At 35.1% G+C, this 72,089-nt stretch overlaps 4 protein-coding genes, 1 long non-coding RNA gene and 1 pseudogene across 5 annotated transcripts; 3 read left to right on the plus strand and 3 right to left on the minus strand.

Annotated features, from left to right (window-relative positions):
- The first annotated feature begins 5,488 nt into the window (after positions 1-5,488).
- LOC110898538 lies at positions 5,489-8,865 on the plus strand. Its single transcript, XR_002569488.2, has 3 exons — positions 5,489-5,613; positions 6,513-8,501; positions 8,712-8,865. It is a non-coding gene; the product is annotated as an uncharacterized LOC110898538 (long non-coding RNA).
- A 375-nt stretch (positions 8,866-9,240) lies between these two features.
- LOC110898539 lies at positions 9,241-17,039 on the minus strand (annotated as a pseudogene).
- A 6,035-nt stretch (positions 17,040-23,074) lies between these two features.
- LOC110901228 (probable polygalacturonase At3g15720) lies at positions 23,075-24,991 on the minus strand. Its single transcript, XM_035982267.1, has 9 exons — positions 24,983-24,991; positions 24,730-24,882; positions 24,612-24,641; positions 24,492-24,497; positions 24,216-24,423; positions 24,047-24,128; positions 23,580-23,688; positions 23,376-23,498; positions 23,075-23,296 (listed from the first exon to the last, which is right to left on the minus strand). Exons 1-9 carry the CDS (start codon positions 24,989-24,991, stop codon positions 23,075-23,077), a joined length of 942 nt encoding a protein of 313 aa, XP_035838160.1.
- A 2,204-nt stretch (positions 24,992-27,195) lies between these two features.
- Positions 27,196-29,526, plus strand: LOC110901229. The gene is made up of 3 exons (XM_035982268.1): positions 27,196-27,769; positions 27,835-28,275; positions 28,433-29,526. The coding sequence occupies exons 1-3, from the start codon at positions 27,196-27,198 to the stop codon at positions 29,524-29,526; spliced, it is 2,109 nt and encodes a 702-aa protein (XP_035838161.1).
- Positions 29,527-36,426: 6,900 nt separating this feature from the next.
- LOC110901230 (probable polygalacturonase At3g15720) lies at positions 36,427-39,897 on the minus strand. The gene is made up of 8 exons (XM_022148070.2): positions 39,880-39,897; positions 39,656-39,781; positions 39,434-39,574; positions 37,568-37,775; positions 37,399-37,480; positions 36,932-37,040; positions 36,746-36,850; positions 36,427-36,648 (listed from the first exon to the last, which is right to left on the minus strand). The coding sequence occupies exons 1-8, from the start codon at positions 39,895-39,897 to the stop codon at positions 36,427-36,429; spliced, it is 1,011 nt and encodes a 336-aa protein (XP_022003762.1).
- A 9,158-nt stretch (positions 39,898-49,055) lies between these two features.
- On the plus strand, positions 49,056-52,907 carry LOC110902941. Its single transcript, XM_022149236.2, has 5 exons — positions 49,056-49,244; positions 51,141-51,258; positions 51,339-51,481; positions 51,561-51,758; positions 52,620-52,907. Exons 3-5 carry the CDS (start codon positions 51,404-51,406, stop codon positions 52,779-52,781), a joined length of 438 nt encoding a protein of 145 aa, XP_022004928.1. The 5' UTR covers positions 49,056-49,244; positions 51,141-51,258; positions 51,339-51,403; the 3' UTR covers positions 52,782-52,907.
- The last annotated feature ends 19,182 nt before the right edge of the window (positions 52,908-72,089 follow it).

Below are 72,089 nucleotides of genomic sequence, written 5' to 3' on the forward strand. Positions count from 1 at the left end.
CCAAGGGGTCTGGGTCGCGGCCCGTGAGCGACTCCCAAACTTGGTTTTCCTTGAATTTTATAAGTATAGGGGTAGTTCGGGCTCGTTTCTCACGTGCGAGGTATATTTAGGAACGTTTAGGGTCACATTAAGGGTTCTAGGAGGGTTGTTATATCCTCCCCACCTTGTTTTAGATCTCGTCCTCGAGGTCTACTGGAACAGGTGTAGGTATTTCCTTTGCCTTTCTGACTCGAATTCCCAAGTGTATTTTGGTCCTCTTTTGGAATCCCATTTCACTTTGACCAGAACTAGTCTCTTGTGTTTGAGGTTCTTGATTTTTCTATCTTCAATCTGAACGGGTTTCTCGATAAACTTAGGTTTCTCATTTACCTCTATGTCCTTACGAGGTATCACTAATGATTCATCTGCTAAGCATTTCTTGAGATTACATACATGAAACACATCATGTATTCCTGCCATTTCCTCTGGCAGTTGTAGCTGATACGCTACGGGTCCTATTCTTCTAAAAATCTCAAAAGGACCAACATACCTGGGGCTTAGCTTTCCTCTTTTAACGAATATGACTGCTCCTTTCCATGATCTCGTGCTGCTTTTAGTCTTTCCTTGACTTGAATTATCTTATGTGTTGTTTCTTGTACTATCTCTAGTACAGATAATTGCTTCTCTCCAATTTCTGCCTAACAGACTGGAGTTCTACACTTTCATCCATAAAGTGCTTCAAATGGTGCAGCATTAATGCTAGTATGATAGCTGTTATTGTAGGAAAATTCTATTAACGGTAAATGGTCATCCCAATTTCCTCCGAAATCAATTACACAGGCACTAAGCATATCCTCCATCGTCTGGATTGTCCTTTCGCTTTGTCCGTCCATCTGTGGATGATAAGTTGTGCTTAAATTTAACCTGGTTCCCATTGCTTTTTGGAAACTTGTCCAAAAATGAGAAGTAAAACGGCTATCTCTATCAGATACAATAAATAAAGGAATTCATGTAATGAAACTATTTCATTTACATATAGCTTGGCTAACTGTTCCATACTGAAAGTTTCCATCATTGGTAAGAAATGAGCAGATTTGGTCAATCTGTCTACAATCACCCAGATTGTATCATTTCTTTTTCTTGTCTTGGGTAATATAGTAACAAAGTCCATTGTTATTTATTCCCATTTCCATATTTGCATCTCTAGCTGTTGGAATAGTCTTGAGGGTTTCTAATGGTCAGCTTTAACTTGTGAACAAGTTAAACATTTAGCAACATAGTTTGCTATATCCTTTTTCATTCCTATCCACCGGAAATTCTTTCTTAGATCTTGATACATCTTATTACTTCCAGGATGTATCGTATACTTCGACTTATGAGCTTCTTCTAGAATTCTATGGCGTAGGTGTCCTTGTTTAGGTATCCACATCCTTTTCTTATGGAACTTCCAAATTCCATCTGTTCCTTGTTTTAATTACTTAATCATTCCTTTTAAACTTTTAGCATCGTCCTTGATTGTTGTTTCCTGTACTTCTCTAATTTGATCATTTAAATCTACTTGTAGATTTAACCTGAGAGAACGTACTCGTTTCGGCTTTTCATGACACTTTCGACTTAAAGCATCAACTACTACATTAGCTTTCCCAGCATGATATTGGATATCACAATCATAATCACTAAGAATTTCCATCCAGCGTCTCTATCTCATATTTAATTCTTTTTGCCCAAAAATATACCTTGAACTCTTTAGGGCAAACACTATGGCTCCTAATTCTAGATCATGGGTTGTATAATTCTCTTCATGTTTCTTAAGTTGTCTAGAGGCATAAGCTATAACCTTTTGATTTTGCATCAACACACATCCATATCCTAGCTTAGACGCATCACAATAGACTATAAAGTCTTCAGTTCCCTCTGGTAATGCGAGTATGGGTGTGTTGGTTAACCTTTGCTTAAGAATCTTAAAAGCTTCTTCCTGTTTTGGTCCCCATTCAAACTTAACTGATTTGCAGGTCAGTTTAGTCAAAGGAATGGCTATTCTAGAAAAATCTCGGATAAACCGTCTATAATATCCTGCCAGTCCAAGAAAACTTCTTACTTCCGTTGGTGATTCAGGGACTTTCCATTTAGTAATTGCATTGATCTTTGTGGGATCCACATGAATTCATTCATGATTAACCAGGTGTCCAAGGAATTGCACTTCTTGTAACCAAAATTCACATTTTGAGAATTTAGCATAAAGCTTCTCCTTTCTCAACAATGTTAGAAGTGTATGCAGATGCGCTGCATGTTCCTCATTACTCTTAAAGAAAATTAGAATATCATCTATAAAGACAATTATGAATTTATCCAGGTATGATTTACATATCCGGTTCATCATGTTCATAAATGCGGCTGGGGAATTGGTTAAATCAAATGGCATGACGGTAAATTCATAATGACCGTACCTAGTTTTGAAAGCAGTTTTAGGAATGTCCTTTTCCTGTACTTTCAGTTGATGATATCCTGAGCGTAAAACGATCTTAGGAAAGAATCGAGCTCCTTGAAGTTGATCGAACAGGTCATCGATTCTCGGTAGTGGGTACCGATTCTTAATCGTAACCTTGTTCAAGTCTCGATAATCAATGCACATACGCATCGATCCGTCTTTTTTCTTAACGAACAACACCGGTGCTCCCCACGGTGATGAACTTGGTTGTATAAAACCTTTGTCAAGAAGTTCGTCCAATTGTTTCTTTAGTTCCTGCATCTCCGTTGGTGCTAATCGATATGGTGCCTTGGCAATCGGTGTCGTTCCTGGTATTAGGTGAATTCTATATTCTATCTCTCTATCAGGCGGTAATCCAGGTAACTCTTCTGGAAAAACGTCCGAGAATTTAGATATTACAAGGATATCTTTTAATTTTTTTCCTTTAGTATTAATGATTATAGAAATCATATATACTGTTCCTCCTTTCCTTTCTTAACTTGCGGCTTTCATCATAGAGATGAATTTTGTCGATCTGGGTTGGCTTATCTCCTTTGATTGTGATCTTTTTACCATTTGGTGTACTTACTTGTACTGACTTTTGATCACATAGAATACTGGCATGATTGGCTACCAACCAATCCATTCCTAATACAACATCAAATCCAGCTAGATTCATTGGGTAAAGATTACCAAAGAAATGATGGTTTACGATTTCTATTCTTGCTCCCTGCAAGATTTCACTTATCTTAATGGATTCTCCGTTTGCTGTCTCTACCAGACAATCTTATTGAAGTTTGGCTAAGGGTTGCTTGAGAAGTTTGTAGAAAGAAGTACAGAGTCAAACAATACTTTGGCAAATATATTATTAACTAAGAACGTACCGGCAATCACATCCGGAATCATCTTGGCTTCCTCAGCTGTTAGAACAAATGCTCTTTTATTTTTCTTAGGAGCTTCAGTTGTCTTAGCCTTTTGGTTGTGGCTAGAGCTAGTTTCGGACAGTTTGGTTTGATGTGACCAGCCTCTCTACAATTGTAGCATATCCTGGCATTAGCCTTTCTCCTACAATCTTCCTCCTTATGTCCTGGGTACTTGCAAAAGTTGCAGGACACAACACACTTTCCTGAGTGCTTTTTACAAAACTTACAGTAGGGTGCCGAAGAACCTGTTCCTTTTCCACGGTAGGAATTACCGTAGCAAAATTCCTGGGTAAGTTTTTGAGCTAGGTTCTTTCTCTGGTTTTCCTCTTGTGTACGTACCAATTCGTCAGTCAGGGTATTGGCTAGTTCTACTGCTTCTTTTATGGTTTAGAGACTAGCTGCCTTGACTACGTGTCTAATCTCACTAATTAATCCCCAAATATAATGGGAGATTAACACTGGTTCAGGTGAGGCTAAAGTTGGCACTATCCTAGAATATTCGAAGAATATGGTAGTGTAACCTTTGCAGTCTATTCAAGTCATTCTAAGATTTAGGAACTTATTGGCGATTTGTTCTTTCTCATTAGGAGGACAAAATTTTCTTTCAACCATTTCCTTAAAGTTGTTCCATTTCATATTATAAACTCTGTCACTTCCCCTAGACTGGGGAATAGTATTCCACCATTCTAAGGCTGCATTTTTTGAAAAGATTAGAAGCAAACATAATCTTATCTTCCTTTGCACATTTACTTATTTTTATGACTGCTTCTGTCTTTTCTATCCAACATAAGGCTGCAATGGCTCCTTCATTGCCTAAGAATTCTATTGGTTTGCAAGCCAAGAATTCTTTATAAGAACAACCGTAAGAGACGGTTCTTCTTCTTTTAGGAATTGGAGCTTGGATAATAGGTCCGTTATTATCGTTCATACTGTGACTTGGTTCAGTGTGTTGGCGTTTAACTTCCATTTGCAGATTTATTATTTTCTGCTTCCTTAACAGTCTTAATAATATAAGGCATAGCATCTATAATTCCTTGTGTTACTATATGTTGGATGGCACTGTTATATATTTGGTTTCCGTTATCCTCATTATTCTGGTTTTTCTTATTTACTTCCTTGTCCATCTGAATTGGAAATATTTAGCAAGTATTAATTATCACATGATAAATTTAGTACAATATTTATACACAATCACGCAAACAATTTGATCAAAAACGTCGATCATTGCGAATTTTACTCTTTTCTTTATATACAAATATGCATCAGTTACATACTACAACTTGAATTCAAATATACTAGTAGTTATGCATCCGTATCTAATATAATATATATATATATATATATATATATATATATATATATATATATATATATATATATGAGTAAATTACAAGTTTTGTCCTTTACCTATATCCCATTTTTCAGGCGGTGTCCTTTTGCGCAAAAGTGGACAAGTTTTGTACTTTATGTTTCAAAATCTTGCACGTTATGCCCTTTAGGCCTAACCCAGTTAAATTTTACAGTTATGTTAAGTCATATGCAATGCATATGAGGGTAATTTAGTCTTTTGCCCTATATATATATATATATTAAATTTAAAAAACAATCTCTCCCTAAATACACACACCCCTCTTATCTCTGTTCCCCCTCTAGTTCTCTCTCCAAGGTAAACATAATTTCCGGTCGCCACCAACACCGCCCACCTGCCGCCGATCTCCGCCACCACCAGCTCTCACCTGCCATCAACGTTAACTACCAACACCGGAAAACAACCTTCCCCTCTCACCACCACCACCACCACTACGTCATTCCTACCTTGATACAATCACTACAAAAAAAAAGCCATTTAGTGGCACACACTTTTAAGGGCATATAGTTTTTGTGCCACTAATTTTAATTTATAATGGCACTTTTTGTAAACCATAGGTATAGCACACATTTTGTGGCACTTAGAATTTTTGCCACTATTTTTAGGCTTTAAAAACACTTTACATTCGCCATTAAATTTTCAAGCACGTTTTCTTTTTTCCCTCCCACTAAAAATTTTCAAACACTTTAATAAAATTTCCCCACCTCAGATTTCCCTCCCATGGAATTTATTCCCTCCCTCTTAAAATTCTTCCTTGCCCTATTTTCTACATCAGATACACGCTTGTGATAAAATTATATTGAGAGATTGGTGACATCTTGCATTAGTCACAAATTGTCGTTCTGCACCAGCGATCTACGAACCCTCTACCCGTTGTAAGTAATTAAGAAGCCAATTGCGATTCTTATTTATTGGTCTCTGTTCGCTCTTCTCCATTTGATTTGGCCCGTGTTCTTGGTATACTTCCACCGCTGATTGCTTTTAATATTACAGTGGCACGTCTTAATTAAAATCCACCCAATTATGATAGTTAATAAATATTGTTGTCTGCTAGTTAGTTATTTCTAATACTATTTTTTTAATCATTGAAGATTGGGAGAAGAATTTTACATCCGAGTTCAGAGTGAGTGTGTGCTGAGGTTGAATGAATTGGAAGAAGTTTGTTGTTTTTAGGGTTGATTTTTACCTTTTTATGTTTTTTATTCCAAGAGTTAGGGTTCTAATTTCACTTTACTTGATTTGTTATGGTTAGACATGGCAGTAATTGCTGTCGGTTTGGATCTAGTTTGGGTTTAATATCCAAACTCATAGTGTGATTCAAAGTGTGTGCAGAGCTTGAATGAATTGTACGGAGTGTATAGTTTCTTTGGGTTAATTTATAGTCTTTTGTGTTTTTTAATGAGTTTTGTTTTTATAGCAGTTAATGCTAAGGCACTAGAGAAGGCGCCGACTGCCAGTGAGTCGGGATTCAATCAAATTTTTGGCATCAAAGGGTTGCACTTATTCACTTATAACACTTGGCCTTGCATCATAAATACATCAAACATGATATCAATGAATGAAAATTGTATGTGATGGAAATGGAACAGTACCTAGATTTGAAATAGCATGCGTAAATAAATGGGAAACTGCAGCGATGACTGATTAAGTCATTGTACAAGGCTTTGACTATGTAATTTTCACTAATGGGTTAACCTCGGTTTTCATGGTTTGGCTAAGAAAGTGAATGTACTTATTTGGGATCTTAACAGAAGTTCTTTGGGTTTTTGTACAGGATACTTGGAAGATCCGTCTTCAACTTACAAAACTGGTTACCCGGCCTCCATTAGTGTTTGGGGTGTAGTCTGTGGAGTTGCTGCTTCTGGTACAGTTGAAAATTTGAAATGCTTTGATTTGCACTATTTTTATATAAAAAAACCTTGAAGACAACTAACAAGCCACATTATAATAAACACTTTATTATAAATGTTTGTATTCTATGTGTTTATCCCATTTACTTTTAATACTTTTGGTTCCGTTGCCCTAGAGGCCGTGGAATTCCTGGACATTATTTCCATGGGGTCCAACCGGTTATGTTTAGGATTTAGAAAACGAATTTGCGGGTCAGGATGGGTTAACTGAAACTGGACGCTAGGTCAGGACGGGCAATTAACTAAAAAACATAACCGGTTTTCCACAAGTCCCAAAAAAAAAGCGAATTTCTTTTGTTCTTGTTCGTCGATTATTACATCTTGATGGTTGTACTTAAGATGTTTTACAGAAGTTTAATCTGATTGAGATGTTTTGGTGTCTTACAAATGCTAAATGTATTCATCTTTCGTCGTCAACTGTTAAGGTACTGCTTTAACTCCACTTTCTTCAACGGTGTTTCAAAATGTATACTATTAACTATATCATATCAGAGTTTATTAATCTTGTTTGTGTTCCTTAATTTCTATTACAGTTGGCCCTTTTTCCACCATGGACATTGTCCTACAATATGAAGGAAGAATAGTGTTACTTAAACATAAAAGGATTCATTGTGTCGTAAGCATAGTAGAAATCTAACCAGGTCAAATGCATACTCAGATTGTGAGTCGCTGCTTTGGGCATCCTCGTCAACTACTTTAATTACTGACTGTATTGTGTTTCTTGGCTACACTCTTACAGCTGTATCCAAGTAATTGAGTATATTGTGTAAATATATGCTTCATCATAATTCATAACAAGCTATATTAGTTTACCATGGTATGCCGTATGTCTGTCTGTCTATGTTCAATTATGTTCATTCAGTACTGCAGAACGACTCGACCTTGAAGGTGCTTCTGTTGTCATCTCTTCTCACAGGCAGGTTTTTCTTTTACCCTCATTTTTCATCCTTCTAGATTTAACTGTATTAGCTAGGTTTTTAGTTTGAATTATCTAATAGCTTCCTGTTGTTAGGCTCTAATTTTGAAGTTTGATGTGTTCATTTGCTTGAGTTTATGCTGAAAAAAGATCATCTATAATACCGAATTACATTAAGTTGTTTTCTCACCGACTGAAAGAACTTCTAAACATTTCACTATTAGTAAAAATGCAATCTTTTTGTTGGGTTTAATAATTATAATTTGGCATGGTACATGGTTACTGCAATCAAGGTTTCTCTAATCTTGTGACCCAAATCAGTGGCACCGGTTTACTCAACCTTAAAAATAAGCAACATTGACATTCTAACTTTTAAGAAAAGAATTTTAAGTTACATGGAACACTTTAGAAAGGTAATTATTTTAGTTTTCTTGGGATGAAGGGGGTACTCTTAATTCCACATACGATGTACTCATAGAGCACAAAAGGTATTGGTGCAAATGAATATCTATATTGATTAGTGTTATTTTCATACATCATACATGCTATGCTTTCATGAAAAATAGATTTGATTAGTGACACAATGCATTTAAATACAAAACCTCCCTTAAACTCATTTTACAGTAGCTTCATAGCTTCATCTCAGTAATTAATAACTTAGTTCTGAAATGATTTTGTAGGTCCATATTATCAAGCAAATTAGTTTATAACTATAAAGGACCAACTCAAATTTTTTTTGGCCCTAAGTGAATTGCTAAATATTACATTTGGATCGACATAACCCTAAGTCCCCATTTTAGGGCAATATGAAATGATGTTCTTATTTTTTGTTGTACTCTTGGTATGAAAGTGATCAGCTAAAACTTTCTATTTTATAGTAGAAGAAAGACGTTTGGACAATTTGGTTTTGCAAATTCTGTTGGCATTGAAGTTAAAGGTAATATCTTGGTTTTTTGTCTAATTATTAGGTGTCCGGGCGAATTATAATGGTTGCATATTATATGTTGTTTTTTTTAATTGTTAGGTTTCTGGGACATTTTCGTATACATTTATTTTGAATCAAGAACAATGAGTTACATAAGTTAAAGAACTTTTAGATTTGTTTTGAATGAATACTAACGTTTGTTTATATGTTTGATGATAGCAGGGTGGATATCATGAAAACAACTTTGGAGCTAACTTTTATGAAAGCGAAATTCTCAACCAAAAGAACGTTTAGACTCCTTATGTAAACATTTGTAATATGTTATTTGCTAACATTTGGAATATGTTATTTTCTAACATTTGGAATATGTTTTAGATCGAAGTTATAATATTATAATTTCTATATTTATAGTTCTAACGAACTTTTGTTTTATAATTTATATTTTATACTAGGTTATAACCCGTGGTACCCACGGGTCGCTCTATTTTTAAGGATATTAATATTTTATTAATTTTATTTCAATGGTCCGTTTTATCAAATTTGTAGGGATATATATAATATGATTCAATGTTAATCGTATATAATAATAGTGGGGAACCGCGCGTTGCAGCGGAGTCGACAGTATGGGACGGAAACATAACTCAAACATTAAACCTTAAAATGATTTTGATGTAAATTAGTTAACTTAAAATCACAAGTCACATGACAAATGAGAACCAAACTACAGTAAAATAACATAAACAAAAGAGTGTTGCCTGTAGAGTACAAACAACAAATGTACAACCATCTAAGCATATCCCAAACAACAATGTACAACAAATGAAGCATATCCCCAACAACAATGTACAACAAATGAAGCATACCCCAAATGACAATGTACAACAGAAAAAATAAAAACATATCACAATGTACGACAGATTAAGCATCATAAACGGCAGATACACTCACCCTTATTAGGACTAAAGAGTGTTGCCTGTAGAGTACAAACAATATGTAACACACATTATTCAATGTCTCGTATGTCGTCCAGAATCTTCTACTGAAGCTGAGCAAAAGCAGATCACATAATGTAAGCATAAAATGCGACCCAGGTTCACTTTTTGGTACAACTTTTTTCGATTTTTGTTCATAATGCATCAAGGTAAGCTATACTCTAAATAATTATGTAAAGTGATTTGGGAGGTTGTATGCACTGAAAATACGTTACGTTTTAAGCCTCTTACAACCCGTTTGACCCATTTGGCACTTCAACACATTTGACCGGTTCCTTTTTAGCTCTTTTTATTTGACCCATTGGTAACAAAAATAAATCACCTACGTCAAATGCTCACTTTGCACATTTGAATGTCCAAGAAGCTAATGACTCGGACGGTGCTAAAATACTTATAAAACAAACGTTGCCTCTGAAAATATTGCTAGAAAAGCATTTTAAGAAAGGTGATAAAGCTTACCTCAAGCTTCTAGAAGGAGGCCAAGGTTGTTTTAAGCAGTGCCTTTAACTATCATGACAGGGCATGACACATGGTTGGAGAAGTAGTTACTTATACTTCCCAAAAACATCCTGCATTTACACAAAAATGGATGCTTATGTTTAGTGAAAATAATCTCTAATTCCTCACTAATTAGTTATTTGACTGTTGGTCAAATATCCAAAATGCCCCTCAAGATGGAGGCACTTTGTGGATAAAAGCAATGTTATAATACCTTGTAAGACCATGCGTAGTGGTAAGGGTGAATAATGCCCCCACCCTTGGGCGTTTTCCGCCATGTGGCAATACAGTCAGCAAGGGGCATTATTGGGCGTTTTTCTAAAATGGGTGTAGTGGGGATGTGGGCATTATGTTAAAAGTGTGTAGAGAATTAAATATAAATAAAAAAACCAACCAAAAAAGCTACTGGCCAAAAATAATTTAACAAACAAACACGGACCTGAACAGCAATTTTCTTTATCGAAGAATCCTCTGCAAGGCTGCAATACCGTGACGCCAGGTGGCAGCTTTGTGTCAAACATAACTTGTGCTAACTTAAACAAACATAACATGTGCTAACTTAAACAATTCTGTTCGTTCATCCTCACACAGACTCAAGGTATCAATCCCCAACTCCCTGCATTACTATCAATGTACAATAACAAAAAAAAATTGTTTTATTTATAAATGGCTAATACAGATATGATAGTTTCTATGCATGCTTACCTAAGGCCCTCGGATGCCCTAATTTGATCATTATCGGCGATAGCAAGAACCAAATTAGCATAACCGAGCCTCAAGGGGTTAGGAAGTTCTTTGACTTGACCATAGTCAAGCAACGCCACCTAAGCAAATATTCAGCCTAGTGAAAAATTTAATATAAAACACGTAAACATGTATTAAGTATGTTTTGTTTTTTAAGTACCTCTGAGTGTTTACAGATGAGAATATTTCCCGGGTGGGGGACTGCATGAAAAAAACCACTCTTGAGTATCATTTGACCGCAAGGGTCAAACTTTTTAGGATGTTCCTGCATTTAAAGATGGTACATTTTAGAGAAAAGACATATGTGTGCTTTAGACAATTAAAAGTTATGAAACTGGAATAAGAACTGAAGTTTTTTAGGCGTAGAACTTAGAAAATTAGAAATTTCATACTCTCAGGTCAATGGAGCTTACTGCTTTGCTGCTGCTGCAAGCTTACCGTCAGGATTTATTCCTCTTTTTATGATTTCATCTCTCAGGTTCAGGATTGGGATTCCGTCTATATATTCCATCGCCAACACCCTCCTACGCAAATTACAAAGTAAATTGTCAGAAGTCGATTAATTTGATATATCGCAACCAAGATGAATAATTCAACACACGCACGCAGGTTTTATCATAGATGGAAGTTGCATATAATTATTTCAATCAACATAAAATTTTCCATCTTTTTGAATTTAAGATAAATAATAAAAATTCATAAGAGGTATAATTAAGTGTATAAAACCAGAAGATGCATATTATGTCCGTGCATGATTTCACGTCGTGTCATAAGTACACACCCATAGAATGCTCCTAAGGAAGAAAGTAATAAAAAGCCATATATGTAGCAAAAGCATTACCTGAAGTTAATGTAATTCATGTGACACTGATCTATAAGCATCATTAGAAGTTCATCTTGCTTCTCCAAGTGTCTACACGTAAAAGATGAACATCATGTAATGCCAATACTAATAGCACAAGGATAAAAAGAAATTCCACAAAAAAATACCTTTATATATCTCCAGTGTGTTAAGGATCCATTATTTTTAAGAAAATGGTATTCAATTCGGTACCAATTCGGTACCGACTTTTGACGATTTCGGTACCGGTTCGTTACCGTTATTAACCGTATTTTACCCAGAACGAAACTGACGGCTTTTTAAAATGACCCATCCCAACCCAAACCCATTCCCACACGGTCAAAGCCATCCATTATGCTAGCTATATTCATTAACTTATATTGTTTCTTATGCTAATCACCTATTAATTGTTGTAAAAAATATGATTAAAGGAACCAAGCCAAAACATGAGCTGGAAACAGGCTACACTCTATATTAACAGTTTATCTAGTTCAGATGAAACCGAAACCCGAATCACTTTCACGACTCAATAACGATGAGCAAATGGTACAGGGTACCGGTACCAAATTTACCGAACCGGGTACATTTTCGGTACCAATCCGGTACCGGTTCGTTACAGTTATTAACCGTATTTTACCCCTAACCAAACTTACCGCTTTTTAAAATGACCTATCCTAACCCGAACCCATTCCCACACGGTCGAACCCTTCCATTATGCCAGGTATATTCATTAACCTATATTGTTTCTCATGCTAATCACCTATTAATCTATACTATATTATAATGCATGAGGGAGGGGTATTTTAAGATACCCAAAAAATAAGAACTTTTCCTCCACTTTATTTATAGAAAGACCCCTAAACTGAGGGTAGTTTAGTCTTTTAAACACTATTTATTTTTTAGCCCCTAAACTTATTACACTTAAATCCCTAAGGTTTTAACAAAAATATAGATAGTTAGTTACAATTCACCCATCCACAACAAACTTATAAATTTTTTACGTATTCTTGACATATCTTATAAACTATACTTTTAAAAAAAAATACAAAGATAGCATAACGACCTACACATTTTTGTCGACGTTTCGATAATTGTCTTGTTCAATATTAACGCATGGATTAAAAGGTACAAGTCGATAACGCTTTAATGTACAAGTAATTAATACTTGTAATCTAATGCGCCTAAGCTACAAAGATATGTCCATCTATGCAAACAAAAACAAAAAGAATTAAAAGTACCGTAACATAAAATGAAGATACTATGTGTCACATTTTATTTTATTAAAACTGCCTAATATATGTACTTAGATATACCTTATAAAAACTTAAAACTAACTACAACAAACTTCCTAAATTAAGGAGTGACAAATTTAAAATTAAACCCTAATGCACTTCTATAGTTACTGCTATAAATACATAGCAGGACACCTCTATATCTATTGCTAAACAAAGTTAAAAAAATGGATTCAGTTCTGAATTCAATTGTTGCGAAAAACCAAGCATGCGAGATTGAAAATTCTAAGGTCAGTTCTGTTATATTGTCGCAGTGAATAATTGTTTTCTTTTATGTACTTTTATGTGAATGTTAACTTATTTGATTTTTCAGATTCAGTAGCATGATGAACATGCCAATTTAAACAACCCATTTGTGGAAAAAGCTTCTAAGGTATTGATTTAGCTGGTTTTTAAGTATTATTTTTAAATATATCTTTCATATTAACATATTCGTTATGTTATTACATGTGTTTTTATTGCATGATGATGGTGATAAAAGTGTTGATATTGTTTCTTATGGTGCAATGTTTAGTCCGTACAAGTCTAATCTTCAACGTGAATTTAGTGAATGTAATTTTAAGGTCTATTTAATCGTTTTTTAACTTTTGTATTCAATTTTTGTCCTTTTTAAGGATCGAAAGTTTGAGACTCAAAGGAAGAGTTCCAAGAGACTCTCTGAATGGAAATGGAGTGTGGTTATTAATTTAGACGATTCTGATGACAATGACAAAGAAAAGGAATTAGAAGATACTGCCAATTCAAGCACAAACCAAAAAACCCGATTAAAAATACCTCGAGTGTCAATTCATAAGCGGAACAGATTTCATGCAGTCTAATATGAAATCTATCAAGTGTTTTTATGTTTTTTTTTTCATTTTAGTTGTTATGTTTGATCTAGACGTATGAATAAAGTTTATTTTATATTTGAACTTCATTTTTGGTGTTAATATAATGCAGTTATTGAACATATTAATAAAGTTCAAAATAAAGTTATTATCCTAAACTTACAAGTCATCTAAACTTATATAAATCAATATCCTAAAGTTGCAATAAACAGATATTACAATTAGATATAGTCAAGCTAAAATTATAAAATATCACAGGTATTCTTGGATATTAATCTGATAATTTGTATTTCTAAATTAAAAAAAATAAAGTAATAAATTTAAAGCTAAACAAAAAATGAACTTACTATGATATAAAATTAACAAAGATATAAACCCTTAACATCCTATTTTTTACAAAAAAATGTTTTTAAATTTTTATAAATATATATATATATATATATATATATATATATATATATATATATATATATATATATATATATAAACGAAATTTAACAACTAAAGTTAAAGATGTAAAACGTATTTACGAGTCAACTACTATTTTTATTTTTATAACAACAAAAATTTTAAACTTAAAGTTTATTGGATGAGTACCATGTGGATATTTAAAAAAAGTTATGAACTTTAAAGAATAAAATTATAAACTTTATCATTTAACCAACAAAATAAAGTTACTTTACAACTATAACAACTTATCTTTTATTTTTTGTCATTTGATTATCATTTTTTTATAAAAAACGAAACTTTACATGTGTAAAACAGTTTTAACTTTATTTATAAACAAAACATTTTGTTTTTATAAAAAAATAATTCTTTTATAAACATTTTTTGTAACAAGTAATATAAATAAAATACTCCAGAAATTTACAATCTTTACTAAATAAATACTAAATTGTATTGCAATTTTTAGGAATTATAAGTTCAACTATATTGTTATAGATAATATTAGTCAGTTTCAAAAGAATTCATTACTAACTTTACTAGATACATAGTAGATTGTGTTGCATATTTTTAGATAAGTTAAAAGTAGACTTATATAGATAAGATTAGTTAGAAACTAAAAATCTGAACTTAGTATGATATAAAGTTAATAAAGATATATACTCTTAACATCCTATTTTTTATAAAAAGATTTCTTGAAATTTTATAAAAATATAATTTTTTTATATCTGTAAAAAACCGAAAATTAACAATTTAAGTTAAAGCTCTAAAACGTACTTACGAGTCAAATACTATTTTTTTATATTTATAGAAACGAAAATTTTAAACTTAAAATTTATTGGATGAGTACTATGTGGATATTTAAAAAAAGTTGTGAACTTTAAAGAATAAAATTATACTTTATAATTTAACCAATTAAATAAACATACTTTACAGTTATAACAACTTAATTATTTTTTGTCTTTTGATTATTAATTTTTATAAAAAAAACAATATTTTTTTGCCTTTTGATTATTAATTTTTATAAAAAAACAAAACTTTACATATGTGTAACGCTAATGACATATATCCACCACAATAGTGTTATCATAAATATTATACGAATAAGAAAACTACCAGAAACGAGTGTCGCAATCCAAAGTGTCACCCCGCCGCATCGCGCGGGCACTCTACTAGTTGTTTTAAAAAGTATGATTAAAGGAAACAGGCCAAAATATAAGTTCAAAATAGGCTACAGTCTATATTAGCAGTTTATCTAGTTCACATGAAAGCCGAAATACTTTCACGACTCAATAACGATGAGCAAATGGTACCGGGTACCGGTACCAAATTACTGAACCGGCTACATTTTCGGTACCAATTCGGTACCGACTTTTCACCTTTTCGGTATCGGTTCGTTACCGTTATTAACCGTATTTTACCCCGAACCAAACTGACCGCTTTTTAAAATGACACATCCTAACCCCAACCCATTCCCACACGGTCGAACCCGTCCATTATGCCAGCTATATTCGTTAACTTATATTGTTTCTTATGCTAATCACCTATTAAACGAAAACAATTGGTATATGCGAATACCTCAAGAATGTAACGTGCCACCCACAGTTCATCCGCCTGCAGATATGCCCACAGCAGGTCCAACTTGAAACTCCCACTGTGTACCAACAAAGTTGTTTTTTATAAGATTGCACATTCAGTCGGGTTTGGGTCAAAAGGGAATTAAATTACCTGACCAGACATAACTTCGCCAATGATACCGCTAATGTTGATGCCAGCGTAAAGGCAAGCCTTATTATGTGCGTCAACAATATCATGACCGAAAGCCTTATCGGTACCAATACCACAGTAGTATGGCCCCTAAATTGAATCACATTATTTAGTATAAATTTGATCAAATCTTTCAAATATATTAACAATAAAACTACTTAATTGATTACCTGTGGACCAGGGAAACCACCTTGAGGCCAACCTAGAGGCCAGTTGACATCCAAGGTGTATTGGTAAATTAAAACTTTAGACCATTTAGAAACAGTCAAAAGTTTAAGTAATTTATCTAATCATAAGTAATAAAAGGTAACATTTCATTGCTAATGCATGCCTATTAGTAGTTTTCAACAATTGACCTAAACCTATAGCTATAGACAGGAGAAAATTCAAAAATGTAGGTAGTAGCAATCATAGCATAACTAAGAATTTCTGACAAGAAATCAACAATAAATGAAAGGGTTGAAATCAATAACTGTATGGCTTACCGAGGGGATAATGACTATTGAAGTTCGTCTAAATCCAAGTCAAACAGGATAACTGACGTTGCGAGACATACAAACTGCACTTGAAAAGACTGCATCTGAAATTAACAAAATTTATAAAGTGAAAGTCAAAATTTAAAAACAGATTTTACTCGTATTCCTACTTCTCTATGGTAATTCCAGTTTGATTACACAGATTTTTCAGCCAAAGAAGAGATTAAGGATTCAATAAATCGGAAGTTAAATCATACTCCGTATAAGTTATATCCATTGTAAACTAACCATGAATCCTTCACAAACAAAGAAGGTGGAGGCGCTGATGATTAAAACGGAGCAACAACTTACCGGTACCTGCCGAAACCAAAATCGGTCAGATTTATGTGTTGGTGAAACCCTAGCCGCCGTTCTTTCGCCATTGCCTAGAACCACAACCATCACAAGACCACCAATGGAGAAACCCTAAATCAACCCATGTCTTGTCGTCTTCCCTCTTCAGGTGACCACCACCGTCACCATCTTCCTCTTGGGCGATGAAACAGACAAATTTTTGAAAAAAGTGAGCTGATTAACGAATGTAAAGTATAGAATCAATATACCTGAAGTGAATCGGTTTGATTTTGGAACAGCAGGAAGGATTATGACGGAGAAGAATGAAGCGGCGGTGAAAGAGATGAACATTTAGGGTTTTAGAACATTTTTTGTGTATATTATGAGCAAAAGATCTATTATATACGGATCCAATTTTTTGATGGGCGGGCCGGAATCAAGATATTCGGATGCCGCGATACCCGAATTAAAAAGGTGGAATTTTTTGGAGCCAAAACCAATTTCAAGATGCCCTATGGTGATGCCACCTCATTTTCCAAGCCCTCATAACATGACACATAAGCCCTTATTTATCATGTTTATATATATATATATATATAGATTGTAAATAATATGATTTTTGTGCTCAAAATCATGTGCCATCGAAAGTTTTATTTTTTATTTTTTTATATTGTGGCTAAAAAAAGTGCCACTAAAACTAGTATGGACATCAAACTAGGATTCATTTTAAAGGCATAAAAAGTGTGCCACAAAAGTTTTTTTTATATTGTGGCAAAAAAAAAGTGCCACTAAAGCCTAAAAACTTTGTGCGGCAGATCGAAAAAGTGCCACTAAAAGGCTTTAGCGTCAGCGCTTCTAGCGTCACTTTTCTTGTGTGCCACTCATTCTTATAGAGGGATTTAGTGGCACTTTTTGGTTTTTCTATGGCACTTTTTGTATGTCACTAAATGACATTTTTTTTGTAGTGAATGGATGTGGTAGTGATGGTGGGTTTTAAGTGGGTAATTGACTCAGATCTGAGACGGTGTTTGGGATTTCAACGGATTTCCGGAACCGGAGACGAAGTTGAAACAGATCTATGTTCATTTGAAATGATTTTGTCTATTCCGTTTCACACTCGGTGTTCAAATCCGGCTCCGTCTCTATCGAATATGTCGTGGTTGGTCCGATCCGCCGTCTATCGTTGGTTCTGTTTGGAATCTGCAAGGATTAGGCTTCTCCATGATACCTATATCACACACACTTTGTTCCTAGTAAGAATCATAAAGTCTCTGAACATGGGTGTCAAAATTGGTGTGTATATCTGAATAATTTTGATTTTTTGTAGTAGAGAAATGTGGTGATCAATCTGATTAGATGAACACAAGTTAGAAAGGGCTGCTAGAGAAGTCAAAGAAAGGCTAGATAGTAGATTGAGAAGCAATTTAAAACAAGAAATTAAACAGTATATATTTTTATGGATATAGATGTTCATGATTCTAGAAGTTACAACATAACAGTTGAATTTGAGATTGAAATTGAAATCCAAATAAAAAATTGAAAATGGTGTGGGTTGGTGGTAGTGACGACAGCAGGTGGTGAAGCAATATGAAATTAAGAGGGAATTGAAAGGGGTGAGGGGGAATGACCATTTACCCTCATGTGCCTTGCACATCAGGTATTTTAGTTAAGAATTCTAACCTGGTTTGGCCTAAAGGACAAAACTTGCAAGATTTTGAAACATAAAGGACACCACCTGTCAACTTTTTGCCTAAAGGACAACGCCAAAGATAAAGGACAAAACTTGTAATTTACTCTCTCTCTCTCTCTCTCTCTCTATATATATATATATATATATATATATATATATATAGGTTCAGGATTTAGAGAAAATGGTGAAAAGTGTGAGAACAGTTATGGATCGTCAGTTTTAAACAATCTATGGACTAGATGACGCGGTGGCGTTTTTGTAAATAACATCACTTTTATTACTGTGGCGCGCTTCATTAAGGGTAAAAAAGTCTTTTGACATCTCTACACAAAACGTCATCTAATGAAATAAAACGCCATTAAAATTACCGCCTTAACCCTACAATAGCACACACCATTCTAAATCTAAAAGACCCATTAGATATAAAACGCCAAACTTAATGGTAATAAAATCCCGTCTAAAAAACCGCAAAAAAATATCCTATATATACAACATCTCAGACCTTCCATTAAAACACACAAAAACCCAAACGCCATATTTAATATATACCATTCATCTTAGAAATGCCAAAAAACCCAAACATCAAATATCCTCTAAACCAAAACGTTTATTTGAAATTCACTTTAGTTGTCGGTAAGGTTTCGCTCAATGTAATGGACAAAATCCTTAAGTGATAATATTGTCCATTTCATTGAGTAAAATCTTATCGACTTTATCCTCAACTTCCCTCCAATTTATAACGCCAAAACATACAAAAACATTATTGAGGTTTGTTGTCAATAAAGTTTAGCTATATGGGGTGGACAACATTGTCAGACATCTTACTTAACTGAGGATTAACAATGTTGTCCATCTCATACAGCAAAACATTATTGATTTTAGCATGACCAAATTTAGAGGTTTAAGGTACTTTTATTTAGTGGCGTTCTTTTCCTCGGTAAAACGCCAAAAAGTTAAAAAAATCAACCATCGTTCATTGGAAAGTCAAGATTGTTGGCTGAAGGATGTAAACTCAATAACACTACGACTACCACTACGACTACCACTACCACTACCACTACCACTACCACTACCACTACCACTACCACTACCACTACCACTACCACTACGACTATGACTACCACTACGACTACGACTACGACTACGACTACCACTACGACTACGACTACCACTACGACTACCACTACCACTAAGACTACCACTACCACTACCACTACCACTACCACTACCACTACGACTACCACTACCACTACGACTACCACTACCACTACCACTACGACTACCACTACCACTACCACTACCACTACCACTACGACTACCACTACCACTACCACTACCACTACCACTACCACTACCACTACCACCACCAATACCACCACCACCACCACTACCACCACCACCATTACCACCACCACCACTACCACCACCACCACTACCACCACCACCACTACCACCACCACCACTACCACCACTACCACTACTACCACTACCACCACTACTACTACTACCACTACTACTACCACTACCACTACTACGACTACCACTACTACTACTACCACTACTACCACTACTACCACTACTACCACCACTACCACTACTACCAGCACTACCACTACTACCACCACTACCACTACTACCACCACTACTACTACTACCACCACTACCACTACTACCACCACTACCACTACCACTACCACTACCACTACTACCACTATCACTACACTACCACTGCTACCACTACGACTGCTACCACTACGACTGCGACCACTACGACTGCTACTACCACCACTGCTACCACTACCACCACTACCACCACTACCACCACCACCACCACCACTACTACTACTACCACCACTACTACCACCACTACTACCACCACTACTACTACTACTACCACTACTACCACTACTACCACTACTACCACTACCACCACTACCACCACTACCACCACCACTACCACCACTACTACTACTACCACCACTACTACCACCACTACTACTACCACTACCACTACCACTACCACTACCACTACCACTACCACTACCACTACCACTACCACTACCACTACCACTACCACTACCACTACCACTACCACTACCACTACGACTACTATTATTATTATTATGTTAGCATAGTTAGAGGCGTTTATCAAACTAACCAGCTGAGTATAAATGTAATCTCTGTATGAACATTATAATTCACCAAGATATTTTCAATTTAATATCCATATGCAGACTTCTCTATTTCTCTGCACCTATACATTCCTATCAAACACAGTTGCACATTCAGACTCGTATACGATGATGATGCTTCCGATGATAGAAGTATCACCGACTGCCGCTGTTAATATAGTGGTATCAGAGCCATGGTGGGAAATCGATGAAGATCGATCGATATTATACGATTCCGGGCACATCCGGATGAAGAACAAAAACAGAGGATACGAAGACGGAGACGAATTCAACCCCGATCGCACAACTCCGCGATCACGAATATTTACAAGAATGAAGCGAGAGATTCTAATGAAATTAGAAATCGAAATCGAGTTACTGGAACGAGAGACGGAAGAAAGACAAGAAGAAACAACGAAAATAGAAACGGGGGAGTTTAATTCTCACGGTAATGCAGATATGAAAGAAAAGGAGATGTTTGATGATCATGAGAATAGAGAGAAGGAACGAGAACAGGAATGGTCGAAAGAGAAAGAGAACCGAGATATCAAGAGAGGGACGAAGGATGAAGATATGAATGGAATGGAAATAGAGGATCATCAAAAGGATGAAAAAAATAACCAAGAAAAGATGGTTATAGCGACTGAAAAATGAATGTTAGCGACAAAAAGGAAATCACAATTGACATCGGATGTTAAAATGAAGAAAAGAATGATGCCAAAACGGCGGGATCAAAAAAGAAAGAAAGAATATCCAGATTTAGCAACCGCAGTTAGTGACAAAAGAAGAAAGATAGCCACAGAAGACAGATTAGCGACATAACGATTATTAGCGACAGAAGACCGATTAGCGACAGAACGATTATTAGCAACAAAAGACATATTAGCGACAGAACGATTTAGCTGCACTGAATTGGCATTACCGACGGTTCAAAGACTTTCAGCAACAAAATGGGAAATGAGCAACAATATTACTATACTCGGCATCACAAAACAATTCATGGCAGATCTATGGACGCATTATGATAAATTCAAAGAGAAGGCATTTTATCATCGACAAATCAACGAAGACGAGACGAGTCATTACTGATGCTAAGTTGATGTCAAACTAACTCGGCATCACAAAACAATTCATGGCAGATCTATGGACGCATTATATAAACATAGCATTAGGAATTTATTAATATTACTATTATTATTGTTATTATGTTAGCATAGTTAGAGGCGGTTATCAAACTAACTGGCCGAGTATAAATGTAATCTATGTATGAACATTATAATTCACCAAGATATTTTCAATATAATATCCATATGCAAACTTCTCTATTTCTCTGTACGTATACATTCCTATCAAACACAGTTGCACATTCAAACACGTATACGATGATCATGTTTCCGATGATAGAAGTATCACCGACTTCTGCTGTTAATAATAAGGGTATGTGTCCCTAAGATTTTTATTTATTAGGAAGTATAGAAATAGATTATTTGGAGTTTATTTTTATGTTTTCTGTTTCTTACAAATTGTGAAACAACATGGATAAAGAATTTCAACGACTCCAACCCAAAGCGGATAAAGTCCACACAAGTATTCATTCAATCACACATTATACCAAAACTGCTGAAGTATGGAACTTTAGAGCTTGCATGATTTATCTCATTGGCAATTTCATTGTCTAATTACTGGTTAATTACGCTGCAAAATAATCAAAAGTAGTGGAGAGAGAAACACATATGGTTACATATGTTGGTTCAGGCCCCACTCACTACACACTCTAATTCACACACAAATACTTACGTATAAAATGTGTATAATTGGAAGAAGATATATGAACGGACTGTTCTATTAGAATGAATAATCGGTTACACAGAAACCTATGCATACATGAATTTAAATAGTAAATAACAAACAACCTAATTCTAACATTACGGCTAACGTGCATTAAATTAACCCACGTTCTCCATTTCTTTTGCATCACACCAACGACACCATTCAATCTCTAAAAAGTCGGTCAAATCATATACAACTTCTCACCCATGACACGTCAAACCCGTAGTGCTAAACCGTGACGCATAAACAGTCCGAAACATCAAGATTATACCAACAACATACCTGTCTTGTGTATCATATTCAAAACAATAGATAAAATGCGTTATGAGGTTCTCAACATATTACATATTAGTGGTTCTGAAATGATCACCAACCTCACATATTATATATATAATTATTAGGCAGAGTTATGTATCCTTTTAACTGAATTTACTTTTACCAGATTTTGAACAAACACTTACTTCTAGTAATTGGAGAAGAGATTGGAAAAGGCCTTTATATTCCTCTGTGATAATATCTAAAGAGATATATATGTATTTTTCATTTCTGTTGTCCAAAGTTTCTCAGTTTTTAGAAGCTTTTAAAGCTTTAATCTCTAAACAACTTATTTCTCAAAGTAACTAGCTAGCTTTATAAAATCAAAAATCTGTAACTACTCCGATGTATGTGGCAGCCTGAATCTAATCACAGCTGATATTTGGAGTGGTATCAACAAATTCTCCTTGAGTGTTTTTGCAGTAAGCAAGATCTTCACCTCCAGTAATATGTATGTTGTTTGTCACGATATTAGTGCATTTGTGTATCTCACTGCAATTGAAAATAATCCCAAGCTTTGATGCTGAAGATCCGTATATATTCGTATATGTCACGTCGCTCACTTGTACTGCTTCTAATTCCGATGGCTAATACAGTTAAGAATAAATAATTACATGTCCATTACGAACTAAGAACTAGATTGTTGTTATAGAATACAAGACTTACCTGTAGTGGGCAAACAACATTTTCAGAATGGGGGCAGTAATGTTGATCAATTATGATTGGATTTTTGACATTAACAAGATTAATGTCCTGAAATCGGATCCCCTTAGCATACCCGGTCCCATTCTACGATACAAAGAAAGAAATTATATAAAATGGTGTTTTAAAATTTATTAGAGTGATGTATCAAATTATATGTAATATTACCGGTACTGTCTTGATTCGTAATCCATTTTTCGTTCCTGTGATGTTACAGTTTTGTACTAGTACTTGTTCAACGGTGTCATGACCCCCATTTTCCCCAAGGCTTCCGATGCTGCCAAAACACATACATTGGTACCAAGGATCGTTAGATGCTCTAAACCATGAAATAATTCAGACAAGCTTAAAAACTTTCGGGTTAATCGGTACTGTCTTGATTCCTAATATCATGATACGTATTGAATAGCAGGAAATTGTTGGGTTAATCGGTTCGTTTACGGGTCACGGGTCGGCACGTTATTGAGTCATGGGTCCAACATACGGGTCATGTGTGAAGGATCAATAGAATGGATCAAGTTATAGAGCCGGGTATATACAACACCAGCTTTTATAATAGATAATAAACTCCGCTAACATATGTATTCAATCTAATTTGTGTTAAAATGATGATCAAGCTAAAAAGATTTTGGTACCTTATGCCATGACCAGGTCCACAGAACACATTTGTCACATTAATATCAACAACGCCACCATTGATAGCCACACAATCGTCACCTATTTATGTGTCTCGCAATAATTAAACAGTACATCGATCATAGATGAATGTTAGTCGCTATTAAGTAAGACGTATAAATTCTGTACCAGTTTGAATACTAGAGTCATGGATATTAACATGTGAGGAAGCACTGATGTCAATCCCATCAGTATTGGGGCTGTTTTCGGGTGCTATGATTTGAAGATTTCCGATATCAGCATCTTGGCATTCCTTAATACTAATATGAAGAGATGGGCTGTTAATATGTGTTGTGTCTTTCAGACGAAGACCCGGGCACCCGATAAAATGTAAAGCCTAAAATGTATAATGAGTATCTATAAGGTTATAATTCCAGATAAATAAAAAGAAACCTAATCAGATACATTCTCCTATTGAGAATAAAAAAATCATAACAAATGCTTTAAATGACAATTCTTTTCAAGTTTATCTCTAATAACATTCATTATAATTCAACACTAAAATGGGAAAGGCAGATATCTTACTGTTGGACGATCACAAGTTTCAGTTTTCTCCTGCATGAAGAAACAATGAGTCCAGATCTTTTTATGCTAATTACTTGATGTGATATTAATGAAACCAAACTCGAATAAGAAACTTAACCTTTATTCCCCACCAGGCCAAGCCCTGCCCATCAAATTGGCCAGGTCCTTCAATGGTGAGTCCTTTAACAGATACGAAATATATCCAAAACCGTCTCTGTATACAATCTGTCCATCCATCGAGTGTTTTTGGGGCCGTGATAGCGCCCAAAAGCTACCAGTCAAAAAAGAAAAATAACATGTACATGTTCAGATTCTATAGAAGTTATAAACAATTTAGGGGTGTTCGCCGATTTTGGTTTGAGGATCGTTACTGAGTTCATTTTTGATTTTCGCTCCAACAGAATAACCTGAATATAATTTTTAATTTATTTTTACCATAATTTCTTATGGGATTGGGCTAAATAATGTTGGACTTATATCGTTGGCATAATTCCGATAGAGTTTCAAGGGTGGAAAAGATTGGAGCCAAGAATCCAAAATCGGAAGAACAAAAAGATAGAGTTTGAATTTCAAGTTTAAAGGACAACTTCACGAGAAAACTCTTTTTTCGTGAAAAAACCTAAAAACCCCATACTATATCATATATGCACTATATCGTATACTACGTAGATACAATATATCTTGCATATATGTAATATGGAGTTTTTTTAGTTTTCTCATAGATGAGAGTTTTCTCGAGTTTTCTCATGGATGAGAATTTTCTCACCACGACTTTAAATGTTTTAAGTTTATTGATTACGAGTTAGTTTGCTTACTAAATTAAGTGTTATTTATAGTGAGACTAGTTTTGTTCTAGTATATACCGAAAAATTTTAATCATTTTTGGTGTGGCTTGTTATAACAAGGGTGTACATATTCACACACCTTATTCCCTAAATCCACACCCTTCTAGACGCCTCGTATAGCCCTATACGAGGCGTATAGGTTTGCTTTTCCCGACCAGCTTCTGCACCTCGTACAACGTCACATCAGTCAACATATACGGGGAGTCTAGCCCTGTACGAGGGGTCAATACGAGGGTACTTAGACGCCTCGTATAGGTCTATACGAGGCATCTTGGGCTGACCGATTTGACTATGATGAGACTATGCCCGACATGACTTAAAGGCATACGGGGAGTAAAGACCTATACGAGGCGTCTTTAGCTCACATAAAATGCAACCTACAGTGCGTTCTTGGTCCACATCCGAGCATTCAATAAACAAACACTCACATTCTGTTTCTTCTTTTATTTGTATTTGCGTTCTTATCATCCCGGAGTGTTGAAATGTCATCATATTGGGACGACAACTATATCTTCGGGCAGTATTCTAGCGAAAAGTGGGGGCACGAAAGCGTTCCGGTAACAGTTATTAGCGTAAATGTTTTAATTACTTGTTGTTTTAGTTTATTATTTACTAATGATGATACGGTTGTCTATTTTGGAGGAGTCTAGCGTTCCCGATTCTAATGAGCAAGAGGAGGTTGTGTCTAGTATACAAGAAAAACAAAACAGCCCGTTTCTAGATTTGAACAAGCATCCTCCTGTTGATGAAACAGCCCCTGTAGATGACTCATACCATGCTAGTGGATACGGAGGAGACGGTGGATACGGAGGAGACGGTGGATACGGAGGAGACGGTGGATACGGAGGAGACAGTGGATACGGAGGACACGGTGGATACGGAGGAGACGGTGGATACGGAGGAGACCGTGGATACGGAGGAGACGGTGGATACGGAGGAGACAGTGGATATGGTGGATACGGTGGATACGGGGGATACGGTGGATACGGAGGAGACGGTGATCATCAGCAATTCATTTCCCCGGGCACTCCTTACGTTCATCAAAACAATTCGGACGTTGAAGGATATGGTGGTTATGGTGGATATGGTAGATATGGTGGTGAAGCACCTCCCATTCTGGACAGTCTGTACTTAAAAAAGACGGTATAAATTACTATTTTATTATTAATATTTTTATTATTATTTTATTATTATTATTATTATTATTATTATTATTATATTATTATTATTATTATTATTATTAATATTGTCGATGTTACAGGTTTTCAACTCCTTAGATGAACTAAAGAAACGGATACAAGAAATAGCAAATGCGGATGGTTTCGTTATTGTCACCCGTCGATCAAAGAAAATCGGGGGAAGAACTGGGAGGGTATGGCTTGAATGTGATCGTGGTGGTGAGCACCAGAGTACAGCAACACTTAGAAAAGCTGGAAGCAAAAAAACCGGTTGCCCGTTTTACCTGCTGGCTGTCCGAAACCACCCGTATGAAACCTGGGAGATAAAAGACGGAACAATTGAACATAACCACGAACTTTGTGAGGACCTGTCGGCCCACGCGTTTGTGCGAAGGTTTACTCCAAGCGAAATGAAACTGATCGAGCAGTTGACAGCTCAAAACATGGAGCCGCGCAAAATATTTCAAACGATAAGGAAGCAGGACCCCGACAGGTTTCATGTTCAGAAAGACGTTCAAAACGTTGAAGATTAGAGCCGAACAAAGACAAGGATTGACTCCCATGCAGTCACTAGAAAATGTGCTGATAAACAACGACTTTATTTACGAGACACGGGAAGAACCCGGAACAGAGATCGTAACAGCGATCTTCTTTCTTCATCGGGACTCGAGAGTCATGTGGCGTGCATTCCCCCACATCATGATGATCGATGCAACGTACAAGACAAACATATACAATATGCCCTTTATCCAGATTGTTGGTATGACGCCTACCAACAAATCGTTTATTATCGTGCATGCCGTTGTTAGTAAAGAACGGGGTGATAACTTTGTGTGGGTGCTTGAGAGGGTTAAGTCAATGTTGGATGAATGTATGGAGCCACGTGTGATTTTAACGGATAGAGACCTAGCCCTTATGGGCGCGTGTGCTAAAGTATTTCCAGACGCCTCCAGGCTTCCTTGCAGGTGGCACATACAACAGAATGTTATGAATCACTGCAAGGGTGCCTTCACAGACGACGACTGGAAGAAATTTATGTCATTCTGGGGGACATTGATTGAGTCTCCATCCATACCCATCTACGACTACCACTTGCGCAACATGCGAAAGCGACTTGTGGAGTGCAAACGTTCTAGTAAGTTTTTCTAATAACATACGACTCACCTATGCAAATTTTATTAAATTATTTTTACTTTTTAGGAGTCTTCAAATACGTGTACGATAACTGGCTAAAAGACTATAAGGAGATGTTTGTCTTTGTGTGGACTGATAAGAGGCGCAACTTTGGTAATCGTACTACAAACAGAGTTAAGAGCCAACACGCCAACTTAAAGAGATACGTCGAAGATAGGAGTTTGCTGGACCGTGTAGTTGGTTGTGTCCGGGATATAGTTGAGACACAGTTCGGTGAAATAAGGAAGACTTTTCGAGAAAGCATCGAAAAAACAATGAAACACCACAAACACCCGATGTTTCAACACCTACTTGGAAAAGTATCCCACAAAGCCCTTGACTTGTTGCATGGAGAGGCAATTAGGAAGCTAGATGTCTTGGAGCGCTTTAATTCATCATGTGGTTGCCAAATGTGGCACAGCTGTGGGTTGCCCTGTGCTTGTAGGATAGAAAAATACATGCGTAAAGGTAATAATTGTTAAACGTACAACACTTGTGTGATATATTTTCTTTTTTTCATTTTACTTAAACAATATTGTTTTTAACCGTGCAGAGCGTCCGATTCAACTCGAAGACATAGACGTCTTCTGGCGGAAACTTAACTTCCAAAGTTGTAAATTGATAGACGACTCCCTTGACGTGGTCGAAGAGCTAGATGTTGTTAGACAACAATTACAGTCGCACCCCCCAGCTCAGCAAAAAAGCCTGCTTTCAAAGATTAAAGCGGTGTTGACTCCAACGAAATCTACCAAGAAACCACCGGTTGTCCAACAAAATACTCGTAGCCGACCAACAACAAAGCAGGTACAAGAAAGGTTGGACGAGGCCTCTCGTATAGATGAAGAATTGAGGAGAAGCTCCTTCGGTGATGCAAACACGTGCTTTGAAGGTTCACGACAAAGTAAGTACGATAAACCTCGCCACAGCTCGTACGTTCCGTCTCAGGCCTCACAACAGTCGGTTATAAGGTCCCAAAAACTCAAAGCGAGCCTAAGTCGTTCAAAGAGTTCTAAGAAGAAAGAGACACGAGATGATCACGGTTTTCCTTTAATCATTGGGGACGAGTACGTGGGAATCATCGAACGGTTTAAGTCTGACATTCCGCCAGTGTTCCATCCGTACGTCTCGTGCATACGAGATGTGATGCCGGACGGTCATTGTGGGTTTCGGTCTGTGGCTGTGGGCTTAGGGATGGATCAGAGTTCATGGGGGCTTATTAGAAGGGACCTTGTCCAAGAAATGGATCAGAACGAATCGATCTGGTTCCCAATATTTGAAGCATGGGCTGAAGGTTATTTTTACACGCATCGTCAGGGCCTAATTTGGGATTCAGTGGCCGGTTGTGGGGAGAATCACTGGATGGACTTCCCCTTTGCAGGACTTCTTATTGCACAAACGTACGGTATCGGGGTCCACCTGTTAACGACAACCATGGGTGCGAGTTCCACTTACTTCCCAATACTAAGTCCTCCGGCTAATCAACAACCATTATTCATAACGCTTACACATGTTAACGAGAACCACTTCATACATGTTAAGCTGGAAGGGGATTATCCTATGCCACCAGCACACGGGCTATGGTTGACCCACCGAAGACCCCATACAGAACAATGGGAAGATATGTACTTGCCACGTCTAGAATGGTATACATCGATAATGAATCCTCGGCCAAGATCAAACCCCAGTCTTAATTACATAGATAGTTACACGGAAGAATGATTTTTGTAATTAATAGTATTTTATTGTAATTAATAGTATTTTTTTTTTGTAATTAATAGTATTTTTTTGTAATTAATAGTATTTTTCTATAATTTTCTACAAATTCTATAATTATTATTATAATTTCTATCATTATTCTATAATTAGAATTCATTAAAAAGTAATTTTTATTATAATTTCTACAAAAAAATACAAAATTTGAATTTTTTGAACATGGACGTTTCGTATAGAGCTAGACGGGTCGTATATCGTTGACCAAAAGACCATTTAGCCCCTGATATGCCCCCAATCTAGGCTTATTTCAGGGGCTAAAAAGTAATTTTACTTAAACCAGACGCCTCGTATAGCGCTATACGGAGCGTATATTTGAGCGGGTTTTTGAAAATTTAAATTTTGAATATCTGAATTTCAAAATTTGAATTTTTTGAACATGGACGCTTCGTATAAACCTGTACGAAGCGTATATTTGAGCGGTAACAATCCTTTTCTTTTAAATTTGAATTTTGAAAATAGTTTTTGTTAATTACTATTTTACCCCTGAAAGTCCCCAGTATAGCCATTTAACAGGGGCTCAAAGGTAATTTCCAAGCCTATACGACGCGTACAGATCTGTACGAGGAGTACAACTGAGGCGGCAACTTTAACACCTTTTCTTTTTTTAATTATTAAAAAGTTTTATTAAATGACCATTTTGCCCCTGTTTAGCCTCCAGTATAGGCATTATTCAGGGGCAAAATGGTAATTAACCATTCCAGAAATATCTTTTTGGTTTGGTTAATTACCATTTTGCCCCTGAAAAAAGGCTATACTAAGGGCTATACAGGGGCAAAAAAGTCATTTAACAAAAAGCATAGACGTCTCGTATAGCTCTATACGAGTCGTCTATGTTTCGTATAACTCTGGGGGGGGCCTAGACGACACAGATTACACCCCCAAACAAAAAAACACACACATACGCTGAAAACTGATCTATACGCCTTGTACGTATTTCAACCGTATTTTTGAAGATTTGAAGCATCACCGGTACGTATTTCATCCCGTAGTTAAGTATTTTTGTCTCGTTTATGCCTTTAGACCGTAGGTTTGCCCTAAAATTTGAATTTTGTTGGGTTTTGGGGGTTTGAGTATAAGGTTGAAGATGAACATGTAGAACAGGACGCCGAGTATAGCCCTATACGAGGGCTATACGAGGCTCTGAATTTTTTTTTTTTTGTTATTATTATTATTGTTATTATTGTTTATTGTTATTATTATTATTATTAATTATTATTATTGTTATTATTATTATTATTATTTATTAATTATATTATTAAATATAGAACAGGACGCCGAGTATAGCCCTATACGAGGGTTATACGAGGCTCTGAATTTTTTTTTGTTATTATTATTATTGTTTATTGTTATTATTATTATTAATTATTATTATTGTTATTATTATTATTATTATTTATTAATTATATTATTAAATATTATTATTATTTATTAATTATTATATTATTAATATTATTATTATTATTATTAATTATTGTTATTGTTATTATTATTATTATTGTTATTAAATATTATTATTATTATTATTATTATTATTTATTAATTATTATATTATTAATATTATTGTTATTATTATTATTATTATTATTAAAAACATTATTATTATTGTTATTAAATATTATTAATATTATTATTATTATTAATTATTGTTAATATTATTATTATTTATTATTATTATTATTAAAAACATTATTATTATTGTTATTTATTATTTATTAATTATTATTATTATTTATTAATTATTATTATATTATTATATTATTATTATTATTATTATTATTATTATTTAATTAATTATTTATTTATTATTGTTTTATTTATTATTGTTTTTATACAGTATTTATTATGGAGGACGATCTGATGCCGGGCCATGACATTCACTTAGAGCCGGTTCAGCAGGGTCCACGACGGAGACGACGACCGCCTGTGGATACGCTGCAGGGGCATCCATATCTAGAGTTTCTCGACGGCACCGACGCCGCCGGTCATTGCCAGAAGCTTAGGAGGATGCACGTTGGATCGCATGCATCGATCGACTGGGATGCGATGGATGAGATTGCTGAGACGCCGAGAGTGCGTCGGTTTATACCTGTCGATTCGCCGTGGCATCGTCTTTTTGATTTGGCGCACACGCCGACCTACAGGGAGCTGCTGGTCGAGTTCCTTTCGTCATTCACATTTCACCCTCCTGGGGAGCCAGTGCAGCTTCCGTACCCAGGTGCTCCCCATCCGCCTGAGGTTTCTTTCAGGCTTGCTGGCGTTATGCATTCGATGACGCTAGCAGAGTTTGCGGTGCATTGTGGTTTATACATGCATGAGGAGATCGAGACTGAGATTTACACAGCGGGGCTAGTGGTGGTTGAAAAACCCACTCTTGTAGGGTTTTGGCAGGTGATTGCGGGGGCAGATCATTGGGAGCACGAGAAGTCGAAGGGGAGGGTGTCGTTTGTTCGGGACCCACTATACAGGTATGTACGTTTATTATGGCAATTATTGTGATTATATGCACTGTTTATTAATCTCTGTTTTTGTATTTCGCTAACACTATCTGCAGGTATCTGCACCATTTGCTTGCTACTTCTATTTCGGCGCGCGGCTACAGCCGTGAGTGGTGTACGACCACAGATCTTTTTTTTCCTTTATTGTTTGTTGTATAGGAGGCCGTGCGTGCTAGCACACGGTCTAGCCCAGTACTACGCCTCCGCCCATCACCGGCAGGAGCGCGGATTTTTGTATGGCGGGGCGTACGTGACCGTCATTACCCGTTCATTGGGCCTCGTACCACACCAGGACCCACATCTACGGACGCCGGCAATCATGCCGACGCGGATGGGTATGCCGTCGCTGTGGGGGATGAGGGTTATCAGGAGGTTCCACGTTGGCCCGCGGTTTAAAAACCGCGAAGGGAGCGTATGGATAGAGGAGGCCCTACCAGAGCATTTCGAGCCCGTTCATCCTCCTGCAGATCCTGCTGATGTAGTGCCCGTGGAGGACCCTCCGGAGGATCTAGACGGTGCAGCGCTGCCACAACCACCGCCACCTGCCGGGGCACCTCAGTTTCCACGTCACGTTATTCGAGGTCATGCCCCAGGAGCTGCGCTACATCCGGATGTACGAGCCGAGCTTGACAGGCTCAACGATTTGGTAGGTTGGCTGGTACGGGCGGAGCATGATAGACGAGAGAGAGAGGGATTACCCCCGATACCGCTTCCACCGGTTCGAGCACCACATCAGCAGCACCAGCCGCAGCAGCAGCATCAGGATTCAGATTCGGATTTGGATGCATAGACCTGTTGTTGTTTTTATTGTTATTATGGATGTACAAACTTATCTTATATATTTTTGTTATAGATGTAAAAAGTTATCTTATATATGTCATATTTATGTTTGTTTTCAGTTATTCGGTTACTTAATGATTGTTGTCTTAAATTTAGATAATATGGCAACAAAATATGTTTTGAATAAAATACGGAAACAATATAACCCCCTGAATATAATACGGAAACAATATTTGAAAGAAATAAAATTTTAATCGAAAGAATAATATTTAAAAAAGTAAAATGTTAAAAACAATATAATATTTAATCGATATAATATATTTAAAGAGCCGATTTTTAAAATAGTTGATTTAAAAAAACAAAAACTTTTTATAGTGTAAAAAACCAAAAAAAAAAAAAAAAAAAAACAAAACTTTTTTTAAAACCAAAAAAGAACTATTTTTAAAATAGTTGATTTTTAAAAAACAAAAACTTTTTATAGTGTAAAAAAGAAAAAAAACTTTTTTTAAAACCAAAAAAAAATTCAACAAAAAAACACATCTTCAAAAACTATCCAAAAAACCATACCAAAACCCACCAAAACACCCCTCATTTCAGCCAAAAAAAAAACCAAACATGGACGCCTCGTATAGGGCTATACCCTTCGTATAGGGTTCCTTAAACATCGTGCCTGACACCCTTTGAGACCCCATCGAATTCAGTGCATGTACGCCTCGTATAGAGCTATACGAGGCGTCTAGGTTTCAAAAAGTGTGAAAATAGGCGGACAAGGTGTCCGGATAGTCCCAGCCTATAACAATTAGTGTTGAAGGACAACATGTATAGAGGAAAAGTAGCAAAAGTGGCAAGAGTTTATTGTATGATGAAAAATGTAAAGAACAATGAAAGAGAAATTATATAGTTCGGCTACGAACTTACTAGTTAACGGGCAAACTTCACATTTAAAATAAACTTCTTTATATTCTTTATTATGCTAACAAATATAGTAGGAACGGGTTACTTCATAAGCCCACGTGTTAGTCTTGTCCGGTTCGGATTAATTGGGGACTTGGGCTACATATATACGGTTATCTATACCATTATTTGTTATTTGGCTAGAACCGAATTCAGATTTTAGTAGCCGAAAACAACTGTAAATTTGATTTCAGTTCATAACCAAACTAAAAACTGATTATATAATTATGTCTGGTTTAATTTAAATTACAACTTTTATTTGATTTTAATTTAATTGGTTTGAAACCGAATAACAAACACCCTTAATTTTATGATATAATCTTAAATGTTGATTTGAATTTAGATTTAATTGGTTTGAAACCGAATAACAAACACCCTTAATTATATGATATAATCTTAAATGGAGTCTGATTTTACCTTGATATTTATATTAGGGGATTTGCATGACGAACCAACGAATTTCAGCGGGCTTATTAAAAATGTCATGCCTGATGGTATGATTAACGTTGGGTCTCCAGAAGCATCACCACATAAGTCAGCCCATGCTTGAAGGAATGCCTGCAAAGATGCACATAATTAATTACAAAACAGCTAATAACTGGTTAAAATGTTGTTCTTTTGCGTGGAACCATGGTTTACTTGAGAGTCGTCTGTAGTCCCATCGCCTTTTGCACCATAAGATGTTACGTCGAAAGTAGCCGCACTTGCATTTTCCGGGCTAAACAAAACGTAACAAAAGCTCAACAAGATTACCACCAAGAAACCCTGCAAAGAGAATGACAATGAGTATTGTAAGCGTAGTAAATCTGGTATTTTTAATGCTTTCTTCTATATGACTCCATGTAGGGGTTTGGTTTACTTACCATTCCTTTGAAAGCCATTGAAGGTGAATCTACTTAATGTTTTACTGCCCCTAGCTTCCTGTGTATTTGAGAATATGTTAGTATTTTTATTTTTTTGTATGATGACTAGTGAGATTTTTAGCGCAATGCGGGTGGTATCGGCTCATTTCCGTTCAGTTCCATATAAAATTGAGTGTATTATAGTTTAGTACATAAAGGTTGTCTCACATAACTCAAATGTGCTCAATATAGATTGCAGTGTTATTTACAATAGATGTTGTCTCACATAACCCAAATGTGCTTGGTATAGTTTAAAGGGTTATTTGATTTCATTATACTAAAGTTGTCTCTATTAAAATGATAAATTCGTGATTTATCATACAAATACTCTATATAACTTAGGATATCAAAGAAATACTATATTTTGGATACAATTATGTTTTTAATAAAAAAACCAGAATGTTAAAGAAAAAATTAAACACAATTGCCTATTAAGGTTTAGAAACCGTTTTTCAGTTTAAACAAGCAAGAAAACCACCAAAAACGGGTGCTAAACCAAGTGTTCAAACACACCAAGAACTTGAACAAACCGGTTTTAAACAAGGTAAAGAGCCAAGCTCTGATACCACTTGTAGGTCCCTTTTCTCGGAGGATCGAGAACAAACCTAAACCTTGTTATACTAACCCACTAGCAAGTGCGGAATCCAAGCTAGTAGGCAAACCGAGATGAAGCAAGTAGAGAAACAAACACACAAGAATTCACCGATTAACACCATTGTATTAATACGTATGAAGGTTCCGGTTACAAGCACAATGTTTACAATCAGTTTGCAAACTCTCAAAGTGTGTGTGTGTGTGTTTTCAGCAGAGTATCCTCTCTATCTCTCGGATGTTCTCTCTCTTGGTGTCTAACTGAAATACAACACACTGCATGGGTATATATACCCATACACAGCAGGTCTTGGTCGAAGGATCCGATAGATGGTCCGAAGGATCATCTATCGATGACAACATGTTCGAATGATCAGCAATGACCTCGAAGGATGATCCTTCGAGGTTCTACAATTCGAAGCATATCTTTCGAGTACCTCGAAGGATCAACAGTATCCTTCGAGGCTATCCTTCGATTCAGACTAGCATATTACAAACAGATTGACCAAGTCAAACTAGGAGGATAGTTGACTTGGTCAACTTACAGACTAACTTTGGACATCGTTTATATACAGACCGAATACAGACAAAGTACAGACACAAGTGCACCAACATAAAAAGTCGGTCAAATCATATACAACTTCTCACCCATGACACGTCAAACCCGTAGTGCTAAACCGTGACCCATAAACAGTCCGAAACATCAAGATTATACCAACAACATACCTGTCTTGTGTATCATATTCAAAACAATAGATAAAATGCGTTATGAGGTTCTCAACATATTACATATTAGTGGTTCTGAAATGATCACCAACCTCACATATTATATATATAATTATTAGGCAGAGTTATGTATCCTTTTAACTGAATTTACTTTTACCAGATTTTGAACAAACACTTACTTCTAGTAATTGGAGAAGAGATTGGAAAAGGCCTTTATATTCCTCTGTGATAATATCTAAAGAGATATATATGTATTTTTCATTTCTGTTGTCCAAAGTTTCTCAGTTTTTAGAAGCTTTTAAAGCTTTAATCTCTAAACAACTTATTTCTCAAAGTAACTAGCTAGCTTTATAAAATCAAAAATCTGTAACTACTCCGATGTATGTGGCAGCCTGAATCTAATCACAGCTGATATTTGGAGTGGTATCAACAAATTCTCCTTGAGTGTTTTTGCAGTAAGCAAGATCTTCACCTCCAGTAATATGTATGTTGTTTGTCACGATATTAGTGCATTTGTGTATCTCACTGCAATTGAAAATAATCCCAAGCTTTGATGCTGAAGATCCGTATATATTCGTATATGTCACGTCGCTCACTTGTACTGCTTCTAATTCCGATGGCTAATACAGTTAAGAATAAATAATTACATGTCCATTACGAACTAAGAACTAGATTGTTGTTATAGAATACAAGACTTACCTGTAGTGGGCAAACAACATTTTCAGAATGGGGGCAGTAATGTTGATCAATTATGATTGGATTTTTGACATTAACAAGATTAATGTCCTGAAATCGGATCCCCTTAGCATACCCGGTCCCATTCTACGATACAAAGAAAGAAATTATATAAAATGGTGTTTTAAAATTTATTAGAGTGATGTATCAAATTATATGTAATATTACCGGTACTGTCTTGATTCGTAATCCATTTTTCGTTCCTGTGATGTTACAGTTTTGTACTAGTACTTGTTCAACGGTGTCATGACCCCCATTTTCCCCAAGGCTTCCGATGCTGCCAAAACACATACATTGGTACCAAGGATCGTTAGATGCTCTAAACCATGAAATAATTCAGACAAGCTTAAAAACTTTCGGGTTAATCGGTACTGTCTTGATTCCTAATATCATGATACGTATTGAATAGCAGGAAATTGTTGGGTTAATCGGTTCGTTTACGGGTCACGGGTCGGCACGTTATTGAGTCATGGGTCCAACATACGGGTCATGTGTGAAGGATCAATAGAATGGATCAAGTTATAGAGCCGGGTATATACAACACCAGCTTTTATAATAGATAATAAACTCCGCTAACATATGTATTCAATCTAATTTGTGTTAAAATGATGATCAAGCTAAAAAGATTTTGGTACCTTATGCCATGACCAGGTCCACAGAACACATTTGTCACATTAATATCAACAACGCCACCATTGATAGCCACACAATCGTCACCTATTTATGTGTCTCGCAATAATTAAACAGTACATCGATCATAGATGAATGTTAGTCGCTATTAAGTAAGACGTATAAATTCTGTACCAGTTTGAATACTAGAGTCATGGATATTAACATGTGAGGAAGCACTGATGTCAATCCCATCAGTATTGGGGCTGTTTTCGGGTGCTATGATTTGAAGATTTCCGATATCAGCATCTTGGCATTCCTTAATACTAATATGAAGAGATGGGCTGTTAATATGTGTTGTGTCTTTCAGACGAAGACCCGGGCACCCGATAAAATGTAAAGCCTAAAATGTATAATGAGTATCTATAAGGTTATAATTCCAGATAAATAAAAAGAAACCTAATCAGATACATTCTCCTATTGAGAATAAAAAAATCATAACAAATGCTTTAAATGACAATTCTTTTCAAGTTTATCTCTAATAACATTCATTATAATTCAACACTAAAATGGGAAAGGCAGATATCTTACTGTTGGACGATCACAAGTTTCAGTTTTCTCCTGCATGAAGAAACAATGAGTCCAGATCTTTTTATGCTAATTACTTGATGTGATATTAATGAAACCAAACTCGAATAAGAAACTTAACCTTTATTCCCCACCAGGCCAAGCCCTGCCCATCAAATTGGCCAGGTCCTTCAATGGTGAGTCCTTTAACAGATACGAAATATATCCAAAACCGTCTCTGTATACAATCTGTCCATCCATCGAGTGTTTTTGGGGCCGTGATAGCGCCCAAAAGCTACCAGTCAAAAAAGAAAAATAACATGTTCAGATTCTATAGAAGTTATAAACAATTTAGGGGTGTTCGCCGATTTTGGTTTGAGGATCGTTACTGAGTTCATTTTTGATTTTCGCTCCAACAGAATAACCTGAATATAATTTTTAATTTATTTTTACCATAATTTCTTATGGGATTGGGCTAAATAATGTTGGACTTATATCGTTGGCATAATTCCGATAGAGTTTCAAGGGTGGAAAAGATTGGAGCCAAGAATCCAAAATCGGAAGAACAAAAAGATAGAGTTTGAATTTCAAGTTTAAAGGACAACTTCACGAGAAAACTCTTTTTTCGTGAAAAAACCAAAAAACCCCATACTATATCATATATGCACTATATCGTATACTACGTAGATACAATATATCTTGCATATATGTAATATGGAGTTTTTTTAGTTTTCTCATAGATGAGAGTTTTCTCGAGTTTTCTCATGAATGAGAATTTTCTCACCATGACTTTAAATGTTTTAAGTTTATTGATTAAGAGTTAGTTTGCTTACTAGATTAAGTGTTATTTATAGTGAGACTAGTTTTGTTCAAGTATATACCGAAAAATTTTAATCATTTTTGGTGTGGCTTGTTATAACAATTAGTGTTGAAGGACAACATGTACAGAGGAAAAGTAGCAAAAGTGGCAAGAGTTTATTGTATGATGAAAAATGTAAAGAACAATGAAAGAGAAATTATATAGTTCGGCTACCAACTTACTAGTTAACGGGCAAACTTCACATTTAAAATAAACTTCTTTATATTCTTTATTATGCTAACAAATATAGTAGGAACGGGTTACTTCAGAAGCCCACGTGTTAGTCTTGTCCGGTTCGGATTAATTGGGGACTTGGGCTACATATATACCGTTATCTATACCATTATTTGTTATTTGGCTAGAACCGAATTCAGATTTTAGTAGCCGAAAACAACTGTAAATTTGATTTCAGTTCATAACCAAACTAAAAACTGATTATATAATTATGTCTGGTTTAATTTAAATTACAACTTTTATTTGATTTTAATTTAATTGGTTTGAAACCGAATAACAAACACCCTTAATTTTATGATATAATCTTAAATGTTGATTTGAATTTAGATTTAATTGGTTTGAAACCGAATAACAAACACCCTTAATTATATGATATAATCTTAAATGGAGTCTGATTTTACCTTGATATTTATATTAGGGGATTTGCATGACGAACCAACGAATTTCAGCGGGCTTATTAAAAATGTCATGCCTGATGGTATGATTAACGTTGGGTCTCCAGAAGCATCACCACATAAGTCAGCCCATGCTTGAAGGAATGCCTGCAAAGATGCACATAATTAATTACAAAACAGCTAATAACTGGTTAAAATGTTGTTCTTTTGCGTGGAACCATGGTTTACTTGAGAGTCGTCTGTAGTCCCATCGCCTTTTGCACCATAAGATGTTACGTCCAAAGTAGCCGCACTTGCATTTTCCGGGCTAAACAAAACGTAACAAAAGCTCAACAAGATTACCACCAAGAAACCCTGCAAAGAGAATGACAATGAGTATTGTAAGCGTAGTAAATCTGGTATTTTTAATGCTTTCTTCTATATGACTCCATGTAGGGGTTTGGTTTACTTACCATTCCTTTGAAAGCCATTGAAGGTGAATCTACTTAATGTTTTACTGCCCCTAGCTTCCTGTGTATTTGAGAATATGTTAGTATTTTTATTTTTTTGTATGATGACTAGTGAGATTTTTAGCGCAATGCGGCGGGTGGTATCGGCTCATTTCCGTTCAGTTCCATAAAAAATTGTGTGTATTATAGTTTAGTACATAAAGGTTGTCTCACATAACTCAAATGTGCTCAATATAGATTGCAGTGTTATTTACAATAGATGTTGTCTCACATAACCCAAATGTGCTTGGTATAGTTTAAAGGGTTATTTGATTTCATTATACTAAAGTTGTCTCTATTAAAATGATAAATTCGTGATTTATCATACAAATACTCTATATAACTTAGGATATCAAAGAAATACTATATTTTGGATACAATTACGTTTTTAATAAAAAAACCAGAATGTTAAAGAAAAAATTAAACACAATTGCCTATTAAGTTTTTTTTTTTTTTTTTTTTTTAATGTTAGCTTTCGAAGTGACAAAAATCAAATCCCTTTAAAACTAAGTGGGTTAAAAATTTATATTATATATAATATAAATAGTGAAATTGAAAACAAAATTAAAAAGATATATCTTAACCAAGTTCATGGTTGTGTTTTGTTAATCTATATAATATAATATAATACAATGTATATTTTTATTGTTTGATTTCAAGATATCTGATAGCATTAGGGCTGTTTAGAATTGGTTTCGAATTCAAAAAATTCGAAATTCGATTCAATTATCAAATATTCGTTTTGATTATAAGAATTCGAATACGACGCAATTCGAGTCAAGTAAATCGAATACAAATTTATAATTTCAAATTCGGTTTGATTTGAAATTCCAATAAAATTATACATTTTTATTTATTATATTTATATATAATACATATAAAACTTTTATTGAGATGTACTATAAATTATTTTCAAAATTTATACTAAGTATTAAAATTACCTATTACTAAACCCACCACATCACCCATAACTAAAACCTAAGTAACAAATCTACCAATAGATTTCTAACACTAAAAATATTAACTTAAAATGACTGAATTATCTTTCTCGTTAACAGAAAAATGGATAAAGTTAATTTAGTGGACTAAAATGATAACAGTGAAACTTTTCTGGAACCACTATTTGAAACCTTTGAACTAAACTTGTAAAATGACCCAAACCATGGAAACTAAAATGACATTTAACTCTTTAAATATTAAACCAATTTACCCATTTTTTTAATTTTAAAAACGTTTAAAATTGCAAGGGGATCCACCCTTAAAATTCTGAAACGGACAAGTCCATGTCTTCAACAATGCAACTTGTCCGCTTTGTGAGTTTGGATTTCAAAAATAAAATAACATTTAAAAACATTATGGACGCCTTGTCACTATAAGCATAACCTATAGCGACAACCCTGTTCACCGTTTAACCACAACTTAGTGACGACGACCTTGTTAGCGAAGTAGGGGTGTTCAAAAAAATATGGATCCAAAACTGAATCCGAAATATGCGAAAATCCGTATCTAAAATATCCGAATTTCGGATATCCGAAAACTAGATAATCCGAATTTTTGGATTTGGGTTCTGATATGGATTTTTAAAATTGGATAATCGGATTATTCGATATCTGAAAACTGAATATTTTCTAAAATGTATATATAGTATAGTACTATATTTATTTTGAAATATAATAAAAAATAGTAATAAAGTAGTAAATAATGGGTTTCGTATGTTTTATTAATGATTTTTTTTTTTGTTTTGAATGTTAAAAATTTAGAAAATCGAATAGAGGTTTAGTTTTAATGTATGTACGAAAGGATTTTTTTTTTCTATAAGTTTAAATATCTGTTTGGATATCCGAATCCGTATCCGAAATTTCGGATATCTGAAAATCGGATATCCGAAAATTTCGTACGGATTCGGATATTAATCTTCACTATCCGAAACATTTGGATATTATCCGAAACTGGATAATCTGATATTGGATGCCCCTATAGCGAAGCATTGTCGTTGCAACAGCCTATCGCAGCGACATATGCACTTGTAGCGATGACAAATGTTGTCGCTATAGGCTTTGATTGTTGTAGTGTACATTGTCCAACAACAATTGGAGATGCTCTAGTAGATAGATCCAGCGTAGGATTAAGGTATAGTGAATAGAGGTAAAACATACAAAAGACAAGAAACTAAAAAAGCTCTTTATCAATATTCTTCAAAGTCTCTTCAAAGCTGGGAAAGAGGCTTCTGTATCCTGATTTGTGCCTTGAAAGCTACCACAAAAGATTGTGGTTGAATTTAAACAAATTCTTTGACCAACTCTTCTTAAATAATAATAAATGCTTGTAAATATCTGAGATGCAACGTATGTAATTCACAAGGACTTCATAACATAAAGCTTAATAAAGCGCTGATAGAACATATTTTAGACATAAATGGCCTTAAAGGGTGATTAATATTCCCAACACAACGTAGATGATGGATTGTGTTGTTTCAACAAAGGTTCTAAATTACTACTACTTTTGTTCCTCTAGCATTTTTTAACCTTTGAGATGTGAATTATTTAAGTAGCATAGATGAGAAGATGCTCGAGATGTATTGTATATATTCCATTTATGTGTAAGAACAGTTAATCACATTATAATTGGTCCAAACATGCTACTCTGAATGGATTACTATATGATATGTGTGTTGGGTAATCTTGATGTTGCGGGTTATTTACGGGTCAAGTACGGGTTGAGTAGGATACCGGTAGTGGTTAAATGAGTTGCCAAGTAGAAAACGGATCACTAGAGCATGGATACGGGTTAGAACCGTGGGTCATGGAGCTGGAACAGGTCAGCAGAATATTTGGTCCATGTTGACCGAGTTTGGAGGAGAATTAGATGGGATGTGAATGGTGGAGTTGTTGCTGAATAAGAGGAGCACGTTTACTTATTTTTGCATGTGTTTATTTGTGTTTTCATATAAATAGCATGTAGGAGCATTAGTTATTTAGTACTCTCAATTCTAATTTAATAAGAAAGTTATAAGCAGTAAAACAATCTTCTTGTTCGTGAGTTTCTTGTGTACTTGTGAGGGGCCTGATTTCCAACATTTCACTACTAGAAAACTATATATTTTCCTACAAAAGTTTACCACAAATTTCCCACAACTCAAATTTTGTTACAAATTTTGTACGGTTTTCTAACAAAAAAGAAAACCTAATAAAACCCAAAACTTTTCTACAATTTTCTAACAATATTTCCACACAAAAACCATTTGTAGCAATTTCGTCACAACATTTATTAGCTTTTCGACAAAATTCAGACAAACTAAACTAAAAGTTTATATAATTTGAAACCACAACAAAAATAAATAATTTAAAAATAAAATTTCTAAATTTGTCGGAAAGTTGTAACAAATTGATACTGTTTGCTACATATTTTCGACAAAAAAAGTTAATCTATTTTTCATTTGTTAATTTTTGAAAAGAAAATATTTTTAAAGAAAAAAATTTTAAATTAGTCGAAAATCTGTAGCAAATTAAAATTAGTTGCTACGGATTTCCTACAAAAAAAAACTTAATTCATTTGTAATTATTCATTTTTAGAAAAATAAATAATTTTAAAATAAAATGTCAAATTTGTCGAAAATGTGTAGCAAACTAACACCATTTACTACAGATTTTCTACAAAAAAAACTTATTTTATTTGTTATTTATCAATTTTAGAAAAATAAAAAAATTTAAAAAATAAAGTGTTAGATTTGTCAAATATTTGTAGCAAACTAATACCACTTGCTATAGATTTCCTACAAAAACCATTATTTATTTGTTATTTATAAATGTTAAAAAATAAATAATTTTAAAAATAAAAATGTTAAATTTGTCGTAAATTTGTAGCAAACTAAGCCCATTTACCACAGATTTCCTACAAAAAAATTTACTTTATTTGTTATTTTTCAATTTTAGAAAAATAAATAATTTTAAAAAATAAATTGTTAGATTTGTCAAAAATTTGTAGCAAACTAATTCCACTTGCTACAGATTTCCTACAAAAACTATTATTTATTTGTTATTTATAAATGTTTAAAAAATAAATAATTTTAAAAATAAAGATGTTAAATTTGTCGAAAATTATTCATTTACCACATATTTCCTACAAAAAGATTTATCAATTTTAGAAAAATAATTAATTTTAAAAAATAAAGTGTTAGATTTGTCAAAAATTTGTAGCAAACTAATCCCACTTGCTACAGATTTCCAACAAAAACCATTATTTATTTGTTATTTATAAATGTTAAAAAAATAAATAATTTTAAAAATAAAAATGTTAAATTTGTCGTAAATTTGTAGCAAACTAACACCATTTACCACAGATTTCCTACAAAAAATACTATACTATACGATACTATACTATACGATACGATACGATACGATACCATACCATAACATACCGTACCATACCATACCGTAAATACCATACCATACCATACCGTAACGTACCGTACCACCATACTATACTGTATACAATACTATATTGTACGATGCGATCCTATACTATACTATACGATACCCTACCGTACCATACCATACCTTACCATACAATACCGTACCGTACAGTACCGTACCGTACCATACCTTACCATACCATAGCGTACCATACCATACCATACCATGCTACAAAAAAAAACTTAATTCATTTGTAATTATTCATTTTTAGAAAAATAAATAATTTTAAAATAAAATGTCAAATTTGTCGAAAATGTGTAGCAAACTAACACCATTTACTACAGATTTTCTACAAAAAAAAAACTTATTTTATTTGTTATTTATCAATTTTAGAAAAATAAAAAAATTTAAAAAATAAAGTGTTAGATTTGTCAAAAATTTGTAGCAAACTAATCCCACTTGCTACACATTTCCTACAAAAACCATTATTTATTTGTTATTTATAAATGTTAAAAAATAAATAATTTTAAAAATAAAAATGTTAAATTTGTCGTAAATTTGTAGCAAACTAACCCCATTTACCACAGATTTCCTACAAAAAAATTTACTTTATTTGTTATTTTTCAATTTTAGAAAAATACATAATTTTAAAAAATAAAGTGTTAGATTTGTCAAAAATTTGTAGCAAACTAATTCCACTTGCTACAGATTTCCTACAAAAACCATTATTTATTTGTTATTTATAAATGTTTAAAAAATAAATAATTTTAAAAATAAAGATGTTAAATTTGTCGAAAATTTGTAGCAAACTAACACCATTTACCACATATTTCCTACAAAAAGATTTATCAATTTTAGAAAAATAATTAATTTTAAAAAATAAAGTGTTAGATTTGTCAAAAATTTGTAGCAAACTAATCCCACTTCCTACAGATTTCCAACAAAAACCATTATTTATTTGTTATTTATAAATGTTAAAAAAAATAAATAATTTTAAAAATAAAAATGTTAAATTTGTCATAAATTTGTAGCAAACTAACACCATTTACCACAGATTTCCTACAAAAAATGTTACTTTATTTGTTATTTATCAGTTTTAGAAAAATAAATAATTTTAAAAGTTAAAATGTTATATTTGTCAAAAATTTGTAGCAAATTAATCCCACTTGTTACAGATTTCCTACAAAAACCGTTATTTATTTGTTATTTATAAATGTTAACAAAACAAAAATGTTAAATTTGTCTTAAATTTGTAGCAAACTAACACTAGTGACTTCCTAAAAAATATAATTTTAAAAAATAAAATGTTGATATACCATGCCATACTATATGATATACGATACCATACTATACTATAGTATACGATACTATACTATATTGTACGATACCATAGAATCCTATACAATTCTATCATATCCTATCTTATACTATCCTATCCTATCCTATCCTATCCTATCCTATCATATCCTATCATATACTATCCTATACTATACTATACCATACGATACCATACGATACCATACGATACCATACGATACCATACGATACCATACGATACCATACGATACGATACGATACGATACGATACGATACGATACGATACGATACGATACGATACCATACCATACCATACCATACCATACCATACCATACCATACCATACCATACCATACCATACCATACCATACCATACCATACCATACCGTAACATACCGTAACGTACCGTAACGTACCGTAACGTAACGTACCGTACCACCATACTATACTGTATACAATACTATATTGTACGATGCGATCCTATACTATACTATACGATACCCTACCGTACCATACCATACCTTACCATACAATACCGTACCGTACAGTACCGTACCGTACCATACCTTACCATACCATAGCGTACCATACCATACCATACCATGCTATACAATATAATATACGACATTGTACTTTATTTTACAACACGATACGATCTTATACTGTACAACACTACACTATGGTATATTGTACTATAATACACTATGGTAAACTTCACTATACTGTTTTCTACCGTACCGTACAATACGATACTATATTATATAAAATAATAATAATATCAAAATGAATATAGTTACATAATAGAAAATGGTTGTGTATATATCTATTATTATATGTCTATATATACTAATACTTGTACTATACGATACGTTATGATATTATACTACTACATTATACTATATTAGTATAAATCGTATACCATACCATAGTATATACCATATTAGACTTTATTATACTAGACTATAAGGATCCTGTAAAAAGTGCTCAAAGTGTGAGAAGTGTATTATAACACTATATATAATACTATATAACACCATATAAACATCGTATAACAATATGTAACACCATATAATACCATATAACACTATGTAACACTATATATCATTATATAATAAATATAACACTATAGGTTGTCTGATAGCATGTCTATGATAGATGTATAGTGTTATATTTGTTATATAATGATATATAGTGTTACATAGTGTTATATGGTATTATATGGTGTTACATATTGTTAAACGGTGTTTATATACTATACATCACGATGGGATATTATATTATACCAGACCATAAGGTAGGTATTAACGTACAAAACTATAACTCTTCGAAGAGGTTCAGGTATAACCCGATTTTCTTAAATCGGGGTGGCAGTGGTTTGCGATGGTGGTGGCAATGCTGGTAGCCGATGGCGGTGGCGGCAGGCGACGGTGTCGGCGGAGGACGGTGGTGGTGGTGAGCGAAGGTTGGTGGCGGGTGGTGACGAAGGCAGGTGGTGGTGGTAAATGCTGGAGGTGATGGGTGGTGTTTGTGACGTAGGCTGAGAGAGGGAATGGAATGAAAAAAAAAACAGGGGGAATGGATGGAATGCATTTGAGAGAATGGAATGACTTATGTAATGAGTGATTCCATTACGTTGACCAACCAAACACACTTTTTTTCATTCCCTCACGATAGTTCATTCCATTCCACCTCTCATTCATGCATACCAAACACTACCTACCGTAAGGTACTAGTAGTTTAAAATTATTTCATAGGGCACTAACTTTCCATTTTTTAACATGTTGGGGTATTAATTACATAGCTAGTCCCTGTGCTTTACACAAACTAACAATCCAAGGTACTAATAGCTAACAAGGGAATTAACGTTAATACTCTCACATGTTAAAATATAGAAAGTTAGTACCCTAAGAAGTGATTTTAAACTATTAGTATCGTAGATTGTTAATTTGTGAAAACCACATGAACTAACTATGTAACGTATAAATATATATCATTTTATAAAAATTAGTAGAAAAGTAGATAATTTTATTAGTTAACGTTATAGAACCCCTCTCGAATCTCACTATAGTAGATGAACTCCATTCTAGTTATAAAACACTTTCTCTATCTCCCTACCCAAAAAGACCTAACACCTAACCTTGATATATATCACTATGTCAAAACATGTACCTAAGTTTAACCTGATGATTAAAAGTCAAGTAAAAAGATTTAAATATCTATTATTATATTACCTAATACGTTTTGAAGAGTAATTTCTACCAAACTCAAATAATAAAAAAATATGATAATGAAATAATAAATTTAATGCGAGCTACCAAATTACGTTTTTTATTCAACATGGTTATGTACAAAAAAAAAATAATAGAATATGATTGTGCACATATATAATAATAACAAGTTATGCAAAGTGATAATTTTGAGAGTTGTTTTTATATATATATTTCTTTTAAAAATATGCTAATAGTCTATGGAATGGGATCAAATACAAACACTTAAGTTTGTAAGAACCATAAGAACCAATACATAATTGACAAGTGTCCATCAATAAAAAATTAGTTTAGGGGTAATTTAGACTTTTTGACCATATTTATTTATAACTAATTAAAAATAATTACAAAAAATATAATCAGCACAACACTATATAATTAGCACAACATCATTAATCGTTCTTCATTATCAGCACATCGTCCTCGAATCGTTCTCCATTATCAACATAAACGACATTAGCACAACATCTTCAATCGTTCTCCATTATCAGCACACCAGATGTGCTGATTATATCTACTTTTGGTGTTTGTTTGTATTATTTTGTAATTAACACATAATCAGCACCTTATTAGCACAAATATAAAACACCTTTTGTTAACTTTTTTTAAAAAACACTTTTATAAATACAAAAAGATATAGCAATATGGTACTCATATTAAAGATAAAAAAATACTTGATTTTATGGTATATATTTTTAAAAAAAATAATGAAGTATATAAAAGTTATTTTAGTTTAAAAAACCTTGGTGGAATTTGTATTTAATAGAAAATGGTCAAATGACTAGCAATTTTACAAAATTACCCCTAATTTGTTAGTAGTAATTTTTAATTATAAGAGTTTTATTTATAATCAATATCAACCCTTGATTTAAATTAACAATGGTTCAGATCTGTTCTTGCGGTTCTTATAATTAGCACTGTTTGTACAGGATCTCAACCCAATAGTCTATTACGTTGAGTATTTTAGTCCCACTTTTACTAATAAAATAACGTAGAGAGAGAGAAAACTGTTTTCATGGAATATTATTATTTAATTAAAAGATTATAAATAAATAATAATGACATAAATTTTCATTGTTGATCCCCAACCATTGGATCACCCATCCTTTATCTTGGATAAGGACCCACTTTTTAAGCCCACAGATAATGTTCCCGCTTATACGTCGCTTCTTTTTCCCGCTTCTCACCAAATTCCAGCCCTAAAATCTAACCAAAAGAAATCGAACAACCAGCAGAGGAGTAGGCGACCACGATTCCGGACGGCGGGCTGCGTTCCAGTCGGCTGCTGCGTTCCAGACGGCGGATTCCGGCGGCGCTCCAAACTCTGAAACTGGTAAGTTTACTGGCGATCTTTAACTTGTATAATTTTTATGAATTTGGGATTATGAATTTTGGTAGACATAGCTGATGTTTGTAGTTGAATAAACCCTCTCAGACACCTTAACTGAGGTTTGATTCCAAATTCCTTGCTGCATTCTCAATAACCTAGTGTTTTTTGGTAGACATAGCTGAGAGTGAGGGAGGTTGGCCTTGACCTGGGGGGTTTTTTGTTGCAAAAGTGGTAATGAAAAAATGGGTTTGTAGGGGTTATGAGAACTGATGTCACTATCGGTTATCGGCCCTGTACAAAATTCACCTAGGTATATTGTTAATCATAAAACCTCGGAAGATCATTAAGAAATTAAAAAAAGGACATATTTTTGTAAACAAAGGCTGACCCATATTGACTCGTATAAAAACTTACCAGTATTAAACCAACTCCATTTTGACCCGTTAGGCCGTTACCCAACCGATATGGGTTGATTTTGGTTATTTGTATTGACGGGTAAATGGATTTAGAAAGGGAACCTTAAAGGGAAACAAATCGAAAACTGTTCAAAGCATTTTTCAAATGCATCACACCTACTAAATCACTTTTGTTATTTAAATAAGTGGCCAGAATGTGCTTTTGGTCAACCACCCAGCCCACCTGTTTCTACTACTGGCCCTTTTGATCTATAACCATTTTGACCCGTTACAAGAACTGTTTCAAGTATGGTTGTCAATAGCGAATAGCAGACGATAGCGACAAACTACCTATATGCTATGTACCGATAGCGATGAAATAGCGGGCGCTATTTCATGTTTAGCGATACTCCTATAGAGAGCCATTATATGTATATTTTATCAAAAAAAAAAAGAAAAGAAAAAAATTACAAAAATCTCGCCATCTGTTGCTAAATCCTATAGAGAGCCATTAATCCACTTCGCTACGTAGCGCGCTATAGCGCTCGCTACGGACGCTATTGACATCTATGGTTAACAAAAATTACGCGTGTCACCGGTCATAATTTGGACTACTAAAATCCATTTGCCAAGTTAAAACTTAAAACGACAACCTGAGCATTTGCAGTTGAAATAACCTAAAAGAAAATAGTTCACCTTGTGGTCTAGGGTGAGCCAGGGACTTGGCATGGTTTTCCCAAATTTTCCAACTGTAGATCTGATGGGAGTGAAAAAGAACATTATTTTAGACAAATAATGAAGAAACTAAAGGACTAAATATATGGAGAAAAATGATTTTTTAGAAAAAAGCTGAAGATATAGATTGAATATATGTATTAACTGAAAATACAACAAAAGAAAAGTACAATACTTAGAATCAACTGCTTTCACAAATTATCTTTGTAACATTTCAAAGAAAAGTGAATACTTAGAATCAACATTTTCTTTCTGAAGATACAACAAAACCACAATAGATGAAGTGAATGCTTTTAAATTGGTAACCATGAAAACCCGTTACCGAAAACTCATGGGACCATGACAGTACCTTGCCAACCAACAGGATCATGTAAATCACAACTTTTGTTGGGCAAGTGGCCTTAAAAGGTTACACTAGTAGAGTAGTTTTTAATTATAATAACTGCTTGATCGCTCTGCTATTTGTTCATCCAATTCGGCAATCACGACTTGTAAATCATCTAGGCGTTTGGAAAACAAAATCCACTTGCCTAAACTACGGGCGGATTTCTATAACCCGTATTTACGTTATTTGACGATATTGCCCTTGCACAAAAAAATAACTATTTACTACAAAGTGTGTGTGTGTGTATATATATATATGCTTCCTATTAGGGTTGGTCCTTGGTTATGGTTTATTACCAAATTGCGGGTATCAAGTCGGTTCGGTTTATCACCAGGTGAGATCGAGTTATTGTACCATGCTCACCCCTAATTTTAATTATTACAGCACTGGAACACTGAAAAATGGCAAAAAAAAGTCGGAAGCCGGGAGAACAAACCGCAAAAATGACTTATGCCTTCATACAGGCGGGTCAATACGATTTGATCAACACCGTGTCAACATGGTTAGCTAATCATAGTTCTGATTTTTATTAACTACATTTACATTTAACACTTACAAGTTACATTACTCGTTTTTATGTAGGATAAAGAAAAGGGTAAATCAGTTGGATATCTGAAAGAGTTCTTACAGACCCATGCCACTAAGGAATGCAAAAAGATGGGGAGATAACTGAAAAAGATTATGATCGGTTAAAGTTTGTTACCGAGCGTGCAAGACGTTCATATGTAAGCTCTCTTTTATCATTTATTTATAATTATTCTGACACTTTTACGAGTTGAAGACATTCATTTGATAAAATTTTAGGTCGCGTACGCGCAACAACTTCAAGATTTGTATGGGGACATAGAATGCGATGATTTAGATTTGTGGAAGAGTCTACATCCTGAATGTAAGGGTCGCAAGACGTTTGGCATAGGATCTTCTGATCCTGATTTTTTGGTGACCGGGAAAATATCATCCAGAATTTGTGAGTCTAACGATGATGCCCGACACTCGCAGGAGGTACCATTATTTATTCTTGTTATTTGATAGCGTAAAAAAATTTAAGATATTGGGAAGAATGAGTTTGCTGAAATAGATGTAAATAAGTAGGAAATAGAGTTATTCACTAGATGATAATAGGTTTGATCTAAGGCATTCAATCCTCGGCTCGAATCAAACCATGTAAAGCATATATAGGAAATCATTTTTACTGTATATGATTTTTACTATGTAACACAGAAAGAAAAAGTTGCTTCTAAAATCAGCCTCTTAAGTTTCACACCTTGGCTTTACACTTTTTGGTGTAGCAACAGTAGGTTCAGTAGGTTCAACAAGAACATTCTAATGACATGTATAATATAAGGTTAGAACACACTCTAAGTCATTAAAGTGAGTTTGGTTGCTTCGACATGTTAGGCGCAATTAATTGCACTTATTTTACTTGTCGCGACATGTTAGAAGACTTAAGAAGGTAGGTTGTATGCGTTTAAACACGTCCAGAGCGAAATCTTAACTGTTTTCCTTTAAGTTCACCAGGTAAAAATAGTGTTACCCTTTCAACACATTTGTCATGTAAAACTAAAACGCATTCAAGACAGTCAAATTGGGATAGCATATAAACTGAGTAGTAATAGGTTGTGGTTTCGCCTACCAGACCTTACAAGACATGTCTCGTATTCGGATCATATCCGTTGCAAGTGCGTTGACGTCGTATAAACGACATGATTTTGTGTTCTCCCTCTCCTCTAGAGCTTGCATCAGAAAGAATCATTTATAAACAATAATACGATATTTGAATATCGTATTGTTAAATGATATGTGAATTTTGACCATATGTTTTTGTTAATACGTATTAATTATATCTTTTTGTACAACTTTCAGCTTCAAAAAGTTCAGGCGGAATTAGAAAAAGAACGCGAGGCCCGACAAAAAATAGAATCCTGTTTCGAACAATTTCAAGAAGAGCGCGAAAAAGAGCGGGCCGACCAAGCGGCATGGCAAAAAGCTATGGAAGAAAAGCTCAAAAACATCGGAAATAAGTAAAAGCTCTCGTCCTGTTAAGTATTAGAATGTTAAAGATCGGATTAGTTTTGAATGCTTTTAATTAGGATTATTTGTGCGTTCTGGAATGTTTTAAAATTTTTGGAATGTTTCGAAATGTTGTTTTAATATTTTTTAGAATGTTTTAGAATTTTGCTGCAATTATTTTTGGAATATAATAGTAATTTTGGTGCATTTTTTGCATAAAAATGGTTTTATTTAATTTCTTTAATTTGTTAAAGTTTGTCACAAATCTGTAGCAAACAGCTTGTAGGAAATTTGTAGCAAACAGTTGCAGGATTTTTTCTTGGGTTGTAGGAAATTTGTAGCAAACAGCTACAGGATTTTTTCCTGGGTTTGTAGGAAATTTGTAGCAAACAGCTGCAGGATTTTTTCCTGGGTTGTAGGAAATTTGTAGCAAACAGCTGGAAGATTTTTTCCTGGGTTTGTAGGAATTTTGTCGTAACATTTAAACTTTGATTTTTTTTATTTGTAGGAATTTTGTCGTAACCTTTAAATTTGGGTTTTTTTTGTTTGTAGAAATTTTGTCACAAAACTTAAAAAAAAACATTTTTTAAGTTGTAGGAATTTTGTCGCAAAATTAAAAAATATATTTTTTATTTGTAGGAAATTTGTAACAAACTGTTAAGAGAAAGTTTTATATTTTTGTACGAATTTTGTAGTAAAATAAAAATAATTAGTAATAATTATGGATAATTTTTCACATTAGTGTTATTAATTTTAATAGTAAAATATCATAAAATAAAATACAAAAATAGGCATAATTGTGGAAGAATTGTAGGAAAAACATAAGAAACCGGTTTGTAGGTATTTTGTGGCAATGCTTGTGACGACAAATTTTTGTCGAAAATTTGTGAGAAATTTTGTCAGAATTTTGTAGCTAACCTGATTTTCGACAAGCATATTTTGCACGAATATTTTTGTAGCAAATCTGTAGGTAAGACCAATTTTCTACAAATTTGCTACAAATTTGGCTGTCACAAAGTAGCCACTTTTCTAGTAGTGTTTGGTATCAGAGCAAGGTTAAGAAGAAAGCCGTTTTGAGAGTCGTTTAGAGAGCTCGAGAAAGCAAGGCAGCAGCCTTGGGCTATAGTTGCCAGAAAGGACGAAGAAGATAGGGTTTTGATTAACCCTAAGAAAGAATGAGGAAGAAAGTAAGAGGCGTTCCATGTGAATCGCAAAAGAAGACTGAAGTAAGAGACCGCGTGCGTTAGAACGAAAAGATCGACGAGCCGCAAAAGACTGGCGGCAACGAGACCGAGAGAGTGAAAGAAAGTAGCAGAAAGGGTTATGTGATTTTGTAATCGTAGAAAGAAAGAAGCAGGTAACTAATTAAATAAAACAAATTAGAGTTTTATCCAAAAGTCATGTGGAAGTGACAGTGTGATAATTCGAGTCGGTGAAAATAGCAAACATGCAAGTTATTTTTTGGATCAGCAAAATGAAGCAAGGCAGGCGAGCACTGCAAATATTATGGTTACTGTGGTTTCGATCAAAAAGTATAAGAAAGCAAGTAGGTGAAACAGGCACATACTTCATTTTTATTCAAGTTAGCAAGCAAGAAGATATGTGAGTTAATTTCACGGTCTGAAATCGAACGGAGAATTGAAGCAAGTATGCAAGAAACCGAAGCAAGCAAGAGAGTAAGAAGGGAGGTTCGAATGAAAGAATAGAAAGAAAAGAAAGAGCAAGAAGATTCGACACAAGCAAGTAAGAATGGATCGAATCAAGCATGAAAACCGATTCCGGTCATAGCATGATAGCAAGTAACAGAAGCAAGTCGTTTAGCAAGAATGAAAGAGACCGGTGGTACTGCAAGAAAGAAAGAAAGTAGCAGGCTACAAGAAAGAAAGAAATCGGACCCGTGTGGTTCGTTTAGCAAGAGCAAGATCTGAGCCATATGTGGTTCAAATAGAAAATCAGCAAGGAGATTCGAAGCAAGCAAGCGAGAGAGTTCGAATCAGAAAGAATCAAGCAAGTAGCAAGGAGAAAGAACCCACATCAAGATTACGGGGGTGAATGTTGGGTAATCTTGATGTTGCGGGTTATTTACGGGTCAAGTACGGGTTGAGTAGGATACCGGTAGTGGTTAAATGAGTTGCCAAGTAGAAAACGGATCACTAGAGCATGGATACGGGTTAGAACCGTGGGTCATGGAGCTGGAACAGGTCAGCAGAATATTTGGTCCATGTTGACCGAGTTTGGAGGAGAATTAGATGGGATGTGAATGGTGGAGTTGTTGCTGAATAAGAGGAGCACGTTTACTTATTTTTGCATGTGTTTATTTGTGTTTTCATATAAATAGCATGTAGGAGCATTAGTTATTTAGTACTCTCAATTCTAATTTAATAAGAAAGTTATAAGCAGTAAAACAATCTTCTTGTTCGTGAGTTTCTTGTGTACTTGTGAGGGGCCTGATTTCCAACAATGTGTCAGTGGAAATATGTTAGTAATTTTAGTGTTACCGACATGTATTTTAGGGTATTGAAATAACTTGTTCATCAAGGAAGTACTATTAGAGATTAAACGAGTTATGTGACGCGGGAATGCGAATTCAAACTAATCCTAGTATTATTTGAGTTTATTATCTATATAATTTATATGGCCTTGTAATTAACAACTGGATTGTTATATTATCAATGTTTTGGGCTTAGTTATTTAAGAAATTAAAGTTATTATATGTTGTTTTATTTAAAAGTCCATTACAATATAGTAGTCCACAAATCTTGAATTGGTTTTAGTACACAATAAAATAAACCCACACTATGATTACCCAGAAACCTAAAGACAATCCTCCTTCCCCCCCCCCCCCCCCAAAAAAAAAAAAAAAAAAAACCCCTAAACCCCACCCCCCAAAACCTAAAAAACCTAACCACCACCCCACCCACAAAAACCTAAACCCCCACCCCCCAAAAACCTAAACCGTCCACCCACCCCACCCAAGCTAAATGGTAAATACTAAACACTAAAGCTAAATCACACCACTAAATGCTAAAAAAATTATTTCTTTTACTTAAATCGTGACTTTAACAACAACAAAATAATTATTATAAATAAAAAGTTGCGATTGTTAACGAAAAATTAAAAAAAAATTGTGTGTTTTTAAGTAGTTTTGGTTGTGTTCATATTGGTTCTCGCAGTAAAAGGGGTTCATTGCCATGTATATATATGTATAGGGGAAGGTTCTATACAATAAACTATATATTGCGAGAACATGCAAAACACAATAAATTACCAATTTTTCCAACCCTGAAAACCTAAAAAGTAAATGTAAATATTACCAATGTAAGATTTATTGTTTTTCACGCGATAAATCAAAACAACATATGGAATTTTTTCAGTTTTTATATAACCTACACATATGTAGGTTATGTATACGTTAAATTACCTACATATATGTTGGATACGTGTAGGTAAAAATATATGGTTTTTATGTATATATAATACACATACAGATGTAAGAAACATAAAATTTAAAAAACATGAAACTTAAATCCCAAAATTTAGTGATTTACAGTTGCTCTTTTTGTTCTCGTAATAATTACTGTTCTGTAATGATCCTCATCCTATATGTATATATATATATATATAGGAGTTTGTTAACGTACAATGGGCCTTAACATACGATGCATACGCGATGAGAATTCTGCACGTTATAAACCTCAAAAACAAAATCTCGCATGTTGAAACCCATAAATCCCGCATGTTGAAAACATAAATCACGGATATCACACAAACTCGGAAGACTTCACATACTCGAAAGACTTCATTCCTTCAACAGGTGTGATTATGTTTTCAACATGTGTAATTTTACAGCGTACGCTGGTATGTTAAGTAATATTGTATTTTACACTATATATATATATATATATATATATATATATATATATATATATATATATATATATATAAGTGAACACGATACATTTTAAATTTTGAAACGAGACTCGTGTATGGAAAACACATAACTTATTATACATGTTACATATATTTGTAATGTTCTTTAGATTCAAGGACGAGAACCTTCAAGCTGAATCCATGCGGGGCATGGAGAAGCAACTCGTAGCCAAGTCTGACGGTATTCGCTATTTCATGGAGCGAATATGGGTCCCTTTTCATGGTAATCTAAGAGAACTTGTGTTGGACGAAGCACACAAGTCTCGATACTCCGTTCATCTGGGTTTTAATATGATGTATCAGGATCTGAAAATCTTGTACCGGTGGCCGAACATGAAAGCTAACATAGCGACATATGTGAGCATATGCTTGACTTGCGCGAAAGTCAAAAGTGGAATACCAAAAATCGTCTGGAACCAGAGCTACCCATGTGGAAATGGAAACAAATTTCCATGGATTTCAGCACCGATTTACCCAAAACTCAAAACGGAAACGATACCACTTGGGTGATCGTTGACCATCTGACCAAATCTGCACACTTCCTTGCGATAAAGGAAACTGACAAGTTTTCATGACTTGCCAGCATCTACTTGAAGGAAGTAGTTTCTAGGCACGGGGTGCCGACTTTCGTCATCTCTGATCACGGTCCACGTTACGCGTCCGATTAGTGGTAAGCTATGCACAAATCATTCGGCTCACATCTAGACATGAGCACCGCCTATCATCCTCAAACGGATGGTCAAAGTGAACGAACCATCCAGACGCTTTAGGACATGCTGCGAGCATGTGTGATCGATTTTGGTAACAGTTGGGAAAGACATCTGCCTTTGGTAGAGTTTTCCTACAACAAAGTAACCACCCTAGCACTCAGGCAGCTCCGTTCGAGGCATTGTACGGATGAAAATGTATATCTCCTCTTTGTTGGGCTGAGGTTGGAGACAGCCAAATCACGGGTCTAGAACTCATACTCGAAACTACTGAGAAGATTGTTCAAATAAAAAATCGTATGGTGGCAGCTCGTGATCGCAAAAAAAAAAGCTACGTCGATAGGCATAGGAAACCCTTGGACGCCGTGGGCGACCAGGTGCTATTGAAAGTCTCACCCTGGAAGGGTGTGGTTCGTTTTGGGAAACAAGGCAAGCTCAACCCACGTTATTGTGACAACCGGTGATCTATGGCTCCTAATTACGCGCAAAACAAGCATTAAGACAATAATAAATAGTGTTTAAAACGTAAATTACCTTGATTAGGTCTTTGGAGTGTCGAGGAACGTTTATCCAGCTTTACAGTACGCGAATGACGATTTACGGGAAAACTGTTGAACGTTAAATGGTAACGAACTAACACCGGACGAAATTCTTTCAACTGGGAAGACTGTAATATCCCCAAATTTTCAGGTCCTTATTTCGATAAACACTACACACATAACATTATTTGATATCATAAATTACTTAGTGTAAATTATATATACAAATCATATCACGAACCACTATCTTACCTGGCCAAATTAAAACCCACTTATACATGACTAAAAAAAATAAATAAATAAATAAAAATCTGGATTCCCCAAGCTTCATTTGGACCAAAATTCATCTTATTTTTCATGCTCACAATACTAGACATAAAGGACATCATGATAGTATTTAATTCCACAAAATAACACAATGTTTTTTTTTTTCCTTTTCTTCTTCCTACCTTTCCAACGTAACCCCATCCTTCACACTACAATTGATTTTTTTCATTTATTTTAACCTCCTAGCACATCCATGCTTTGACGATAGTAATATGCAAGACATGGTTATACTATGCAAGGACGATTATATATTACAAAAATCAACCTATCATATTTTTTTACTACTCAATTGCCTAACATCTATGCTCAGCTAGTAGGAAACACCCATGCTTTCCTTTTTGCATCTTGATTTGATTAGTCAAAAGAAAACAATAAAATAATAAAACAAACACTGTTGACAGCTCACATGAATTAATGGATTCTGCCACTTGAGATTGACAAAACAAATATCATATATACATGGTAAGCATGCGTGAAACATTCACCCATCCCCATATATTTTTTCATTATTATAATACATGAACAAAACATGAAAGCTAGTCATAAACTTTTACTCCCATACTCCTGGTCATAAACCAAGCCCCATACTTTTCTTTTTCTCTACTAATTTATCAAACACACCTGTAGAACCCTATCTACCCCACCCCCCCACTCACTCGTTCCCCTCTCCCTCACTCTATGATGTTCAGCCGGCCACCACGGTTGGTGGCAGCGCTTGATGGTGGCGGCGACGGTACCAGGATGAGAGACGGAGAAAGAGCCGATGAGAGAGATAGAGATCCGCGGAGGAGAGGCGACGACATCACCGTCTGCAGTGGCGGCGGGTCTCGCCGGAGTTATCAGAGGCGGTAACGATGGTGTCTTTTCCGGTAACCCATCAAATCCCCTCATTTTCTTCTCATTTTCTGTTGGATCTTCCTAAGAACCGAGTGTATAAGGCCGTAGCCGGTAGTTTTTCAGGATGGTGGTGGTGATCTAGGTAGTGTTGTTAGTTTTCTGATGTCTCGGATTAACTTGGTCAGAAGATGGGTTCGAGTTTTGGTTCGGTACGGTTCGAGGGTTCAGGTTTCGGTCAACAGAAGTCAATGGTTCGGGATTTAGCGGGTCAACAGTGGATAAACGGTCAATAGTATCACGGTTCAGGTTCCGATACAAGAGTCGGGTTTCATTGTTTAGTTCTGGATTCATTCAGTCCAGGTTCAGATTTGGCTTTGGGGACTATTTTGGTTCGGGTTTTCGCGGCACGGTCAGTTTCGTCAACTCAGTTCGGTCAACTGGTCAACACGGGTCAACACCCGGTCAACGCAGCCAAGACCTGGTCAACTCAGGAATTCGGTAAAATTTAAACGCGACACGTTATTTCTTTTACGATGTTTTAGAATATTAGATTTTATATCTATACGCGAACCGAGCTCGAACCGTCACCTTTAGTAATTTGTTTTCATTTTGCAACTCGACAAAACATTATGTATATATTGTTGAACTATTGTGTTTTACTTTGATTGTCGGGATCGTCCAAAAACAGAGGAAACCCTGTCCGTTTTCCTAAAAATCCGAAACGCGACACATGATTTTATTCCAAAAACGACGTTTATCGAGATTCAGTTAATTTTTATAAAATAAGTATAGGTATACTTATTTTGGCGATGTTTTACAACGCGAGTTACTAGTTAACAAAAACTGATAACTTGTGTAAAAATAAATATAATTACCTATATTTATTTCAAAACACATTGAAAACTCGCACGCTTTTATAAAATAACTATAATTAGTTATATTTATTTCAAACGTCGACCCTAAACTCTCTTACGAACTAAATATAAATTTTATATTTATTTCAAACGTTTAATATTCGGGAGTCATATATTATAAATATAATTATTTATGGTTCTTTCAAACGTTTGGAATCCAAACTCTTGTAAAGTGAATATAATTGTTTATATTCGTCTCAAACATCAAGTTTTTGAATTTGTATATATATATATATATATATATATATATATATATATATATATATTTATCTACTTCCATCCTACGAAAACTACAACGGTATATTACCGTATCATATACGACACAACAAGACACTCCCTTATCTGTATACGTATTTCTATTCACGACAACTAACACGACTTAGCATATTTATATTTAAACATATAAATATATATATCCTAAACCATTCGAGAACTAAGTTGTTTCCGAGACTTAGTTTTATCCCGATTATAAACGGGATCATATAACCACATATGGGTTATTCTAAGTCAAGTTAACACTACCTTAAAGTCGTTTAGTTAACGACTCGGTAGAGCTCGGACACGTAGTTTAGCTACGTCGATTTATTTAGAAACTGATAAGTTATTCCATGTTAGGAATACTATAGATGCACGCTAGCGAGTTCAAGTTCTTGGAATGACATCACGGAATCACCTTAAGCTAGTTTTGCACAGGAATGTTAAGGTGAGTTCATAACCCCCACTTTTTACTATTTTACGTTTTTACAAATGTTTTCGGGGGTGGAAAGACATGCAAGTTTTGCAAAATCACACAAGGTTTCAATAAATGAATATCACATATTTATAAACCATTTTGCGACAGGATTTCAACGAACTCAAATGGTTTACGAAAAGATTATGCTAAACATACCGGTTTTATAAAAACGTAAGTGTTTTTCGAAACATGCATGAGTTTTAACAACACGAATGACATGGGCAAAGGCCCAAGGACATGAATAACTCACACATTATATGTTAACTAGGGTATGCTTAAGCTAGGGAATGAACTGTTAGATCATGTGAGCGAATAGTAATCTCTCTTAAGTGCCATTAATCTTGTATAAGACCGAGGGCAAAAGTGGTAGATCTATCGGGTGTAGCGAGCCCCACTCTTGGGTCCTTGTGTGGCCCATGTAGTGCTTTTGTTGTTCTAACCGGGTAGACCGGGGGAAATTCGCTAGGGTTGAGTGCTTCCTATGTCGCCGCACATATTAATGTCCTTGCAAAACATTAATGATCTGTTCATAGACGCTTACATACCAGCTTTTGATACTCAAATTTTCAAATGTTTTTAAGATTCATTTGATGGAAACTCACAAATACATGGATTTACAAACTTTGGTAACGCTTTTCAAATTATACCTAAGTAAGAGGACGCGCTGATCCTGCTTACAAAGGTTCGTTTGGGCTCGGCCCATTCTCTCTCGTGCAACGCACAAAGACTCTCGTGGGCTAGACTCACAGTTTTCATATATCATGCCAAGAAAATGATTTTACTATATTTTCTCAACAACTTTAAAACCGGTTATCAAAAAGATTTATTTTAAATCTTTTCAAAACAAACTATGAACTCGCTCAACTTTATGTTGACTTTTTCGCATGTCCTTTCTCAGGTTACATTTTCAAAACTATGGAACGGTTGGAATAGGCGAACCCATGGGAATTCGAGTACTTAGCGGCGTTCATTTGCTAGAAGTCTTAGCTCAAACACTTCCGCTGTGCAATGAAGATACCAGTCCAGTCACGCCAGCTCTGATATTTCGGGGTGTGACAGATTGGTATCAGAGCTATAGGTTTCAGCGAATTAGGTTTCTGTAGAGATACCTAGGCTCTAACCTCACCATCCTCTGGGGATTTAGATTATTAAGAATTGAACACGTACAGAATGCCTAGGACTCGCATATGGGTTCCAACCGTTGCCGAAAACAATGAGTCAACTGTTTTGATTTTAAACTTATACAAATGTTGTGTCGATACACAGTACACGAAACAATTACACACATAAAGCAAGACTTTGAGAGTTGTGGTAACACACAATTAGGATCTTTGGAAAAACTTATGTGAAACTCATTAAAGGTCATCACGTAGGAACCACAATTATTAACTCGGGCAAACGCTATTATATTTTGTCGTCTGTGCTATTTTAATTACCCTAGCAGGTAATCTACGTGGAACGAAACGCTAGTGCGCGAGTGCACATGAAACTTAAACTATACGTCAGCGGACGTCGAAGTATATCACACACGACTTTCAAGACAAGGTCTTGGGAAAGCATGATTGGGCACAATAGCAACGATGCTAATCTCGACAACGGGAGAACTAACGACTGCAATGCAGCACTTTGCCACGCGATAATATAAATGACACGAATCATGCTGAGGTACGTTAAAACAAGATTTCACAACCGTCGATACTTAGTCTAAGAGACTCACAATTACTGGTGCTGCAAAAGAAGTCACATGTTTTCGCATTCCCCCTATTTCACTTATGGCGATTACGCTATGTTCGAAATTCCAGGTAAAGTCCTTACATTTCTTTTGTTGAAATTTCGACTTCTTGCATATAGTGAGTAGATTTTTGCATTTCTACTCCCCCTAATGGCCATTGCATCACGGAGATTTTATTTCATGATAACGAACACTTAATTGCATCATTCTTGACAAAATCATATGTTACACATGCGTTGTTCGTTACGCATGTGGCTTCACTCGAAGTTGTTGCTTTATCAACGTTCAATATTGTTTCGCTATGTCGATTATTGCATTGTGATTTGGATGATTGCATTTTTGCAAAGCGTTGTCTCCTTGATATCGAGTCAACGAAACTTGTTGAAACTCCTTTCCTTTTCAAGCTACATACATGGTTTTTCGTTGTAACCATGTCAAAATTTTGTATCGATACGTGCATTCATTGTTGAAATGTGACTAAACCAAGTTCAATTGTTGAACTTGCTCGTAATATATATTCGATTCAAGATTCCATATGATGGATTGAGGCCATCATATTCGAAATAATCCCAACAAGCACTTCATTTGCTTTGAACCATAACATGCTTGCTTGGTCTTCGACTTCATTGAATCGTTTCCTTGATCACGATCACCTTGTGGTGACGTTCTCACAAATTTGAAGCTTGCACTAATCTCGTTGCACACATCATGTTCGGATTTAATTATTTATTTATTTGTTTATTGATATTAAATCCGCTTTGTTGATTTATCATATTAAAACAATCTTAGCACAATCGTGTGTTAAGATAATGGTACACAAGTTTATGTCATATTTCAGTGTACCTCTTAACGGCTCTTTCATCATCGATCGAACATTTTGTGATATTTATTGATCCTTCGTTTTCGATCGAAAGGCATTATTTAATTGCTTCATTTTCAATTGAAAATCCTATGAGATTTGTTGAAACAGACATTCAGATTTACTTCGTTGAACCTTTCACCTGATTTAAAACACGGTAATACTCGTTCGATCACTGTTATCATTGAATTATTCCAATCACTACGACACCTTGTGGTGTCGGTATAAACTTGTAGCTTCGGCTAATCATGATCGAGCGTTTCATGCAAAACACGGTGATACTTGTTCGGTCACCGCTATTGTTGAGTTATTTCATTCACTACGACACCTTGTGGCGTCGGTATAAACTTGTAGCTTGTGCTAATCACGATCAGTCGTTCATGTGAAACTATATATGCTTTTCGTTTGACTCATCATTTAAATAGTCTTAATGCAACTATGTATTAAGACGATGATACACCAGGTTCGGTTGTATTCCGTTTTGGTGTATCCTTGCAACACGTTGATTTTATTCATTTAATAGTTCGAGAGTTGATAACTAATTTTTATGATTCTACTTATTTGAGTTTGTTGAATTCGAGTTTCACATGCAACAACCAACGCTAGATTCCGTTGGTAGTAAATTCTATTGTTTCAAAAATTGATTTGCAGTCAGTGAACGTTCATTTGGAATTCCCTGGTTGAATTTCCTCTTTTGTTGAGCCCAGTAAACCTAGTCACATTGGGGATAGTATCACAACATCTCGTTCGCTTGACATCGATTTCTAGAACAAAATCAGTTAAACCATTGGGTTTCTATTGATGCAAAATGTTCTTCCAATCACGTAATCTGAACAAGTTTTGGTTCGATTACACGGTCATTCACTTTAGTATTATTCGGACTTACCTAGAAACGTCATAACTCTAAGGAGATAACATAGTCTAAATTTCGAGGACGAAATTTCTGCAACAGGGGGAGAATGTGACAACCGGTGATCTATGGCTCCTAATTACGCGCAAAACAAGCATTAAGACAATAATAAATAGTGTTTAAAACGTAAATTACCTTGATTAGGTCTTTGGAGTGTCGAGGAACGTTTATCCAGCTTTACAGTACGCGAATGACGATTTACGGGAAAACTGCTGAACGTTAAATGGTAACGAACTAACACCGGACGAAATTCTTTCAACTGGGGAAGACTGTAATATCCCCAAATTTTCAGGTCCTTATTTCGATAAACACTACACACACAACATTATTTGATATCATAAATTACTTAGTGTAAATTATATATACAAATCATATCACGAACCACTATCTTACCTGGCCAAATTAAAACCCACTTATACATGACTAAAAAAAATAAATAAATAAATAAAAATCTGGATTCCCCAAGCTTCATTTGGACCAAAATTCATCTTATTTTTCATGCTCACAATACTAGACATAAAGGACATCATGATAGTATTTAATTCCACAAAATAACACAATGTTTTTTTTTCCTTTTCTTCTTCCTACCTTTCCAACGTAACCCCATCCTTCACACTACAATTGATTTTTTTCATTTATTTTAACCTCCTAGCACATCCATGCTTTGACCATAGTAATATGCAAGACATGGTTATACTATGCAAGGACGATTATATATTACAAAAATCAACCTATCATATTTTTTTACTACTCAATTGCCTAACATCTATGCTCAGCTAGTAGGAAACACCCATGCTTTCCTTTTTGCATCTTGATTTGATTAGTCAAAAGAAAACAATAAAATAATAAAACAAACACTGTTGACAGCTCACATGAATTAATGGATTCTGCCACTTGAGATTGACAAAACAAATATCATATATACATGGTAAGCATGCGTGAAACATTCACCCATCCCCATATATTTTTTCATTATTATAATACATGAACAAAACATGAAAGCTAGTCATAAACTTTTACTCCCATACTCCTGGTCATAAACCAAGCCCCATACTTTTCTTTTTCTCTACTAATTTATCAAACACACCTGTAGAACCCTATCTACCCCACCCCCCCACTCACTCGTTCCCCTCTCCCTCACTCTATGATGTTCAGCCGGCCACCACGGTTGGTGGCAGCGCTTGATGGTGGCGGCGACGGTACCAGGATGAGAGACGGAGAAAGAGCCGATGAGAGAGATAGAGATCCGCGGAGGAGAGGCGACGACATCACCGTCTGCAGTGGCGGCGGGTCTCGCCGGAGTTATCAGAGGCGGTAACGACGGTGTCTTTTCCGGTAACCCATCAAATCCCCTCATTTTCTTCTCATTTTCTGTTGGATCTTCCTAAGAACCGAGTGTATAAGGCCGTAGCCGGTAGTTTTTCAGGATGGTGGTGGTGATCTAGGTAGTGTTGTTAGTTTTCTGATGTCTCGGATTAACTTGGTCAGAAGATGGGTTCGAGTTTTGGTTCGGTACGGTTCGAGGGTTCAGGTTTCGGTCAACAGAAGTCAACGGTTCGGGATTTAGCGGGTCAACAGTGGATAAACGGTCAATAGTATCACGGTTCAGGTTCCGATACAAGAGTCGGGTTTCATTGTTTAGTTCTGGATTCATTCAGTCCAGGTTCAGATTTGGCTTTGGGGACTATTTTGGTTCGGGTTTTCGCGGCACGGTCAGTTTCGTCAACTCAGTTCGGTCAACTGGTCAACACGGGTCAACACCCGGTCAACGCAGCCAAGACCTGGTCAACTCAGGAATTCGGTAAAATTTAAACGCGACCCGTTATTTCTTTTACGATGTTTTAGAATATTAGATTTTATATCTATACGCGAACCGAGCTCGAACCGTCACCTTTAGTAATTTGTTTTCATTTTGCAACTCGACAAAACATTATGTATATATTGTTGAACTATTGTGTTTTACTTTGATTGTCGGGATCGTCCAAAAACAGAGGAAACCCTGTACGTTTTCCTAAAAATCCGAAACGCGACACATGATTTTATTCCAAAAACGACGTTTATCGAGATTCAGTTAATTTTTATAAAATAAGTATAGGTATACTTATTTTGGCGATGTTTTACAACGCGAGTTACTAGTTAACAAAAACTGATAACTTGTGTAAAAATAAATATAATTACCTATATTTATTTCAAAACACATTGAAAACTCGCACGCTTTTATAAAATAACTATAATTAGTTATATTTATTTCAAACGTCGACCCTAAACTCTCTTACGAACTAAATATAAATTTTATATTTATTTCAAACGTTTAATATTCGGGAGTCATATATTATAAATATAATTATTTATGGTTCTTTCAAACGTTTGGAATCCAAACTCTTGTAAAGTGAATATAATTGTTTATATTCGTCTCAAACATCAAGTTTTTGAATATGTATATATATATATATATATATATATATATATATATATTTATCTACTTCCATCCTACGAAAACTACAACGGTATATTACCGTATCATATACGACACAACAAGACACTCCCTTATCTGTATACGTATTTCTATTCACGACAACTAACACGACTTAGCATATTTATATTTAAACATATAAATATATATATCCTAAACCATTCGAGAACTAAGTTGTTTCCGAGACTTAGTTTTATCCCGATTATAAACGGGATCAAATAACCACATATGGGTTATTCTAAGTCAAGTTAACACTACCTTAAAGTCGTTTAGTTAACGACTCGGTAGAGCTCGGACACGTAGTTTAGCTACGTCGATTTATTTAGAAACTGATAAGTTATTCCATGTTAGGAATACTATAGATGCACGCTAGCGAGTTCAAGTTCTTGGAATGACATCACGGAATCACGGAATCACCTTAAGCTAGTTTTGCACAGGAATGTTAAGGTGAGTTCATAACCCCCACTTTTTACTGTTTTACGTTTTTACAAATGTTTTCGGGGGTGGAAAGACATGCAAGTTTTGCAAAATCACACAAGGTTTCAATAAATGAATATCACATATTTATAAACCATTTTGCGACAGGATTTCAACGAACTCAAATGGTTTACGAAAAGATTATGCTAAACATACCGGTTTTATAAAAACGTAAGTGTTTTTCGAAACATGCATGAGTTTTAACAACACGAATGACATGGGCAAAGGCCCAAGGACATGAATAACTCACACATTATATGTTAACTAGGGTATGCTTAAGCTAGGGAATGAACTGTTAGATCATGTGAGCGAATAGTAATCTCTCTTAAGTGCCATTAATCTTGTATAAGACCGAGGGCAAAAGTGGTAGATCTATCGGGTGTAGCGAGCCCCACTCTTGGGTCCTTGTGTGGCCCATGTAGTGCTTTTGTTGTTCTAACCGGGTAGACCGGGGGAAATTCGCTAGGGTTGAGTGCTTCCTATGTCGCCGCACATATTAATGTCCTTGCAAAACATTAATGATCTGTTCATAGACGCTTACATACCAGCTTTTGATACTCAAATTTTCAAATGTTTTTAAGATTCATTTGATGGAAACTCACAAATATATGGATTTACAAACTTTGGTAACGCTTTTCAAATTATACCTAAGTAAGAGGACACGCTGATCCTGCTTACAAAGGTTCGTTTGGGCTCGGCCCATTCTCTCTCGTGCAACGCACAAAGACTCTCGTGGGCTAGACTCACAGTTTTCATATATCATGCCAAGAAAATGATTTTACTATATTTTCTCAACAACTTTAAAACCGGTTATCAAAAAGATTTATTTTAAATCTTTTCAAAACAAACTATGAACTCGCTCAACTTTATGTTGACTTTTTCGCATGTCCTTTCTCAGGTTACATTTTCAAAACTATGGAACGGTTGGAATAGGCGAACCCATGGGAATTCGAGTACTTAGCGGCGTTCACTTGCTAGAAGTCTTAGCTCAAACCCTTCCGCTGTGCAATGAAGATACCGGTCCAGTCACGCCAGCTCTGATATTTCGGGGTGTGACAGTTATGTTAGGCCGTTCAAGATTTTGGAAAGAATCGCTAAGGTGGCTGACATGGGTGTGGGTGTATAAAACACGATATACTAATATCACTCTACACACACGTTATTGCAAGTGCACCCATCGCGGTCGCGGACGTAGTATAGTGATGGCAAGATACCGTGGTCGTCCAAGGACACAAGAGCTTTTAATACCAGCTTATCATTAACATCTAATCTAAGCAAACTTTGATAAAAAGGTTTCAAAACTATAAAAAGACAAAATAAAAAGCAAAAACAAAATATAAGAAAAAACAAATAGACAAAAAGGAATCACTTGGTTCCAAGTCCTCTTTTATGTATCCTTTTAATGATTTCCGCACTTTGGGCATTTTAAGAGTTTGTCTTTAAGTTATAGTAGTAGGCCCCCTTCCAGGCAGCGTTACCCTCAACCTATTGGTCTTAGTCAACAAGAATACAGTCCCGCAAGGTCGGACTATTGAAGGATAATTAAGTAAGTTATTAATGCGAAATGTGGTAGGCTCCTTCCACGTAGCGTTACCCTCAACCCGTTTGTCGCAACCCCCGACCCCTACCCAGGGAGCGGAATACATCAGGACCGTAGTTATGAAATATTTTTATTAGAGTTAAACACCAGACTTTTTATATTAGTAAACCATTGCGGTAAAACCCAAGTTGATTTGACAGTACATTTATAGGGATAAACCCTATTTATTGAAAACAAAAACTCCTTTTTATTTAGATAACTTTTATAGCCACTTTTCCAAGCCTTTAGTGCTCTCCAGCTGGCTTCTGTTGGCTTTCATATTGTGTTACCTGAAACACGTTTTAAAAACATTTTATCAGTAGGCAAGTACATTCCATTTTGTAAAGCGTCAGTTATTTACACATTACAGTATTAAGGGCGATTACAATGTTTATATCTACACAATTACTCGGTCAATACGTGTCACTCGACGGATCTGTGACTATGGTCATATCACACATTGGATACCCGTGCCCAATTGTGAAGGTTATCAAGTACTGTATACAAACCCCATAATACTGGCAGCAATTGTAGAATTACAAAGACATAATCACTGTAATTGTATTTGAAAACATTTGATGTTTTGGTAAAGTATTTTGACTCACAAAAATGTACTCTCAAATAGTGAGAAAAGTGAATGTACTTACATTGTTGACTTAGGTGATACTACTATAGCTTCCTGGTGATTCTCCTCGTTATTATCTATTAAAATTAAACAATGCACACGTGTTAGTAAAATAACCCAAATTACATTAACCCTACAACTCGAGACAGAACTCCAATGACTAAGTCAGGCAGAGCCTTGACATGCATTACGAAGCCCTAGATCAATCGAGTGTAACATGAGACAGAATTCCAACGACTGAGTCGGGCAGAGCCGACATGCGTTACGGAATCCTAAATCGATTGTGTTGGGTAATAGCAGGGTTATAGTACTTACAACGACGTAGAGCTTCTCTTTATAGTGGGTATTATGCCCGGGTATAATTTCTACCTACAAAATATTGAGAGAGAATTTGATTTCTGAACGACTGAACAAATGAGCCCTCCATTTATAGGCTGATCGGACACTCTTTCGCGCCTCGCGAGAGATTTGGTTAAGGCCTTCGCGGCCCACGAGAGCTAAAAGGCGGCCATAGGCTTGTCGAGTCAAAGGCCTAGCCCTACCGAGTCACTAGACACGTGGCGGACTTGTGTGGCCGGCAAGTTAACTAGCTCGCGCCCCGCGAAAGACCAAGGGGTCTGGGTCGCAGCCCGTGAGCGACTCCCAAACTTGGTTTTCCTTGAATTTTATAAGTATAGGGGTAGTTCGGGCTCATTTCTCGCGTGCGAGGTATATTTAGGAACGTTTAGGGTCACATTAAGGGTTCTAGGAGGGTTGTTATATCCTCCCCACCTTGTTTTAGATCTCGTCCTCGAGGTCTACTGGAACAGGTGTGGGTATTTCCTTTGCCTTTCTAACTCGAATTCCCAAGTGTATTTTGGTCCTCTTTTGGAATCCCATTTCACTTTGACCAGAACTAGCCTCTTGTGTTTGAGGTTCTTGATTTTTCTATCTTCAATCTGAATGGGTTTCTCGATAAACTTAGGTTTCTCATTTACCTCTATGTTCTTACGAGTTATCACTAATGATTCATCTGCTAAGCATTTCTTGAGATTACATACATGAAACACATCATGTATTCCTGTCATTTCCTCTGGCAGTTGTAGCTGATAGGCTACGGGTCCTATTCTTCTAAAAATCTTAAAAGGTCCAACATACCTGGGGCTTAGTTTTCCTCTTTTAACGAATATGACTGCTCCTTTCCATGGAGAAACTTTTAATAATACTTTATCTCCTACTTGAAATTCTAAAGGTTTTTGTCTGTTATCTGCATAACTCTTTTGATGATCTCGTGCTGCTTTTAGTCTTTCCTTGACTTTAATTATCTTATGTGTTGTTTCTTGTACTATCTCTAGTACAGATAATTGCTTCTCTCCAATTTCTGCCCAACAGACTGGAGTTCTACACTTTCATCCATAAAGTGCTTCAAATGGTGCAGCATTAATGCTAGTATGATAGCTGTTATTGTAGGAAAATTCTATTAATGGTAAATGGTCATCCCAATTTCCTCCGAAATCAATTACACAGGCACTAAGCATATCCTGGTTCCCATTGCTTTTTGGAAACTTGTCCAAAAATGAGAAGTAAAACGGCTATCTCTATCAGATACAATAAATAAAGGAATTCATGTAATGAAACTATTTCATTTACATATAGCTTGTCTAACTGTTCCATACTGAAAGTTTCCATCATTGGTAAGAAATGAGCAGATTTGGTCAATCTGTCTACAATCACCCAGACTGTATCATTTCCTTTTCTTGTCTTGGGTAATATAGTAACAAAGTCCATTATTATTAATTCCCATTTCATATTTGCATCTCTAGCTGTTGGAATAGTCCTGAGGGTTTCTGATGGTCAGCTTTAACTTGTGAACAAGTTAAACATTTAGCAACATAGTTTGCTATATCCTTTTTCATTCCTATCCACCAGAAATTCTTTCTTAGATCTTGATACATCTTATTACTTCCGGAATGTATCGTATACTTAGACTTATGAGCTTCTTCTAGAATTCTGTGGCGTAGGTGTCCTTGTTTAGGTATCCACATCCTTTTCTTATGGAACTTCCAAATTCCATCTATTCCTTGTTTTAATTCCTTAATCATTCCTTTTAAACTTTTAACATCGTCCTTGATTGTTGTTTCCTGTACTTCTCTAATTTGATAATTTAAATCTACTTGTAGATTTAACCTGAGAGAACGTACTCGTTTCGGCTTTTCATGACACTTTCGACTTAAAGCATCAGCTACTACATTAGCTTTCCCAGCATGATATTGGATATCACAATCATAATCACTAAGAATTTCCATCAAGCGTCTCTATCTCATATTTAATTCTTTTTGCCCAAAAATATACCTTGAACTCTTTTTGCCCAAAAATATTTAATTCTTTTTGCCCAAAAAAATGCACATACGCATCGATCCGTCTTTTTTCTTAACGAACAACACCGGTGCTCCCCACGGTGATGAACTTGGTTGTATAAAACCTTTTTCAAGAAGTTCGTCCAATTGTTTCTTTAGTTCCTGCATCTCCGTTGGTGCTAATCGATATGGTGCCTTGGCAATCGGTGTCGTTCCTGGTATTAGGTGAATTCTATATTCTATCTCTCTATCAGGCGGTAATCCAGGTAACTCTTCTGGAAAAACGTCCGAGAATTTAGATATTACCAGAATATCTTTTAATTTGTTTCCTTTAGTATTAATGAT

The sequence above is a fragment of the Helianthus annuus genome, chromosome 13 (assembly GCF_002127325.2).
Source record: "Helianthus annuus cultivar XRQ/B chromosome 13, HanXRQr2.0-SUNRISE, whole genome shotgun sequence".
Classification (NCBI taxonomy): Eukaryota; Viridiplantae; Streptophyta; class Magnoliopsida; order Asterales; family Asteraceae; genus Helianthus; species Helianthus annuus.

Excerpts from the sequence above, each read along its gene's own strand:
- LOC110901228 (XM_035982267.1), bottom strand. Across the intron at positions 23,689-24,046 it reads GGACCTGGTCATGGCATAAG|CATCGGAAGCCTTGGGGAAA; the intron begins GTACCAAAATCT and ends GTGTTTTGGCAG. Across the intron at positions 23,297-23,375 it reads ATGTTGTTTGCCCACTACAG|CCATCGGAATTAGAAGCAGT; the intron begins GTAAGTCTTGTA and ends TAACTGTATTAG.
- LOC110901229 (XM_035982268.1), top strand. The coding sequence starts at position 27,196 with ATGCAGTCACTAGAAAATGTGCTGATAAACAACGACTTTATTTACGAG. Across the intron at positions 27,770-27,834 it reads TGTGGAGTGCAAACGTTCTA|GAGTCTTCAAATACGTGTAC; the intron begins GTAAGTTTTTCT and ends TTTACTTTTTAG. Across the intron at positions 28,276-28,432 it reads AGAAAAATACATGCGTAAAG|ACGACTCCCTTGACGTGGTC; the intron begins GTAATAATTGTT and ends GTAAATTGATAG.
- LOC110901230 (XM_022148070.2), bottom strand. Across the intron at positions 39,575-39,655 it reads GGACTACAGACGACTCTCAA|GCATTCCTTCAAGCATGGGC; the intron begins GTAAACCATGGT and ends GCATCTTTGCAG. Across the intron at positions 36,649-36,745 it reads ACTGCCCCCATTCTGAAAAT|CCATCGGAATTAGAAGCAGT; the intron begins GTTGTTTGCCCA and ends TAACTGTATTAG.
- LOC110902941 (XM_022149236.2), top strand. The coding sequence starts at position 51,404 with ATGCAAAAAGATGGGGAGATAACTGAAAAAGATTATGATCGGTTAAAG. Across the intron at positions 51,482-51,560 it reads AGCGTGCAAGACGTTCATAT|GTCGCGTACGCGCAACAACT; the intron begins GTAAGCTCTCTT and ends ATAAAATTTTAG. Across the intron at positions 51,759-52,619 it reads ATGCCCGACACTCGCAGGAG|CTTCAAAAAGTTCAGGCGGA; the intron begins GTACCATTATTT and ends TACAACTTTCAG.